This window comes from Lolium perenne, chromosome 4, assembly GCF_019359855.2.
Source record: "Lolium perenne isolate Kyuss_39 chromosome 4, Kyuss_2.0, whole genome shotgun sequence".
In the NCBI taxonomy this organism is placed as follows: Eukaryota; Viridiplantae; Streptophyta; class Magnoliopsida; order Poales; family Poaceae; genus Lolium; species Lolium perenne.
In genome coordinates, this window is record NC_067247.2 from 217,353,177 (window position 1) to 217,425,265 (window position 72,089).

At 47.4% G+C, this 72,089-nt stretch overlaps 1 protein-coding gene and 1 long non-coding RNA gene across 2 annotated transcripts; both read right to left on the reverse strand.

The window, feature by feature from the left end:
• Positions 1 to 19,789: 19,789 nt before the first annotated feature.
• Positions 19,790 to 23,333, reverse strand: LOC139830593 (uncharacterized). Its single transcript, XR_011743324.1, has 3 exons — positions 23,014 to 23,333; positions 21,355 to 21,435; positions 19,790 to 20,070 (listed from the first exon to the last, which is right to left on the reverse strand). It is a non-coding gene; the product is annotated as an uncharacterized lncRNA (long non-coding RNA).
• Positions 23,334 to 26,050: 2,717 nt separating this feature from the next.
• LOC139839277 (uncharacterized) lies at positions 26,051 to 28,529 on the reverse strand. Its single transcript, XM_071829324.1, has 2 exons — positions 26,608 to 28,529; positions 26,051 to 26,081 (listed from the first exon to the last, which is right to left on the reverse strand). The coding sequence occupies exons 1-2, from the start codon at positions 28,527 to 28,529 to the stop codon at positions 26,051 to 26,053; spliced, it is 1,953 nt and encodes a 650-aa protein (XP_071685425.1).
• Positions 28,530 to 72,089: the final 43,560 nt, after the last annotated feature.

Sequence of the window (72,089 nt, forward strand, 5' to 3'; positions counted from 1 at the left end):
GTTTCGTAAATTTGATCATACTTTATTTTGTTCTTACTGTTCTTTCTTCCTTGCTGATGCTTCCGATGAAACAGGCTCTTTTTTGGATAACGCTGCCGAAGATCCGCGTCTTGAAGCCCGAACCAATGTGCTTCTTAAGCTTGCCCTAGAGCATGGTTCCAATTTCTGGGTTACACCTTAGCGTACCCGCCAACCGTCACAAGGAGCTACTTTCTGGTACCGTTGCACATCAACTGCACGCCAGCAGCACCGAGCCTGATTCTTCGGGATCATCAGCGTCATCTGTTGAGTTAGACGATGAGGAGATCTCGCCACCACGCATCACCAAGCCCGCTGACAGCGGAAAACTCGATGTTCTATTCGGCGGGATGACTTTCAAGTCAAACACGGAAACCAATCTATCCCAAGATAGTGATTCCAAGAGCTTCAGCAACTTCGACTTCACCAACACCACCAACTTCACTGCTAGCAGGGAGGTTGTCGAGGGTACTCCTCGGCAATGCCCTCCGATTGGGGCTTAGGGTTCATGGAATCCTGTAGGCTGACACGAGACATCGGTTCACAGACAAGCGGGGAGAGCAATTTACCCAGGTTCGGGGCCCTCGATGAGGTAAAACCCTTACGTCCTGCCTGTCTGATCTTGATTATGAGAATATTGGGTTACAATGGGGTGCCGAAGGTTCCGGCTGAGATCTCGTCGAGAGGCTAAGTGCTGCGGCGACCTAGCTCTAGACTTCTGGTGGCTAAAGTTGCTAAGATTGATCGTGTGTCTCGGCAGCCCCTCTCCTGGCCTTTATATAGGAGGCCAGGTCTCAAGAGATCCAACCGGGTACGACTAGGTTTACAGTAGTCCTAGCTCTAAACTTTCCTTGTTCGACTCCTCCTTTGTATTGTCCGTCAAGGAATCTTCTGCCGCACCGTCCAAGTGGCCCGCCTTGCCATCGAGTACCTTCATGGGCCTCCAGTTAGATTGTATAGGATAGGGCAATGTCGGTTACCCGAAGGGTAATGCCCACGTCAGTAGTCCCCGAGTGTCTAGCCAAAGATAGTTCGGGTAGAGACTAAAGCATGCCTCCACCTAATGTTCTTCTCTTTGATTGTTCTTGTCCATCTTGTATAAGCATCATCTTCTTCTATCGGGTGCGCGTCCAGCGCTCCCGATGGGAGTAGCCCCTGAGTCTAGGTACGGATGCTCGCAATCTGTGCGTAGACTCAAGTTGTACCACTCGAACGCTTTTACTCTGCCGAAGTTTTTCTGCAAATCTTCATGGGTCATCTGATACATTTGTACCAAGGCTTGTATTCTTCAATAAGTTTTCAACGCGTAGGGGATAATGAGTAACGTGCCCAACTTTTGTTGGTTAACTGCCGATGGCAAAACAACGTCACCCTACGCAGAATCAAGTCCCCGGGCATGATCCTGGAGTGCAAAAAAGTTCATCGGGTGCGCGTCTAGCGCTCCCAATGGGAGTAGCCCCCGAGTCTGGGCACGGGCGCTTGCAACCGGGTGCAGACTCGAGCTGAGCATTCCATCCTTTTCTTCAATTGTTTCTTCACACGAATATCTTCAAGTCCTCAGGTTATTGGGTGCGCGACCAGCGCTCCCGATGGGAGTAGCCCCCGAGTCTAGGTGCGGATGCTCGCAATCCGTATGTAGACTCAAGTCCACCATCCGACATTTTTTATATTTCTTCGAATGCTTCGAGCGATCTTCACAACATCACTGATGACGTTACTGACACTTTGATTCTGACTGACAAGACGTGACCCGTTGGGCCCATCCTACCTCTGCCTGGCTCCTTTTTAAAGTAATATCCGCCTTTCTCGTACGGTTACCAAGGTGCCTCCTCGATTTCCACGATCCGCGATGAAGAGAGGGTCCTTTTAATGAACTGGGAGCAACGACACGTGCCCACGCAATCCTCAAGTTCTCCCCTACTTAAAATCGCTCAAAGCAAAATCCTTAGTATTCTCTCACATCATCGTAGCATCCTCGTGTTCTTCTTCCACCTTCTTCTTTCATAACCGCTGTGCCGCCACCACCGTTTTTAGATCTTCTCCAGATCTCGCGATAGTGAAGAAGAAGAACCGCGCTGCTGCCGCCAGTTCCGCGAGTGGTGGCGCCGCCGCCAAGGCCTTCTCGAATCTTCCGAAGAGAAGCGCTCCAGATGCTCCTCCCCCAACTCCGGCGCCGCCAGCACCGCCGAGCTCGGTAGCCGTGACCAAACCTGGAGATTGGCTAGCGTCGTCCATCACGAAGCGTGATGAAAAGAGGGCCCGAAGCCTTGGTCTAATCTCCTCCGACGAGGGGAATGTGATTCTCCCAGGTGCGATCTCTCGGCCCAATCCTCCTGCTGGTTTTACCGTGATGTTCTTGTCGTTCTTGTGTCGGGGTCTCTCGCTTCCTGCTCACGAGTTCCTTCATCGCCTTCTGCGGACTTACGAAATCCAACTGTGGCAACTTACTCCTAACTCAATCCTTCACGTTGCTGTGTTCATCACCCTTTGCGAGGCGTTCTTGGGCATCAAACCTCACTTTGAGTTGTGGAAGAAAATCTTCTTCGTAAAGAGATACAGCAGTAGCAATGGCGTCATATCCTATGCATCCGCTACCTTCTTGTATCCCTGCATCCGCAGTGTTTGTAACCGGACGATAAAATCATAGCGTTAAAAATACCTTTGCAGTAATCTTCTAAAAACACTCCCGCTGCCTCCATAATTGGCCGGCAAATTTACATTGGCATCCATGTAAGTTCGACTGTTGCACGTACCAGATGCCTGAACCGACGAACCCCACGTTCCTCCTCGTGTAGGTTGCAGTTGCAGGTACCCTATCACCATGGCAACGACCTGCACCTGACTGCGGAGAACTCGTCGTGCGCTAGAATGTACACATGAACCTGGCAGCAGTTGCCTTCAGCCAGATTTTTTGAGCTCTGACGCGGTAGGCGAGGCCACGAGATACCATGTCGAGCTAAATCAATTTTCTTCAGATGCAAAATCACCAAGCTATCTCCAAGTCCAACAAATAAAAGCTAACTAGCTACGGCACCTAATCGCTCTGGAGTTCGTAGACTCACAATTCACAATACGCAGCACGCACCCAGATCGAATTGATCTGGTGCCGAGGTTTTATACGCCGGCGGCCGGCAGCCGGCGTCAAGGCCTGGCGAGACGGAGGACGTGTGTTGAGGCAGCCACGGTCGTGTATAGGGCAAGATACCGTCGGGCCGTTGAATGGCATCTCAGTTACGATAACGACGAGCCCGGATGTATTTTCTTTGCGGAGGCGCCTCGTGGCTCGCCGTCGTTGTTGACAAACAACTCGCGAGAAGACGACTGATTAGGTTGTAATGTTTCCTATGTTTAGGGCTTAATTTGCAAAATAATGGACTGCGTGCGGGCGGTTGAGTGCAAAATTACCCAAGATTTAGCAGACGCGCATGATTTAGATAGGATGACTGAAAATAGATGGATACAGGGATGCAGAAATCTAGGGATTCATAAGATACGACGCCAGTAGCAATGGACCCTTTGTCATTGGGGGAGTGGGGTTTGTTGTCTATTCAGAAGTCAATTATTTCAGTTTCCCAATGAGAGAATCCGTGCAAGGATGGAGACTGAAATGGTTTTATGTTAAGGATTCCTCAACAACCAAGTCCCAGCTTCCTCGCTTTGCCGACGTCCTCGAAGCCAAACCTAAGCATTCTTGGAAGAACATCCTTTCTCCCGACGAAAGGACAGCAGCCGATGAGTTATTTGACAAATTTCTTCGGATCAAAGAAGCCGATGGCCAGACCATGATCGGCACAGAGGTAGCTGCGGTGTTCTTAAAACGTCGGGTCCAGCCAGTCATGGCCAGGATTCGTCCGATGTGGTTATATTCGGTTCCAAAGGATGAGACCAGGATAAATGTTGCTGAACTATCGGAAAAGGAGCTGCTTGACGAAGTTCGACGCCTCACTCTCCTTAGCCAGGAAGACTCAATCCCGTTGATATCTTCTTATCCACCTCTTGATGCCAATCATTCGTTGATGGAGGTAAATTTTCCTTCTGATACTCTTATTACCCTGTTCCACTTGATCGACACGGCTATTATTGTTCTTACTTGTTTTTACCTTCGGCAGATCCCCATAGTTTCCGAGAACTTGCATGATCTACCAAATGACACTTCCGATGGAAGAGGTTCCTCGGCCCCTGTTGATTTTCATACTGCCGATTACATGAGCTCAAAGAATGAACACGATGATCCGATAGATTCTGAAGCTATCTTCACCCATCTTCCTCCCCCAGCCAACGATACTTGCGAAACAGCGGGATCAGTGCGTGATGACGACGCTGATCATGATGCCTTTGTTAATGCAGTTGTGGAGGAGGCCAGAGCTTCGCCTGCGAAGAGATCAACCGGCATCTTTGCCGATGAAGACGATCTCTTTGACCTGCAAGTGCCTTTTTCCTAGAATTCGTATTTTGCTTTCATCATTCGCATTTCTTTCATAACTCTTGCCAACCATTCCCTTTCGTAGTGACGAAGGTTTCATCGAGCCTCCGTCTAAGAAGGCCAAATCTGGCGCCGTTCTGCCGAATGTCGCAGCTTCCGAAGCTTCGGCTCCTACTGCAGCCCCCGCGGCCGAAGTATCAACTGCTTCCTCCCTTTCTAGGGGGAAGGATATTCCTTCGACTGCTGCCGCCACGACCCCTCCTTCAGGAAAACCTGTAAGTCTTTCTCGATCGTAATGCAAACTTTCCTGAATGTGCCTTGATTAATGATTCTTCGTCAAACATCTATTTTCCCCTTTCCTTAAGGATCTGCGAGCCGTTATATCTTCTTTGGAGGCCTTCGCCTCCCAATTTACTTCCCTGGAACCAGACAAGGTTTGGCTGCAGAAGGAAGTTAAATCTTCTTCCTCGAAATTGGAAGGTGCAATCAAAATAGCCGCCGAAGCTCGCCAAGAAGTCGACTCCCCGAAGGAGGAACTCGGTAGGCTGAAGGAAAAGCTGAAGGAGGAGGAAGCGTCTAGGCTGGTCGCTGAAACTTGGGCGGCTGAAAAAGATGATCTTCTTCGCCAGTCTTCCTTGGCTTTGCTTGGTAATTCCTTTTATGCTTCCATGTCGATTATTACTTTGCGAATTCGATCCTTTGTTAGTAATCTTTCCCATTTAATCCTTTTGCAGGGGACGCTGACATCCCTGCCGATGCCTTGGATAAATTCCCAAAAAACTCTCCGGCAAACGGTGTGCCAATGACTCTTGCCTCACACCAACTTACGTGGGAGCTCCTTGAAAAGGGCAAAGGTGCCATGGCGCGGATGCACTCGATGATCTTCCCCAAGATTAGTCAAGACGGGACTCTGGGGCAGCTGATCGATGCTTTCGCAGTCAACACCAAGGAGGTTATCGAGGTATTCAAATGTACTTCACGTACCTATGGTGTCGTCCTAGCCTTCCAACTTATGATGGGTCATGGCTTCAAGGCCGATATCGAAGAAATGTCTAGGGAGCTGCCGAAAGAGCAAGATGGGCAGTTCATCGATTTAGGCATCTTCAAAACGTCAGCTCTTAAGTGTGCACGCCAGCTCCTTGAGCTGGTTTCATCAAAGAAAACATCGGCTGGCCCAAGTTTATCGACCCAGACCCAAGCCCCTTGATTCTTGTAACAAACTTCTTTTTGAATTGATGTGAAACAATGTTCTGTCGCAAAACTTGTGGTTGTAATAAATTCCGTGCTAGCAATGTTGCTAGTACACTCTTGTTATGACATTTTTACTTGCTCCCGATGGGAGTTACTTTCAATGCTGAAGCGATACGATTCGTCATACCCTTGACGCTGTTTTTGCAGGTTTTCCCAGTGCCTGCGTTTGTCGATGATTCTTCGGGTGCTCTTTCTGAAGGTGATCGAATCCAGCGTATGAAGGATCGGATCGCGCAGATGGAAAAATAATTTGCGCAATACCTATGCCTTGGCTGCCATTATCAAGAATAAGAGCGAGATTGCAGCCGACGTAGAGTGCTATGCTCTTACTGAACTGCATAAGGCCACCGAAAGTTTGAACTGTAAGTTCCCTGGTCCTTGTGCTCATTACTCTTTGTCAAAAATGCATTGTCTGATCTTCTGTTGATTCCTTTGCTAGTCATCGCTCTAAACCGTGCTGAAGAGAACAAGCGGATTCACGAGCGCGTGAACGCATTGACCCAGCTATCATCAGCCGATGAGATTTTCTGGAGGGAGCACTCGAAAGCTTCGGCTGTCGCACAGTTTCAAGATCGGGTCCAGCAAGTCCACCACTTCTTCGACAAGTGCTACAAAGGCCTAAGAGTAATTTGGAGGACGATGTTCTCCTTGAACGCGGTCCCTCCTACACTGTTAACTCTGATGTCTGAATTTAGGAACACCAAGAAAATTCGAGACTTGGTGCGAGCTCAGGTTTTTGCAGGGGCCAGATTTACACTTGCCATCGTCCTTGCGCGTTATCCTTCGGCAAATCTGCTGACTATTGCCAGTGCGGTTGGTAATTTGGAGACGTTGTACCCGAAGGTAATGTTGCCTGCCAATATAATTGTCGACGGGCTTGAAGAGAATTCGAAGGTACCTGAAGAAAAAGAAACTCCGCAAGAGTAATTCAGGGTCAAGTTCTTATTGTAAATAGGTAATTTGGTTACTTCATCCAAGCATTTGGATTGCGTAGTTGAAACTTATTTTTCGGTAGGTACATATATATGCACTTTTACCGTGTCAATGTCGTTGGCAAATTTTGAAGGAGCAAATCTTAATTGCCCGTTTAAGCGTATGTGTATTCGTTGGTCAGCAAATTGTTTGAGTGATCAGCTCGTGTTGCAAGTCTTGCTAAACCCGTTGTATGTGCAACTTTGCTTTCAACCGATGTATGTTCTGACAGCAGCTCCCGAATGTATCGGAAGCACTAACTCTGCCGATGAGCCCGTTGTTCTTTGATATTTCCATAAGTAAAATATCGAACGTGGGTTGTTTTACATGTATTTCCAGACTCTTGCTATTTACGGTGCTCGTAGAGGCATCTGTAGCAGAGGGAAAGGTCAGCATCCTTGTTTGTTTTGCATCCTTTAGCACTCGTAGTTTCAGAGGCTTTTTCGGAGCACAATCCTTTGCCGCGTACTACGTTGCACCATCGTTCTCCGAGGGGCGTAAGCAAGGTTTATGATGATGCGGTTTGGGTGCTCCGAATAACTGCAATGCTTTTCAAGGAATGAAAACTTAAGTTCTCATTAATAAAGTAAGCACGGGACTAAGGGGCGAAAAAAGGAGGGCCCTGTTGAAAAGAAAAGAAAAACTAAACACTATTCATCTGCTTAAGCAAGGAAAGGGTTCTTCTTATCTTCCGGCTTGTCCACCACGTTAGCGGTTTTCGAAGCGTCGTTGATTTCACTAGGGGTCTCGACGGCGATTGCCAGTGTCTTGCTTTCTCCTATGACTGATGTGCCATCAACTGCCGAAGCTTTTACTGCCGAAACTTCTAGGGCAAGGTCGGCTGGCTTCTTCTTCGTTTCCCTGACGTGTTTTTCTTCCTTATTATCGCGTGGCGATGACTTGGAAGGGAGATCGGTGATTTCCTGTTTTAACCCAAACTTTGCAGCAATCCTCTAAAAGTCACGATCACAATTGTCTAAGCGTGAGAAACTTCCATAGACTATGATGTTTTTCCCGTTGCTCCCAGGCATTTTCAGCTTGAGGTATGCGTAGTGCGGTACAGCCATGAACTTGGCATTAGCTGGTCTTCCGAGTATAGCGTGGTACTGTGATTCCCAGTTCACGACTTCAAACTCGATCTTTTCCTTCCTGAAGTTGTCGGGTTTGCCAAAGACGACGTTCAGGTAAACTTTGCCAAGAGAGTACGCCGGTGAAGTGGGGAGAATCCCATGAAAACAGGTGTCAGTATCCTCTAGCATTCTCATGGTGATCCCCATACTTTTGATTGTGTCGACGAATATCAGGTTTAGTCCGCTTCCACCATCCATGAAGACTTTGCTCATCTTGAACCCCCCCCGATTTGCGCCTCGACTACTAAGGCAGCTTTTCCTGGTTTTGGTATGGTCATCGGGTGATCTGCTCGGCTGAACGTAATCTTCTGAGACGACCACTCGACATACTCAGGGATGTTCGCCATGATACTTTCTGCCAGATTGATTTCTCGAGTGAGCTTCTTCATTTCTCTTCTTGAAACACCTGTCATGTGGATCATGCTCATCTGCCCACGTGGTGGTGGAAACGCCTCATTGGGTTGGTGAGGCTGAGCCTGCTAGACCTGGTGCTGCGGTGGGGGTGGTGGTGGTGGCGGCTGTGTCTGCTGCTGGATGAGTTTCTGCATTTCAATGAACTGCCTACAATCTCTGAGCAGGTGGCTTGACTTCGTTTTGTTGTCCTTAGAGTCGACGTACGAATGCAAGTAGCAAGGAGCGTTTATCTGTTCGGCGAAGGGTAGCTCAGGAGTCCTCTGTGGTCATGGTTTGTAGTTGCCGCGGTTTCCAGAGTTGTTCCGATTGTCGTCCTGCCGATCGTCTCATTTGTCGTCGTACCGATCGTCCTTCCGATTAGAGTATCCTGCGGCTACCAGGTTACTATCGTCGTAACTGCGGTTTTTTCTTTTATTATGGCGATCCCTTCGTCCACCCGAGTCGTGATTCGGCTGGTCGTCGTCTTCGTCGTCACTGCGCTGTCGCGGCCTTCGTACGTTGTCCTCGCCATCAGCCCAGCTGTTGCCGATTTCCATTAACTTGGTTATAGTTTTTGGCTTTTTGCGCCCGAGTTCCTCTATGTAGGTTTCACGTCGGATGCCATCGCTGAAAGCGTCGATTGCTCTGTGGACAGAGACATCTTCGGCAGCGTTTAAGAGCTTGGTGAATCTCCCGATGTATGCACGCATCGATTCCTTCTGCTTTTGCTGGCAATGCCGTAATTCCTCAATCCCGACGGGCCTTTTGTATGTTGCTTGGAAATTGGCAACGAAAGCGTCTACTAGGTCGTCCTATGATTTGATGGAACCCTTCGGTAGGCCTCTTAGCCAAGCTCGTGTTGAATCCTTCAGGTAAAGCTGCAAGCATTGCATTGCTGCTATCTGATTTCCCTTGTGCGGAATTACAGTCTGCAAGTAGTCGTCTATCCAGGACCTCGGCTCCTGCTGTCCATCGTATTTGGCGGCGTCAGTTGGGGTGGGCTTGAACTTTTTGGGTGGCATCGCTTCGCGGATTTTGTAGCTTAAGCAATCAGCCCCCCTTAACTCGGCGTCGTTCTCCTGGCTTTCATCCGCAGAATCACCGTCATATTCCTCCCTAGCGGCGCGTCGCCGTCTTGCTTTGTCGATTCTACTCTGGGTGATCTCATCTCGAGCATCTCTCGCACGATGCTTTGAGCCGCTGGCCTGTAACGTGGTTTTTTCCTTCCGTGGGACCAGGTTGTCTCCTAATATTGCGAGACTTTCTAGGGCACCCCGATGGGCTTGGGCCATAGAACCTTCAGGGCACTGATTGATGAGGTATGCTGCGATATTGGCAGTTGCTCCCGCAACGGTTTTTGGTCATGGCATGCCCGCGGTGTCCGTGGTCATGAAGGACTTGGTCAGATTCGACGTTATTTCTATGGCGTCATCTTCCGAAAGTCTGGATAACCTTGATCGGTGCTTGCTTGCTCCTTGAGTGCTTCGAGAGGCGCTTCCTCGCGAGCCCCTCCGTCGTTCACTAGATTGGTCTGCAGCGGATAGGCGTCTCTCGAGGGTGGCTTGCTCTTTTGATAGGCGCTCCCGGTTTTTCTCCAATATAGAGCGATAAGCGTTGAGGGTTCCAACCGAGGTTCCTACGGGGAGCGGTGTGTTGTTAAGCATGGCTGCCTTGGCTGTTGCCCACTCTTCCTCTGCGATGGTGTAATCGATGTTGTTGTTACTGGCGCTATTTCCGAAACTTGCTCGTCTGCTAGAGCGGGGGGTGTGATCTCCTTCTCCCCTGTTCCTTGTGTTTCCTGTGTTATTGGCGGCATAAACCTGGTGGTGTGCCGTTTTCCGGGTGGCACCTTGGACGATGTTGTCGACACTATCCTCTCTCGATGAATACTGGGCGGTGCAGATGAACAGTGTGTCGCTTGATCCTAGCCCGTGCCTGGTATCGCAGTTCAAGCAGTAGTACGAGGTCATCTCCGAAGATGCGGGATTATCGGATCCAACCGACATTGAAGACGTCGAACGAGGAGTCGATGGCGCGGGCGAGTTCGTTGAGTCCGCCAGACCAGCCGAAAGGTCGACTGATGACGACGTGCATGGACCTGTCGATCTGGAGGCGAGTGGTTCTAGCAGTCGAAGGACTCCTTCCGAGTTGACGTTGTAGTGGACGCTGCCGAAGGTCATCTCCATGTTTCCTTGTAGATCAGAAAAGGTCGAGCGAGAAGAGTCGCTGTGCGGGGTGAATTCATAGGAGCCGAATCGAATCGGGCTTCCCAGACTTGGCGATGATGGCGTCAACGAAGCTGCCGATGACATGACTGGATCTGCCGATGACCGATCTTGTGCCGACAGGGTTCCCACAGACGGCGCCAATTGTCGAGGGTACTCCTCGGCAATGCCCTCCGATTGGGGCTTAGGGTTGATGGAATCCTGTAGGCTGACACGAGACATCGGTTCACAGACAAGCGGGGAGAGCAATTTACCCAGGTTCGGGGCCCTCGATGAGGTAAAACCCTTACGTCCTGCATGTCTGATCTTGATTATGAGAATATTGGGTTACAATGGGGTGCCGAAGGTTCCGGCTGAGATCTCGTCGAGAGGCTAAGTGCTGCGGCGACCTAGCTCTAGACTTCTGGTGGCTAAAGTTGCTAAGATTGATCGTGTGTCTCGGCAGCCCCTCTCCTGGCCTTTATATAGGAGGCCAGGTCTCAAGAGATCCAATCGGGTACGACTAGGTTTACAGTAGTCCTAGCTCTAAAGGAATCTCCTGGCCTTTCCTTGTTGGACTCCTCCTTTGTCTTGTCCGTCAAGGAATCTTCTGCTGCGCCGTCCAAGTGGCCCGCCTTGCCATCGAGTACCTTCATGGGCCTCCAGTTAGATTGTATAGGATAGGGCAATGTCGGTTACCCGAAGGGTAATGCCCACATCAGAGGTCTTCGCCGATCTATACGACAGTGTCACCTATCTTATGCATAATGCGTGTGTGCTTAATTTAGCATCACACCGCAAGAACTCGACGATTCAAGATCCTGAGCTCGACGATAGCACCAACTCAACATACCATCAAATTTGGGTGCTCACACCGTCGGGTCGCGAGGTAGACGAAGACGAGCAATCTGAGGCTTTCGACGATCTAGGCAACCCCTATGTCGATCCCGCAGATCTCATGAGGGAACAGGAAATAAATATGTTGGAGCTCAGCCGAGAGAAAAGTGCAGCTGCCTCAGGACGCTTGGGATAGAGCTACAAGAGCTATAAACGGTACAGAGCCGATGACCGCACAAGCACCGGCAGCAGCGCTAACAGCATGTCAATATAAACTCAGTCGTGCAAGACGCGAGTTAGAAAGGCTTCAGTAGAAACTTGATGAGAGGAAAGCTGCGGTGGACGCTTCAAGCGAGCGCAGAACTAACCTAAGCGCGCACTCGAGCAATTCAGCGGGCCCATAGAGACCATCGTGGAAGAGCAAGATCTCGGATGGCATGCATACCTGAAGCTAAGCGCGAAAATCTGGTCCAAAATCTCGACATGTCTTTTATGTCGATAGATACGAGAGGACACATAATACCAAAAACGCCAGAAGCAGGATACATGGCAACACACGCATACCTGATGGCAACCAGGCAACCTCAATGCGATCCTCGAGCATCTTTGTACCAAAATGCTAAGGCAGGAATTGGTGTTATGGGAGCAGCAATAGCGAAGAGAGAAGTAGTACAACAACCCGCAAGTTCTCCACGCCGTAATAGTCCACGACAACATAGTCCCCGATGCACAGTGGCGGCAACTCGAGACATCCACACAGAAGGTGATGCGAGGAACACCACGGCCCATGCTCAGGTCGACAGAGCACGAGAAGAAAGAGGCCGGGAAAATAGAAGACGAGAAAACCGCCAAACAATAGAGGATAGTGAAGAGGAACTATGTGGACTCCCTTACTTTACCCATAGGGCTCGCGGGACTCGAGTACCTACTAGTTTTAAACTGCCCGATAGTTAAAAAAAAGTTCGACGGACTTCAAGATCCAAAAGATTGGATATTATCTGGAAAAGTGAAGTTAATGGGCGGCACGAGAGCAACAGCCATGCAAAGCATTCAAGTCCATCTTAACGGAGCCGTAAGATCTTGGATGAGGAAGTTTCCAGAAGGATCCATAGACAGCTGGGAAAATTCCGAGAACCTTTTTTTGCAGAACTTCAGGTCCACTGAATGGATCGTAGCGAACAAGAGGGGGGTGAATGGCGCTACGGCAAGTTTTAGTCGTTTTCAAGTTTTATGCAACGGAAGGTAAAGGTGTGACTTTTAGCAATGGGGGTGATCCTACAATGAATATCGGACGAGTGCAACAAGTAAAGGAATCAACAAGATAACGAGAGTAAGGAGCGAGACAACCGGGGGGCGCGAGGCGAGTCGAGGTTTGTTTCCCGCAGTTCCTTCCACTAAAGGAAGTACGTCTGCGTTGAGGAGGTGCTAGTCTCACACAAGAGACTAGGCGGCCACACCACGAAGAAAGGCCTCACCCTCTTCCTCGAGAGAGCTCCACGGAGGTTCTCTCCCTCTTCCACTAAGGCACCGATCGAGGCGGTGATTCCTTCACAAGGTTGGGGCGAGCTCCACACACAAGGATGCTCCCAACACCCTATGGATCTAGTACATCACCAAGCTAGACTCCATAGCTGCACACATCCAATGCTCCACCATAGGAACCCATCACCAATGCTCCACCATAAGAACTCTTCCAATGCTCCACCAAAGGAACTCTCCAATGCTCCACCAAAGGAACTCTCCAATGCTCCACCAAAGGAACTCTTCTCCAAGATCCACCAAAGGAACCCTACCACCAAGATCCACTAAGGAATAGCTAGTATTTGTGAAATCTCTCTTGGTAGAACTATAGATCGGGGTCTCCTCCACCTATCCTCAAAGTTTGGGCAAGATTGGTTGGAGGGGGAAGGAGATCCTCAAGGATTAAGCTCAGCAACAATGAAGGAGAGAGAGGGGGAAGAGATAAAATCGTGTTGGGGAAGAAGGGGCCCTTAAATAGGCTCCTCCAAATCTAACCGTTATGTCCAGATTTGGCCTAAGCGGTAATACCGCTTTGGGGTAAGCGGTACTACCGCTCTGAGTTCGAATTCGATCCAGATCTGGTCAAAGGATGCAGAGCGGTACTACTGCACGAGGTACCGCTCGAGGTACCGCAATAGGGTCCAGACCTTACTGGATCCAGAGCGGTACCAGGGCGGTACCGGAGCGGTACGACCGTAACTCGGTTACGGTACCTAAGCGGTACCTTGAGCGGTACTACCGCTCCAGGTACTGCAGGGGTACCGCAGCGTGTTTCTGGAGGGCGAATCAGCGCAGATTCAGAGCAGTACCGACAACGGTACCTATAGGGGTAGCGGTACTACCGCTACAGGTACCGGTAGTACCGGCCTGGCTAAATCTGATTTTCTTCCCTTTTTCTCTCCAACTTTGTTACCTCGCTAAACACACACAAAACCAGAAAACCTATCAACTACGCTTCAGTCTTCCGATCTTGACGCGTCCGGCGAGGTCACCGTGTACTTGCAAATCTAACAATGATACTCAAGGCACACTGTGAGATTACTCAAGTGTTGTCATCAAACACACAAAACTTGGGGTGTGAATTTTGCTCTTACAATCTCCCCCTTTTTGGTGTTTGATGACAACACAAGAGTAGACAATAACATATGATATTATGATGAGAACATTAGATTTGCAAAAACTCGACGGAGCTCCCCCTACACATGTGCATATCATGAATATGTATTTGAATACAAATACACATGTTATAGAGACATCACTCCCCCTAGGTTTTACAAACCAAGCACATATGCAACATAGATAGATGACATGTTCAAGAGGCATATGCACAATATGGAGGCAACATAAGATCATATACGGAGGTTTGGGTGAAGTTATCATACCATAGCCTTGAGAATGCCCAAACTCACAATAAGATGCCTCCATTGTGTTGTTGATGTAGCCATAAGACAAGATAAGCAACTAGGACCAAATGGCTACAAACAACGAAGGTCTCCACCCACCTAGGAACTTCTCCCCCTTTGGCATCGGAACACCAAAAAGGAGGGTAACGAAACTAGAGAGATGGAGAAAAAGAACATACAACCAAGCTTGCAAAAATCACGAGAAAACAAGCTTGATAGAGGTTCTTAAAACACGGAGAAGAAAGCAAAGAAGAAAGACAAAACAAGGTCAAGAAGAACCGAAAAACCCTCAAGGAGGGGGTGTTGGTGGCCGAAGCCACCGTGTAAGAGTATAGTAGTTGTGAGGTCGCGTAGATGTATCTAGGACTCACGGACTACAACTCAACATGAAGCTCATAAGTCACTTAATTGACAAATAGCAAATGTTTTGGATTTCTTTATGCATTATGGGCGGAGTGATAGCTCAATGGATTTAAACCGCACTCCCCCTATGTCCATGCGTGCCTTTCATCTAGATATGACGGTAAGATTGGTATGTGCGCACGACGGTCAAGCAAAGTTCGATGGATCAATGATATTTAGCTCATGCCTCAACTCAATAAAGCGCTTCTCATCCAAGGGTTTCGTGAAGATGTCCGCCAATTGCTCCTTGGTGCCAATATAGGATAGTACAATATCTCCGCGAGCAATGTGGTCCCGGATGAAGTGGTTCCGTATCTCAATGTGCTTCGTCTTGCCATGAAGAACCGTATTGTAGGCGATCTTGATTGCGCTCTCATTGTCACACAAAAGAGGCACCTTGCTATACTCGAGTCCATAATCCCGCAAGGTTTGCCTCATCCACAAGATTTGAGCACAACTACTTGCCGCGGCAATATACTCGGCTTCCGCGGTGGAGACAGAGACACAATTTTGCTTCTTCGAGGACCAACATACCAAAGATCTCCCAAGAAAGTGACATGCTCCGGAGGTAGACTTCCTATCAATCTTGTCGCCCGCCCAATCGGAGTCGGTGAAACCAACCAATGCAAAGTCTGTGTCCCTTGGGTACCATAGTCCGAAGTGTGGGGTATCAACTAAATATCGAAAGATCCTCTTGACCGCCACAAGGTGGCTTTCCTTCGGACTTGCTTGAAACCGTGCACACATACCAACGCTCAACATTATATCCGGGCGAGAGGCAGAAAGGTAGAGAAGCGAACCTATCATCGAACGGTAGAGCTTGGTATCCACCGCCTTGCCGCCCTCGTCAAGAGTGAGTTGACACTTGAGTTGCATCGGAGTTCCGATCCCCTTGGCATCCTTCATATCAAAGCGCTTGAGCATGTCTTGGAGGTACTTTGCTTGATTGATGAAGGTGCCTTGTCACATTTGCTTGATCTCGAACCCAAGAAAGTACTTGAGTTCACCCATCATTGACATCTCAAACCTATTTGTCATCAACATAGCAAACTCATCATTGAATTTTGTGTTAGTAGAGCCAAATATGATGTCATCTACATAGAGTTGGCATACGAAAAGCTCCCCATTGGACTTCTTAGTAAGAAGAGTGGGATCGATTTTCCCCACTTCGAAACCACAGTCTTCAAGCAACTCCTTGAGACGCTCATACCAAGCTCTAGGAGCTTGTTTGAGACCATATAGGGCCTTTTTGAGCTTGAAGACATGGTCCGGGAAATGGGGATCCTCGAACCCCGGGGGTTGCTCACATATACTTCCTCATGTAGAGGACCATTAAGAAAAGCACTCTTAACATCCATTTGTTGCAACTTAAAGCCATGATGTGAGGCAAAGGCCAAAAGGATACGGATGGACTCGAGCCTTGCAATGGGTGCAAAGGTTTCACCAAAGTCCACGCCTTCAACTTGAGAATAGCCTTGTGCCACCAATCTTGCTTTGTTGCGGATGACCGTGCCACTTTCATCTTGCTTGTTCTTGAAGATCCACTTGGTGCCGATAACATTGCGGCAATGATCGGGTCGCTTCATGAGAGTCCATACATCATTCCTCTTGAAGTTGTTGAGTTCCTCTTGCATTGCATTTAACCAATCGGGATATTTGAGGGCATCATCAACTTTGAGTGGTTCCACCCTAGAGACAAAGGCATGGTGCGCACAAAAGTTTGCAAGTTGCCTCCGAGTGGTGACATGTCTCTTTAGATCACCAATGATGTTTTGCAAGGAATGAGACTTGAGACGCAAGTGTCTTGTAGTAGGATCTTCACGGCGAGTGTCGGCTTGAGGAGATGGTTCTTGTGAGTCCTCATGGCCTTCATCACGGTTTAGGTCCTCGCCTTGACCTCCATTGTCGTTGAAAGAGGCAACTTTGTCATGAGATCCGGACGGCTCGGGGGTATAGGGAATATCATTGTCCATGAAGATTGTCCCCGAACCACTCGGAGAAGAACTTGAAGCTTGACCTTGGTCACTTGATGTTGGGTGTTGAGGTAGACGAGCTTGCGGTGTATGTTGTTCTTGAGCTTGTTGAGGTGAACTTGGACTTGATTGTTGTTGTAGATGTCGAGGTTGATCTTGAAGTTGTGATTGAACTTGAGGTTGTTGTAGAGGTTGACTTGCATTTGTTAGATCAACGGAAGAAGCTTGGCCTTGTGGTGTAGATGGCTCCACTTGGGTGGAACTTGGTCCTTCCCCGGTACTCATAGAAGGTAGCGTTTGAGGTAAGCGAATGCCAACACCCATCTTTCCTATGGTATCCGGGGGAATTGCATCTCCTTTCTCACAAGAAGCACTTCGCTCCTCCAATGATCTATCATCTTCATCGAACGTCACATCACAAGATTCTACAACACGTCCACTTGATTGTTGAAGACTCTATATGCGTGAGAATCCGTAGCATAGCCAACAAAAATTCCTTCTTGAGCTCTTGAATCAAACTTGGATAGGCGCGTGTCCTTGACAAGTATGTAGCATTTGCATCTGAAGACCTTGAAGTATGACACATTAGGCTTGTTGCCGGTGAGGATCTCATATGGTGTCTTCTCAAGACCTTTGCGAAAGTAGAGGCGATTAGTAGCATGGCAAGCGGTAGAGATAGCTTCCGCCCAAAAATTGTAGTTGGACTTGTATTCCATCATCATGGTTCGAGCGGCTTCGATCAAGGTTCGATTCTTCCTTTCGGCGACCCCATTTTGTTGGGGAGTATATGGCGTGGAGTATTGGTGTTCGATTCCTTCCTTGCCGAGAAAGTCATCCAATGTGTAGTTCTTGAACTCCGTTTCATTGTCGCTCCTTATTGCGAGAATCTTGTTGTCGTACTTGCGTTGAACTTGGTTGGCAAACTCCATTATGGTCCGTTGAGTCTCACTCTTGTACTTGAAGAAGAATACCCAACAATAGCGTGAATAGTCATCAACGATGATGAGGAAATACTTCTTTCCTCCAAGACTTTCATGAGATGGTGGACCAAAGAGATCAACATGTAGGAGCTCCAAGCATCTTGTGGTAGAGATGATAGTCTTGGCCTTGTGAGGAGCTCCATGCATTTTTCCTTGTACGCAAGCCCTACAAACACGATCCTTGCAAAAAGAGACATCTTCTTTTAGTCCGAGAATGTGGCCACCCTTGTGGAGACTTTGCAAAGTCCTCATGTTGACATGGGCTAGTTGGCGATGCCATAACCAACCCTTGTCACCTTTGGTGAATAGGCAAAGAGCGGAAGACGTTGTCTTTCCGGAGAAATCAACAACATACAAAACCGTTCTCTACATATCCAACAAAAGCTACATTGAGTGTCTTGCTCCACAAGAGGACCACCATATGTTCATCAAAGAATGTGCATAGTCCCATACGAGCAATTTGATGAACGGAGAGTAAGTTGTAACCAAGTGTCTCGACAAGGAGGACATTCACAAGTGAGATGTCGGGTGTTACCACCACCTTGCCAAGACCCAATACCTTAGAGCACGTGTTGTCGCCATATGAAACGGTAGAGAGAGAAGGCACGAGGTCGAAAACAATATCCTTGCTTCCGGTCATATGACTTGTGGCTCCACTATCAACCACCCATTTAGCGCCACCGGAAGCATAGTCCTACAAGGAATCAAGTCTTGGATTTAGGTACCCATTTTTCAATGGGTCCTAGCATGTTAGTAACAAGGGGTTTGGGAACCCAAATAGTCCAATCAACATTATCCTTTTGAGGACCAATAAAGCGAGCATGAATATGTCCATAGTAATCAACAAAAAGAACATGAGAAGGGTTGTTAGAGCCGGCGAAACCCGTCGAGGCGGAGTTGGGTACTCCATCCCTTCTTAAGCTAGCATTGCTCCCTTCGCGGTTGGTCTCCATGTTCTTCTTGTTCATCTTCTTCTTGGTCCTCCTCTTCCTCTTTCTCTTTGGCTTGGTAGCCACTCCTCCTTCATTGCCCGAGCCCTCTTTGGCTCCATCTTTTGCTTCAATGATTCCTTCCAAGTACTTGGCTTGAACTTGGAGTCTATCAACCTTGGCCTTCAAGCGATTGACTTCATCTTCATGCTCCGGGTGTGGATGGCAAATGTCAAACACTTGGACCTCCTTTGCCTTGTTCACCCGGAAGTGTTCCATCAAAGCTTCTTCTTGGAGAGCGTTCAACTTCATGAGCAAGCGCTTGTCATTTTGCATCTTGGCAATGTCGCTTTCATGAGTGCAACATGCACGGTCCTTGCTCAAAGGAAAGTACTCCTTTAAGGTTTCTTCTTGCATGGAGTTGATCTCCATGAGCTTGGCTTCCCTTCTCTTCAAGGCGGCTATTTGCTCCTCATGATCACAACACGTATCCTTCTCCTTGCTCATACGGAGACACTCCACCAACGACTCTTCTTGCTTGCTACTCAAACTCAATAGCTTGGCCTTGGTGATCTCAAGAGCGGCAATTTCTTCTTCATGGTTGCAACATGAGGTCTTCTCTTTGAACAAGCGGTAGTACTCATCCAAGGCTTCTTCTTGAAGAGCATTGTGCCTCCTCAAGGAAGTAACTTGATCCACAAGCTCATCATGGGAAGAATCGGGGTCTTCATCATCTTTTGCTTTGTTGGCTTCCTCGAGCGAGAGCATCTTCTTCTTGAGGTCACCAACCAACTCAAGAGCATGGTCTCGATCCTTGGTGAGACGTGAAACAATAGCTTCATTCTTGTATTCAAGAACAATGACACTAGCTTCAAGAGACATGCGAAGATTCCGTTCATCATCAAGCTCCTCCTTGAGATTGGCAAGCTCAAAGGCTGCTTCCCTTTCCAACTTCTCCCTCTTCTCGATAAGGTCTTGTGCCGCACCAAGTTGGGCTAAGAGAGCCCCAACATGAATCTTGGTGTCCCCCTTCATGTTAGTGAGAAAAGAATCCAAGGAGTCTGTAAGCCCCAGGAGTAGGAAAACCCAGAGCGCGCAGGTAAGAGGGGTTTATGTGCATGAGGTCACTACAAAGGACCGTGGGGCCGCCTCGCATTCCCAAGCATATGGGTAGGCCAAGCAACAGCTCGACACGCCCATGCACACAACACCCACCTCAAAGGCTCACGGTAGGCTTTCCAGGCCTGAGTGCTTCACCTTCCTGTGCACTTCACACATACACACACTGTGCACAGGATACAAGGGTAGAATACAGCTTGAATATCACAACATGACTATGTACGACACAAAAGATGGAAATAAGGTTCATATATATAGCAACGCTCTAATGAGCAAGATACAAATGACACTCAGAGGACACATGTCCCAACATTACATCATACATAAGATAGCCAAATAGTCTGGGTACAGACAAGATCCAAATTGGACTAAGAGTCCTGAAGATAATCAAGCGGTGTTCCCATAACCAACATGCCACAGGCTGCTGCCTTAGGAACGATCTTGCTACGCAACGAAGTCGTCGTCCGTGAACTCGACAAAGTAGCCACCTGCGTACTGCTCATCATCTGTCGTACCTGTTTGTCGAAAAACGGGTTCCGGAAAAAGAGGGAGAAAAACGAGGGTAAGTACCGTTGGCACGTACTTGCGAGACAAGACCAACTATGCTTGCTGGTGGCCGGTGTAAACTTCGCCCGGCTATATGTGGAGTTTAGCGGTAGCAAAGCACTATCCAATAGAGACACGCTACAACATCCGTCTAATAGAGAAGGTGAGAGAGCGCATAATCTAGCAGTTCTATACTCTGCAAACAACAACCCAGCCAGTGCGATCCCCCTTAGCCAAGAGGTACTAACAAGGCACTCACACAGTTGACAATTTTATATCATTCCATTATAATAGGGCTAACTTACCACACAAGTAATTAGCAAGTTATTAGGGACATTATTAGGTGTAAGTTGTTCTATGATCGAGTTAAACAGCTCCAAGTCGTCCATAACCGCGGACACGGCTTTCCGAAAAGATTTAACCCTGCAGGGGTGCACCAATGTTACCATACACGCATGCTCGAACCCGCATAGCAAGTGCGGAGTCTCACAACAAGACCGTTCCCAAATCAACAAGAATGCCTAGGGGGGCCACCCGACTAAGCTACCCGAAACGAAGTTCGGCCGTACTCCGATGCGGACTCAGGGTTTGCGACGGCGGCTAGGCGTGCGAACCACACGCTTTCGCTAAACGTCCCGCGGGGTACAGTACAGAAATAAACACCCGAAGGCAACAGGAAGTAAACAACCGAAGGCAACAGTAAGTAAACACCCGAAGGCAACAGTAAGTAAAGCATGGCATACATGGCATAGGCAAATAAAACCAAGGTTGTTGCCCCCTTTTCAACAGACTTGAGAAATGGTAATGGGTGATGGGGGGTCCCGATAAAACCTCCCACGAGTGGTTAGCGCGCTCAGTCTTAGAAACAGATAACAAGAACTCGGGTCCTAGGGGACATTAGCAAGTCAAAGTTCCGATGCTTTCGCAAAGGGGCTCACAGATGCCTCTGCATATTATAACCCTTAGCACATTTAGTTGTAGCAAAAGTTATCCACTTCATTTTCGAAGAGGTAGTACATGTGTCAACATCCCAACAAGATATCCCGAACATTTCGAGATATCAACAAAAACCCTAAACTCGCCTACGACTCGCAAAGCTGGCAAACAACAAACAATAGGTAGGGCGAGGAGGTGTATCTCGGACATATAGGTAACAGGTGGATAGGACACGTGACACAACAGAATCGCAACATAAGGATAGCAATAGATCAAAAGAGCATGTAAAACTAAAATAGGTGAAGGGGTGGGCTCGCCTGTCAGATCAGAGGTAGAAGCACCGACACGATCCTCCAGGGGGTGCTCGTACTCCTGCTCGTACTGCTCTGCGTCGGCGTCTACTCGAGAAGAACCAAATAGCACATACAAGGAAAGTATAGCACAAATCAATACAAGTAAATGCAATGCGCAATATGATGCATGATGGCATTGCAAGAGGTTGGTGCAAGACAAAATTAAGTGGGGTGCTCATAATTCACATGAAATGATAAACACCCTCACATAGATCTTAATTGAATTTGCAAGTTTTAATTTGGACAATTCAGAGATGATACCAATGATGCATGAGAATGCAAGATTTGAATTCCTCTCATTTTTCTGATGAGAATAGGCATAAAGTTTATAGAATTTGGAATTGTAGAAAAGAAGATATGAATTATGCCATATTACTCATTTTAATTCAGATTTCAATTTGGTCCAAATTTTATTTGTCCAAAACCCGAAACAAAGTTCATAGTTAGATAGAGCATGAAAAGCTGATCAATGTGGATATAAGGTTTGTATGATTTGGAATTAGAAAAAGCAAAAATTAAAACGTTTGAAAAATAGGCAGGGCAAAAAAAATTGATGAACAGCAGTTTTGCAAAAAGGGATTTTAATCCTGTGTCAGCAAGGATTTGAACCCAGGACGCCCTGGTAGAAGCAAAGGAGCGGTACCAATGTGCTGCTGTGAAGGTTATGTACAGATACAGGGTTCGGACAAGATATGGTGGTAAGAAAAGGATAACTGAAATTTTGACACTGAAAACTGAAAAGCGTGACAGTGCAGATTCTGGAGAAGTATCTCTGCACGATTTTTAAAGTGGGAGCCGCGACGAATCTCTGCGCTGTTTTGAGGTGTTGTCAACAAGTTGAGAAAGAGGAATGTGCCAGGTTTCAAATGGTACAAGGTTGGTTGAAAACGGAGCAGTGTAGTGGTGGCGAGGCTCGACGGAAATTGAGGCCGTGACACGGCGAAAACTGAAACTGAAAACGAAACTGTTTCTGGCCCGACTTTGATCGACGATGGCGACTTCGTTTCTGCACCGATTTGAGTGATTCAAAAACAGAGATGGATCTGGTGATGTCGTGCGTCTAATGTAACAGTCGGTTCATCCTGAGGTGGTCTGTGCCGGCGGCGATCTACGTCGGAAAAAGGTACCGTGACAGACATAAAAGGACACGTTTTTGATCTCGATGTTTGGAAGAAGATGGCGACGCATCTGGAGAACCTACTGCAAGGATCTCGACTAGTTGAGCATGGTGGGGCTGCCAAGAATGGATTGGTGGAGGTTTGGGTCCAAATGGTGCACGGAGGAGGCAAAGGTGCTCGTCGGAATAACGTGACAACGTCGCAGCGATACTGAAAGTTAGCGGATCTGTAAACTGGAGCCAAGTTTGGTCGACGATGGCGACGAATCTACAGCGTATCTCAGGAAAGTGTAAACACGAAAAACGTAGCCCTTTGTCCTGTCTTTGCAACGGCTCAAGAAACTCGCGCGGAGGTGAAATGGTTCGCCGGCGGGAAGCTTTGGAAGTCAGCACCGTGAAACAGGTAACAAACATGTGTTTTTATACGTTTCGATTTCGATCTCGCCAGATCCTTCTCACGTCGTCGTTGCAAACCATGCAGAGAGAAGGGTGAGGGTTGCGCTCACCCTGGGGTTGCTGATGGCGAGGAGGAAGAGGCAAGGGGATCGCCGGCGACGTAGAAGAAGAAGATGGCCGGGGTGTAGACGGGCAGAACTCGACGAAGACGTGCAGACCTTGGCGCCCAAAACTCCGTGAGATGGACGAGGACGTAGAGGAGACCGAGGTGGTTCTTTTCCACGGCTCAGGAGGTGTCGAGGTAGGCCATGGCGACGGCGGCGCCGGCTAGACGGCGGAGCTGTTTTCTCGCAGGAGGGTTTTTTCCAGAGAGAGGAGAAGGTGGTTGGCGGCGGCTCGATGGGCAAAAAGAGGTTAGGGTTTAGAGGAGGAGCTGCGCAGCTTAAAAGGGAGAAGGGGAGGCCGAAGGATGGAGTGGAGAGGGCGACGTGGAGCTCGGGAGGTCGACGTTGCCCGATATGGTGCTGAGCTCCAACGTGTAAAGGAGGTTGACGAGGCTTCCGCGTACCTCTTCGGGAGTGCTGGACTTGGGCCAGCGTTGGGCCACGGTGGAAGAGAAGGGAGGTTAGATGGGTTGCTGGGTTGGGTCACGGTGATGGTTAGATAGGAAAAGGGTTTAGAAATAGGTTTTCTTCTTCTCTCTTATTTTCTGATTTCTGTTTTTATTTTCTTTTCAAAACAAAACAAAATTATGAAAAAGAGAGAAAAGGTGTGGTTTGAAATGAAGAGAGAAGAATAGAGAAGCACATCACCATACATGTGATGATGAGAAAAGAAAAGAAAAAGAAGAGGAAGAAATATGCATAGAGCTAGAATAAGCTCCATGATTTCATGTTCCAAAATAATTGGGTGGTGTTATAAACCAAACCAAACACTTGGGATGGAGTATCTCCAACACAAATATGTTTGGCTAAGTAAGGTTGAAGAGAAAAAGAAAGATGCCACCAAATTTTAGAAAATTTGGCATGACCTTTGTGTAAATAGGTTAAAGAGGGAGAAAGAAAGATGGAGTGTGCTTTTCTTGGAACATCACAAGAGTAAGGGGATGAACTAAGAAGAAGAAGGAGGGAGAACAACAAGCAAGGCAACATAAGATCAAAGCCAAAACCAAATGCAATTTATAAAAACCAAGGTGGTGATATGCATGAATGCAACATGATGAGATGATAACAATGCAAGAAAGGTACAAAAGGGTCTATGTACTACTCTTGGGATGTTACAAACGCCCCCCCTTGAAGGAATCGCGCCCCGAGATTCTCAGGAGGAAGAGAAAAAGGACGGGTACTCGGAACGGAGTTGATCTTCCCGCTCCCAAGTTGCTTCTTTATCGGAATGGTGCGACCACTGCACCTTGAGGAACTTGACAGACTTGTTGCGAGTACGACGTTCAGCTTCATCAAGAATCCGAACGGGATGCTCTTTGTATGAGAGGTCTTCTTGGAGGTCAATGGACTCGTGATCAACTGCACGGCCCGGATCTTTGAAGCACTTCTTGAGCTGTGACACGTGGAAGACATCGTGCACTTTGGAGAGCTTCTCAGGGAGTTCAAGGAGGTAAGCGACTTCACCACGCTTTGCTAGAACTTTGAAAGGACCAATGTATCTTGGCGCCAGCTTGCCTTTGATATCGAAGCGATGAGTGCCCCTCATAGGAGTAACATGAAGGTAGGCTTGATCACCAGGCTGATATAACATATCACGGTGCTTGCTATCATAATAGCTTTTCTGCCGAGATTGTGCTATCTTCAGATTGTCACGAATGATTCGCACCTTTTCTTCAGTCTCGTTGATGACATCGGGGCCAAAGATTTGCCTTTCACCAGTTTCAGACCAGTTCAGAGGTGTTCTGCATTTGCGACCATAGAGAGCTTCGAAGGGTGCCATGCCCAAGCTGGCTTGATAGCTGTTGTTGTAAGAGAACTCAGCGAATGGAAGGCATTCTTCCCATTTCATGCCGAAGGAGATAACACAGGCACAGAGCATGTCCTCGAGAATCTGATTGACTCTTTCGACTTGCCCACTCGTTTGAGGATGGTAAGTCAGGTCGAAGAGCAGATTAGTTCCCATAGCTTTCTGAAAGCTTGCCCAAAACTTGGAAGTGAAGATGCTTCCGCGATCAGAGCTTATTTCCAAGGGAACACCATGAAGAGAAACAATCTTTGGAGTGTAGAGCTCGGCCAACTGACTAGCAGATATTGTTTCTTTGACAGGAAGGAAGTGAGCAACCTTAGAAAGACGGTCGATCACCACGAAGATAGCATCATTGCCTTTTCGAGACTTTGGAAAACCACAAAGAAATCTTCAGGGGTTGGAGGACACCGGCAGGTCTCTGATGTTCTGCTTTGACACGGCGACAAACATCACATTCTGAGACATAGCGAGCAACATCCCTTTTCATCCTAGTCCACCAATAGGTAGACTTGATATCGAGATACATCTTTGTGTTGCCAGGATGGATAGAAAGAGGAGTGTCGTGAGCTTCTTTGAGAATGAGGTTTCTCAGGTCTGGATCATTTGGAACAACAAAACGACCTTGGAAGAAGAGAGTTCCTTGATCATCGAGAGAGAAAGACTTGTACTTGGGCTTGTGCATATTCTCTTTGATATTCTTGCTGCAAATATCTCGCAACTGTCCTTTTCGGATCTTATCTTCAAGAGTTTGCGTGATCACCAAGTTTGCAAGGTAGCCTTGGGGAACAAGCTCAAGATTCAATTTCCTGAATTCTTCATAAAGAGCAGGTTGACTTTCTTGAATCATGAGGTTGTTGCAATAGGACTTGCGACTAAGGGCGTCAGCCATGACATTAGCTTTGCCTGGAGTGTAGCTGATAGAGAGATCAAAGTCCTTGATGGTTTCCATCCATCTCGTTTGACGGAGGTTCAAGTTGGGTTGTGTGAAGATGTATTTGAGACTCTTGTGGTCGGTGAAGATCTCACATTTGTTGCCCAACAAGTATTGGTGCCATGTTATTAAAGCATGTAACACGGCTGCAAGCTCAAGATCATGTGTGGGATAGTTGAGTTCATGCTTTTTCAACTGACGAGAAGCATACGCCACAACTTGACGTTCTTGCATGAGGACAGCACCTAGTCCATGAAGAGAGGCATCACAGAATATCTGGAAAGGTTTAGAAGTATCTGGAAGGACAAGTACAGGTGTGGAAGTGAGCTTCTGCTTGAGGAGATCAAAGCTTTCTTGGCATTGAGGAGACCAAAGGAACTTCTTGTCTTTCTTCAGGAGATCGGTAAGAGGCTTGGCGATCTTGGAGAAATTCTCAACAAAGCGGCGACAATAACTTGCCAAACCGAGGAAACTTCTCACTTGCTTGACATTCTTCGGAGGAAGCCATTCAACGATCGCCTTGACGGTTTCAGGATTGATAGCAATGCCTTTTCCCGAAATGACATGACCAAGATAGACGACTTGAGGAAGCCAAAATTCACATTTGGAGAACTTGGCATAGAGACGGTGTTCACGAAGCTTCATGAGGATGAGGCGAAGATGCTCTTCATGCTCCTCATTGGACTTGGAGTAGACAAGGATATCATCGAGATAGACTACCACAAACTTGTCGAGGTACTCCATGAAAATGTAGTTCATCAACCGAGAGAAAGTGGCAGGAGCATTAGTGAGGCCAAAGGACATGACGGTGTATTCGTAGAGACCATAACGAGTTTTGAAGGCTGTCTTGGGTACATCCTCTTTGTGGATTTTGATTTGGTGATAACCACTTCTCAAATCCATCTTAGAGAACACAGTTGCACCCGCAAGCTGATCAAAGAGCTCATTGATGCGAGGAAGAGGATATGTATTCTTGATCGTTTTCTCATTGAGAGGGCGGTAGTCAACCACCAATCGATCAGTTTTATCCTTTTTCTTCACGAAGATGGTAGGACATCCCCATGGAGAAGTGCTTGGCTGAATGAAACCAAGTTTTTGCAACTCGTCAAGCTGCTTCTTGAGTTCAGCCAACTCATTGGGACCCATTTTGTATGGCCTCTTTGAGATAGGAGCTGTTCCAGGCTCTAGTTCAATGACGAACTCAACAACCCTGTCAGGTGGCATACCTGGAAGTTCTTCAGGAAAGACATCAGGAAAGTCACAAACCACGGGTATAGACTCAAGCTCCGGAAGCGAACTAGGATTCAAAGCAAAGAGCTGAACGGAAGGTGTTTGAGAAGGTGTATAGGTCAAGGTTCCTGATGAAGTAGGAAAAGAAACTGAATGGGTGGCGCAATCAATGACAACTTTGTTGGCCTTCAACCAATCCATGCCACGGATGACATTAATGCCAGAAGATCTAAGCTCGATGAGGGATGCAAGGAACACATGGCTTCCAATCTGAATTTGATTGCCATGACTTATCTTGGAAGATAACATTTGTCCTCCGGGAGAATGAACCAAGAGATTAGACGGTAAGCTTTCCATAGGGAGGTTGTTACTTTGAGCAAAACTATCAGACACAAAAGATAGAGAAGCTCCTGTATCGAACAGAACTCTTGCAGGAATAGAGTTAACAAGCAAAGTACCAAGCACGACGTCGGTAGCTTGTTCAGCTTGCTCAACGTTGATGTTGTTGACGCGAGCAGCCCTCGGACCTTGCCTAGTGTTGTTGTTGAAGGCACGGCCCTGAGCTGGTGCACGAACCATCGCATTTGTTGCAGTAGAGCGAGGTGGTGGTGGAGGTAGCTTCTGAGGGCAGAAGGTAGAGATGTGCCCAACCTGACCACACTTGTAGCATGTGGGGTCGGCACGTGGACCCATCGTCCTTGGTCCACCATATGCAGGCCTTGGCGGAGCTTGGTAGGTCCTCTGCTGAAGCTGTGGGGTGGGAGGGCGGGGACCATACCCAGCGTGTGCTGCGCGGGGAGCATACCCAGCTTGTCCTGCTTGTCCTGGCGGTGCGGGATAAGGAACCCACAACCTGCGCTTCTGAGGCGGCGCTGAAGAAGGAGCACCAACCTCTCGAGTATGCTTGCGTGACTCGTCGAACGCAAGCCTACCCGACTCTTCCTTGATAGCAGTGTTGACCAGCTTGTCAAAGGTGTCCATCGAGACATGAGTGAGCGCGTACTTGAGTGCCGGCTTGAGGCCATTACGGAACCTCTTCTGCTTCTTGGCATCAGTAGACACTTCTTCACCACCATAGCGAGCTAGCCTTGAGAACTCGATGATGTATGCCATCACGTCTTTGTTGCCCTGAACAAGACTGAGGAATTTCTCCTTCATCCTATCCATTAGCCCTTCAGGAATGTGGTGGCTTCTGAAAGCTTCCCTGAATTCTTCCCATGTGACATCAGGAGCATTGGCGGGACGCATCTCGAGAAAGTTCTCCCACCATGCTGCGGACCCTCCTTTCAGTAGGTGAGTCGCAAACCGCACTTTGTCTTCTGGAGCGACTCCCGCTGTGTTGAGCATGCGGTTGACATCGCGCACCCAATCATCTGCATCCAGCGGTTCAGGAGTAGAGTCGAACGATCGCGGGTTCAACTGCAAGAAGTCCCGGATCATCACTCGACCATTGTCATGACGAGCTTGATCGAAGTTGTGCTGGGTTTGCTGCATCTGGCTCAACAGTTGAGTCATTTGCAACAGGGCTGGTCCCAACGGAGGAGGTGGCGGAGGTCTAACCATCCTGTTGAGGGAAACATAAGGCGGTTGAAACAACAGATAAGAACAAAGCTTAGAACAAGGATTTAAGATCACATAACACATCACTCCATAGAATTCATCAAGGTACACCATACAAGGTTCAAGTACACATGAGATCCATACAACCGGATACAAGGATAGAAAAGCTAGAACATCCACTTGACACGCAAGACAGTGGAGTAAACGGTAGTTCCATGAGGAAAACGAAAAGGAAACAGGCTCCGGAACAAAGAACTGGTCGAGATAGCATCGGATCAAAGGAGAATAACATGTTAGTATGAAAATACCAACATGTGAAAGGAATAGATTATATGTGGAGATTGACAAAGGATGATAATGAAGCAACCATAGTACAGAATTTTTTTTTCAAAATACTTTTCCCTATGGCACTATGGTTTCCCACAAACACGTCCAAGCCTAGATGAAACAGGATAAGAATAGAGTAAAACCGTTGCACGTCCTTACCAGAGGGAGGGTGGGTGGGGTAAGAAATAAAAGCAGAATTCCTACTCTCGCGCACAATTTTTCCTATGTTGCTACTAAAATATTTGTTTCTAGACTCAACTTCGTCCGCTGCAAGGGGCTCCTAAAGGCAGTCCTGCTCTGATACCAAGTCTGTAAGCCCCAGGAGTAGGAAAACCCAGAGCGCGCAGGTAAGAGGGGTTTATGTGCATGAGGTCACTACAAAGGACCGTGAGGTCGCCTCACATTCCCAAGCATATGGGTAGGCCAAGCAACAGCTCGACTCTACTCTTTGTTGAATATCATGTGAGTTGCTATGCATGTTCGTCTTGTCTGAAGTAAGGGAGATCTACCACCTTATGATTAAAGCATGCATATTGTTAGAGAAGAACATTGGGCCGCTAACTAAAGCCATGATCCATGGTGGAAGTTTCAGTTTTGGACATATATCCTCAATCTCAAATGAGAAAATTAATTGTTGCTACATGCTTATGCATAAAAGAGGAGTCCATTATCTGTTGTCTATGTTGTCCCGGTATGGATGTCTAAGTTGAGAATAATCAATAGCGAGAAATCCAATGCGAGCTTTCTCCTTAGACCTTTGTACAGGCGGCATAGAGGTACCCCTTTGTGACACTTGGTTAAAACATGTGCATTGCGATGATCCCGGTAGTCCAAGCTAATTAGGACAAGGTGCAGGCACTATTAGTATACTATGCATGAGGCTTGCAACTTGTAAGATATAATTTACATGATACATATGCTTTATTACTACCGTTAACAAAATTGTTTCTTGTTTTCAAAATCAAAGCTCTAGCACAAATATAGCAATCGATGCTTTCCTCTTTGAAGGACCATTCTTTTACTTTTAATGTTGAGTCAGTTCACCTATTTCTCTCCACCTCAAGAAGCAAACACTTGTGTGAACTGTGCATTGATTCCTACATACTTGCATATTGCACTTATTATATTACTCTATGTTGACAATATCCATGAGGTATACATGTTACAAGTTGAAAGCAACCGCTGAAACTTCATCTTCCTTTGTGTTGCTTCAATGCTTTTACTATGAATTATTGCTTTATGAGTTAACTCTTATGCAAGACTTATTGATGCTTGTCTTGAAGTACTATTCATGAAAAGTCTTTGCTATATGATTCAGTTGTTTACTCATGTCATATACATTGTTTTGATCGCTGCATTCACTACATATGCTTACAAATAGTATGATCAAGGTTATGATGGCATGTCACTCCAGAAATTATCTTTGTTTATCGTTTACCTGCTCGGGACGAGCAGGAACTAAGCTTGGGGATGCTGATACGTCTCCGACGTATCGATAATTTCTTATGTTCCATGCCACATTATTGATGTTATCTACATGTTTTATGCACACTTTATGTCATATTCGTGCATTTTCGGGAACTAACCTATTAACAAGATGCCGAAGTGCCGCTTGTCGTTTTCTGCTGTTTTTGGTTTCAGAAATCCTAGTAAAGAAATATTCTCGGAATTGGACGAAATCAACGCCCAGGGTCCTATTTTGCCACGAAGCTTCCAGAAGACCGAAGAGGAGACGAAGTGGGGCCACAAGGTGGCCAGACTATAGGGCGGCGCGGCCCAAGCCCTGGCCGCGCCGACCTATAGTGTGGGCCCCTCGTGTGGCCCCCTGACCTGCCCTTCCGCCTACAAATAGCCTCCGTCGCGAAACCCCCAGTACCAAGAGCCACGATACGGAAAACCTTCCAGAGACGCCGCCGCCGCCAATCCCATCTCGGGGGATTCAGGAGATCGCCTCCGGCACCCTGCCGGAGAGGGGAATCATCTCCCGGAGGACTCTACGCCGCCATGGTCGCCTCCGGAGTGATGTGTGAGTAGTCTACCCCTGGACTATGGGTCCATAGCAGTAGCTAGATGGTTGTCTTCTCCCCATTGTGCTTAATTGTCGGGTCTTGTGAGCTGCTGAACATGATCAAGATCATCTATCTGTAATTCTATATGTTGCGTTTGTTGGGATCCGATGAATAGAGAATACTATGTTATGTTGATTATCAATTCATGTCTATGTGTTGTTTATGATCTTGCATGCTCTCCGTTACTAGTAGATGCTCTGGCCAAGTAGATGCTTGTAACTCCAAGAGGGAGTATTTATGCTTGATAGTGGGTTGATGTCTCCGTGAATCTGGGGGAGTGACAGAAACCTCTAAGATTATGGATGTGCTGTTGCCACTAGGGATAAAACATTGGTGCTATGTTCGAGGATGTAGTTACTGATTACATTACGCGCAATACTTAATGCAATTGTCTGTTGTTAGCAACTTAATACTGGAAGGGGTTCGGATGATAACTTGAAGGTGGACTTTTTAGGCATAGATGCATGCTGGATAGCGGTCTATGTACTTTGTCGTAATGCCCAATTAAATCTCACAATAATCATCATAATATGTATGTGCATGGTCATGCCCTCTTTATTTGTCAATTGCCCAACTGTAATTTGTTCACCCAACATGCTGTTTGTCTTATGGGAGAGACACCTCTAGTGAACTGTGGACCCCGGTCCAATTCTCTATACTGAAATACAATCTACTGCAATACTGTTCTACTGTTTTCTGCAAACAATCATCATCCACACTATACATCTAATCCTTTGTTACAGCAAGCCGGTGAGATTGACAACCTCGCTGTTTCGTTGGGGCAAAGTACTTGGTTTGTGTTGTGCAGGTTCCACGTTGGCGCCGGAATCCCTGGTGTTGCGCCGCACTACATCTCGCCGCCATCAACCTTCAACGTGCTTCTTGACTCCTACTGGTTCGATAAACCTTGGTTTCTAACTGAGGGAAACTTACTGCTGTAAGCATCACACCTTCCACTTGGGGTTCCCAACGGTCGCGTGCTGTACGAGTGTCAAGCTAAATTTCTGGCGCCGTTGCCGGGGAGATCAAGACACGCTGCAAGGGGAGTCTCCACATCCCAATCTCTTTACTTTGTTTTTGTCTTGCTTAGTTTATTTACTACTTTGTTTGCTGCACTAAATCAAAATACAAAGAAATTAGTTGCTAGTTTTAATTTATTTACTATCTTGTTTGCTATATCAAAAACCCAAAAAAAATTAGTTACTTGCATTTACTTTATCTAGTTTGCTTTATTTACTGTTGCTAAAATGGGTACTCCTGAAAATACTAAGTTGTGTGACTTCACAACCACAAATAATAATGATTTCTTATGCACACCTATTGCTCCACCTGCTACTACAGCAGAATTCTTTGAAATTAAACCTGCTTTACTGAATCTTGTTATGCGAGAGCAATTTTCTGCTGTTAGTTCTGATGATGCTGCTACCCATCTCAATAATTTTGTTGAATTATGTGAAATGCAAAAATATAAAGATGTAGATGGTGACATTATTAAATTAAAATTGTTCCCTTTCTCATTAAGAGGAAGAGCTAAAGATTGGTTGCTATCTCTGCCTAAGAATAGTATTGATTCATGGACTAAATGCAAGGATGCTTTTATTGGTAGATATTATCCCCCTGCTAAAATTATATATTTGAGGAGTAGCATAATGAATTTTAAACAATTAGATACTGAGCATGTTGCACAAGCATGGGAAAGAATGAAGTCTTTGGTTAAAAATTGCCCAACTCATGGACTGACTACTTGGATGATCATCCAAACCTTTTATGCAGGACTGAATTTTTCTTCGCGGAACCTATTGGATTCAGCTGCTGGAGGTACCTTTATGTCCATCACTCTTGGTGAAGCAACAAAGCTTCTTGATAATATGATGATCAATTACTCTGAATGGCACACGGAAAGAGCTCCACAAGGTAAGAAGGTAAATTCTGTCGAAGAAACCTCTTCCTTGAGTGATAAGATTGATGCTATTATGTCTATGCTTGTGAATGATAGGACTAATATTGATCCTAATAATGTTCCGTTAGCTTCATTGGTTGCACAAGAAGAACATGTTGATGTAAACTTCATTAAAAATAATAATTTCAACAACAATGCTTACCGGAACAATTCTAGTAACAACTATAGGCCATATCCTTATAATAATGGCAACGGCTATGGTAATTCTTATGGGAATTCTTACAACAATAATAGGAACACACCCCCTGGACTTGAAGCCATGCTTAAGGAATTTATTAGTACACAAACTGCTTTTAACAAATCTGTTGAAGAAAAACTTGGGAAAATTGATATACTTGCTTCTAAAGTCGATAGTCTTGCTGCTGATGTTGATCTTTTGAAATCGAAAGTTATGCCTCATGAAAATCTTAATAATAAAATTACTACTACAGCAAATGGCATCCAAGTTAGAATTAATGAGAATATAAGATTGATGGCCGAATTGCGTGCTAGGTGGGAAAGAGAAGAAAATGAAAAAGAAGATAATATAGCTAAAGTTTGGACTATTACCACCACTAGTAATGTTAATGCTACACATGTTTCTGCACCTCCTACTATTAATGGTAAAATAATTGGTGTTGGCAATGTTTCCACTTCAAATGCAAAGCGCGAGAAACTGCCTGAAATCGCTAAAAATCATTGAAACTGCCTGTGATAAAACTGCTGAATTTTTTTCCAACATTGGGGAAGATGATCCCATTGCTTTAGATTATAATGGTTTGAATTTTGATGATTGCCACATCTCTGAAGTTATAAAGTTCTTGCAAAAACTTGCTAAAAGTCCTAATGCTAGTGCTATAAATTTGGCTTTCACAAAACATATTACAAATGCTCTCATAAAAGCTAGAGAAGAGAAACTAGAGCGCGAAGCCTCTATTCCTAGAAAGCTAGAGGATGGTTGGGAGCCCATCATTAAGATGAAGGTCAAAGATTTTTATTGTAATGCTTTATGTGATCTTGGTGCAAGTATTTCTGTTATGCCTAAGAAAATTTATAATATGCTTGACTTGCCACCGCTGAAAAATTGTTATTTGGATGTTAATCTTGCTGATCATTCTACAAAAAAACCTTTGGGGAAAGTTGATAATGTTCGCATTACCGTTAACAATAACCTTGTCCCCGTTGATTTTGTTGTCTTGGATATTGAATGCAATGCATCTTGTCCCATCATATTGGGAAGACCTTTTCTTCGAACCGTTGGTGCTATCATTGATATGAAGGAAGGTAATATAAAATATCAATTTCCTCTCAAGAAAGGTATGGAACACTTCCCTAGAAAGAGAATGAAGTTACCTTTTGATTCTATTATTAGAACAAATTATGATGTTGACACTTCGTCTCTTGATAATACTTGATACACACTTTCTGCGCCTAGCTGAAAGGCGTTAAAGAAAAGCGCTTATGGGAGACAACCCATGTTTTTACTACAGTACTTTGTTTTTATTTTGTGTCTTGGAAGTTGTTTACTACTGTAGCAACCTCTCCTTATCTTAGTTTAGTGTTTTGTTGTGCCAAGTAAAGTCGTTGATAGTAAAGTTCATACTAGATTTGGATTACTGCGCAGAAACAGATTTCTTTGCTGTAACGAATCTGGGCAAAATTCTCTGTAGGTAACTCAGAAAATTATGCCAATTTACGTGAGTGATCCTCAGATATGTACGCAACTTTCATTAAATTTGAGCATTTTCATTTGAGCAAGTCTGGTGCCTCGATAAAATTCGTCAATACGAACTGTTCCGTTTTGACAGATTCTGCCTTTTATTTCGCATTGCCTGTTTTGTTATGTTCGATGGATATTTCGATTCCATTGACTTTCAGTAGCTTTGTGCAATGTCCAGAAGTGTTAAGAATGATCATGTCACCTCTGAACATGCATATTTTGATTGTGCACTAACCCTCTAATGAGTTGTTCTAAGTTTGGTGTGGAGGAAGTTTTCAAGGATCAAGAGAGGGAGATGATACAACATGATCAAGGAGAGTGAAAGCTCTAAGCTTGGGGATGCTCCGGAGGTTCACCCCTGCATATATCAAGAAGACTCAAGCGTCTAAGCTTGGGGATGCCCAAGGCATCCCCTTCTTCATCGACAACATTATCAGGTTCCTCCCCTGAAACTATATTTTTATTCCATCACAGCTTATGTGCTTTCTTTGGAGCGTCGGTTTTTTTTTTGTTTTGTTTGAATAAAATGGATCCTAGCATTCACTTTATGGGAGAGAGACACGCTCCGCTGTAGCATATGGACAAGTATGTCCTTAGGCTTTACTCATAGTATTCATGGCGAAGTTTCTTCTTCGTTAAATTGTTATATGGTTGGAATTGGAAAATGATACATGTAGTAATTTGCTAAAATGTCTTGGATAATGTGATACTTGGCAATTGTTGTGCTCATGTTTAAGCTCTTGCATCATAAGCTTTGCACCCATTAATGAAGAAATACATAGAGCATGCTAAAATTTGGTTTGCATATTTGGTCTCTCTAAAGTCTAGATAATTTCTAGTATTGAGTTTGAACAACAAGGAAGACGGTGTAGAGTCTTATAATGTTTACAATATGTCTTTTATGTGAGTTTTTCTGCACCGCTTCATCCTTGTGTTTGTTTCAAATAGCCTTGCTAGCCTAAACCTTGTATCGAGAGGGAATACTTCTCATGCATCCAAAATACTTGAGCCAACCACTATGCCATTTGTGTCCACCATACCTACCTACTACATGGTATTTCTCCGCCATTCCAAAGTAAATTGCTTGAGTGCTACCTTTAAATTTCCATTCTTCACCTTTGCAATATATAGCTCATGGGACAAATAGCTTAAAAACTATTGTGGTATTGAATATGTACTTATGCACTTTATCTCTTATTAAGTTGCTCGTTGTGCGATAACCATGTTCACTGGGGACGCCATCAACTACTCTTTGTTGAATATCATGTGAGTTGCTATGCATGTTCGTCTTGTCTGAAGTAAGGGAGATCTACCACCTTATGATTAAAGCATTCATATTGTTAGAGAAGAACATTGGGCCGCTAACTAAAGCCATGATCCATGGTGGAAGTTTTAGTTTTGGACATATATCCTCAATCTCAAATGAGAAAATTAATTGTTGCTACATGCTTATGCATAAAAGAGGAGTCCATTATCTGTTGTCTATGTTGTCCCGGTATGGATGTCTAAGTTGAGAATAATCAATAGCGAGAAATCCAATGCGAGCTTTCTCCTTAGACCTTTGTACAGGCGGCATAGAGGTACCCCTTTGTGACACTTGGTTAAAACATGTGCATTGCGATGATCCCGGTAGTCCAAGCTAATTAGGACAAGGTGCGGGCACTATTAGTATACTATGCATGAGGCTTGCAACTTGTAAGATATAATTTACATGATACATATGCTTTATTACTACCGTTGACAAAATTATTTCTTGTTTTCAAAATCAAAGCTCTAGCACAAATATAGCAATCGATGCTTTCCTCTTTGAAGGACCATTCTTTTACTTTTAATGTTGAGTCAGTTCACCTATTTCTCTCCACCTCAAGAAGCAAACACTTGTGTGAACTGTGCATTGATTCCTACATACTTGCATATTGCACTTATTATATTACTCTATGTTGACAATATCCATGAGGTATACATGTTACAAGTTGAAAGCAACCGCTGAAACTTCATCTTCCTTTGTGTTGCTTCAATGCTTTTACTATGAATTATTGCTTTATGAGTTAACTCTTATGCAAGACTTATTGATGCTTGTCTTGAAGTACTATTCATGAAAAGTCTTTGCTATATGATTCAGTTGTTTACTCATGTCATATACATTGTTTTGATCGCTGCATTCACTACATATGCTTACAAATAGTATGATCAAGGTTATGATGGCATGTCACTCCAGAAATTATCTTTGTTTATCGTTTACCTGCTCGGGACGAGCAGGAACTAAGCTTGGGGATGCTGATACGTCTCCGACGTATCGATAATTTCTTATGTTCCATGCCACATTATTGATGTTATCTACATGTTTTATGCACACTTTATGTCATATTCGTGCATTTTCGGGAACTAACCTATTAACAAGATGCCGAAGTGCCAGTTGCTGTTTTCTGCTGTTTTTGGTTTCAGAAATCCTAGTAAAGAAATATTCTCGAAATTGGACGAAATCAACGCCCAGGGTCCTATTTTGCCACGAAGCTTCCAGAAGACCAAAGAGGAGACGAAGTGGGGCCACGAGGTGGCCAGACTATAGGGCGGCGCGGCCCAAGCCCTGGCCGCGCCGACCTATAGTGTGGGCCCCTCGTGTGGCCCCCTGACCTGCCCTTCCGCCTACAAATAGCCTCCGTCGCGAAACCCCCAGTACCGAGAGCCACGATACGGAAAACCTTCCAGAGACGCCGCCGCCAATCCCATCTCGGGGGATTCAGGAGATCGCCTCCGGCACCCTGCCGGAGAGGGGAATCATCTCCCGGAGGACTCTACGCCGCCATGGTCGCCTCCGGAGTGATGTGTGAGTAGTCTACCCCTGGACTATGGGTCCATAGCAGTAGCTAGATGGTTGTCTTCTCCCCATTGTGCTTAATTGTCGGGTCTTGTGAGCTGCTGAACATGATCAAGATCATCTATCTGTAATTCTATATGTTGCGTTTGTTGGGATCCGATGAATAGAGAATACTATGTTATGTTGATTATCAATTCATGTCTATGTGTTGTTTATGATCTTGCATGCTCTCCGTTACTAGTAGATGCTCTGGCCAAGTAGATGCTTGTAACTCCAAGAGGGAGTATTTATGCTCGATAGTGGGTTCATGTCTCCGTGAATCTGGGGGAGTGACAGAAACCTCTAAGATTATGGATGTGTTGTTGCCACTAGGGATAAAACATTGGTGCTATGTTCGAGGATGTAGTTACTGATTACATTACGCGCAATACTTAATGCAATTGTCTGTTGTTAGCAACTTAATACTGGAAGGGGTTCGGATGATAACCTGAAGGTGGACTTTTTAGGCATAGATGCATGCTGGATAGCGGTCTATGTACTTTGTCATAATGCCCAATTAAATCTCACAATAATCATCATAATATGTATGTGCATGGTCATGCCCTCTTTATTTGTCAATTGCCCAACTGTAATTTGTTCACCCAACATGCTGTTTGTCTTATGGGAGAGACACCTCTAGTGAACTGTGGACCCCGGTCCAATTATCTATACTGAAATACAATCTACTACAATATTGTTCTACTGTTTTCTGCAAACAATCATCATCCACACTATACATCTAATCCTTTGTTACAGCAAGCCGGTGAGATTGACAACCTCGCTGTTTCGTTGGGGCAAAGTACTTGGTTTGTGTTGTGCAGGTTCCACGTTGGCGCCGGAATCCCTGGTGTTGCGCCGCACTACATCTCGCCGCCATCAACCTTCAACGTGCTTCTTGACTCCTACTGGTTCGATAAACCTTAGTTTCTAACTGAGGGAAACTTACTGCTGTACGCATCACACCTTCCACTTGGGGTTCCCAACGGTCGCGTGTTGTACGCGTGTCACTCCTCTTTTATGCATAAGCATTCAACAACAATTAATTTTCTCATATGAGATTGAGGATGTTTGTCCAAAACTGAAACTTCCACCATGGATCATGGCTTTAGTTAGCGGCCCAATGTTCTTCTCTAACAATATGCATGCTCTAACCATTCTAGCGGTAAATCTCCCTTACTTCAGACAAGACGGACATGCATAGCAACTCACATGATATTCAACAAAGAGTAGTTGATGGCGTCCCCAGAAAACATGGTTATCGCACATCAAGCAACTTAATAAGAAATAAAATGCATAAGTACATATTCAATACCACAATATTTTTTAAGCTATTTGTCCCATGAGCTATATATTGCAAAGGTAAAGGATAGAGATTTAAAGGTAGCACTCAAGCAATTTACTTTGGAATGGCGGAGAAATACCATGTAGTAGGTAGGTATGGTGGACACAAATGGCATAGTGGTTGGCTCAAGTATTTTGGATGCATGAGAAGTATTCCCTCTCGATACAAGGTTTAGGCTAGCAAGGTTATTTGAAACAAACACAAGGATGAAGCGGTGCAGCAAAACTCACATAAAAGACATATTGAAAACATTATAAGACTCTACACCGTCTTCCTTGTTGTTCAAACCCAATACTAGAAATTATCTAGACCTTAGAGAGACCAATTATGCAAACCAAATTTTAGCATGCTCTATGTATTTCTTCATTAATAGGTGCAAAGTATATGATGCAAGAGCTTAATCATGAGCACAACAATTGCCAAGTATCACATTATTCAAGACATCATACCAATTACTACATGTAGCATTTCCCGTTTCCAACCATATAACAATTAACGAAGCAGTTTCAACCTTCGCCATGAAAATTAAGAGCTAAGAACACATGTGTTCATATGAACCAGCGGAGCGTGTCTCTCTCCCACACAAACATTTATTCAAACAAAAACAAAAACAAAAACATACAGACGCTCCAAGTAAAGTACATAAGATGTGATGGAATAAAAATATAGTTTCAGGGGAGGAACCTGATAATGTTGTCGATGAAGAAGGGGATGCCTTGGGCATCCCCAAGCTTAGATGCTTGAGTCTTCTTGAAATATGCAGGGATGAACCACCGGGGCATCCCCAAGCTTAGAGCTTTCACTCTTCTTGATCGTAGTATATCATCCTCCTCTCTTGACCCTTGAAAACTTCCTCCACACCAAACTCAAAGCAAACTCATTAGAGGGTTAGTGCACAATCAAAAATTCACATGTTCAGAGGTGACACAATCATTCTTAACACTTCTGGACATTGCTCAAAGCTACTGAAAGTCAATGGAACAAACAAATCCATCCCACATAGCAAAAGAAGCAATGCGAAATAAAAGGCAGAATCTGTCAAAACAGAACAGTCCATAAAGACGAATTTTATTGAGGCACCAGACTTGCTCAAATGAAAATGCTCAAATTGAATGAAAGTTGTGTACATATCTGGGGATCACTCACGTAAATTGGCATAATTTTCTGAGTTATCTACAGAGAATTTTGCCCAGATTCGTGACAGCAAAGAAATCTGTTTCTGTGCAGTAATCCAAATCTAGTATGAACCTTACTATCAACGACTTTACTTGGCACAACAAAACACTAAACTAAGATAAGGAGAGGTTGCTACAGTAGTAAACAACTTCCAAGACACAAATATAAAACAAAATACTGTAGCAAAATAAACACATGGGTTATCTCCCAAGAAGTTCTTTCTTTATTGCCATTAAGATGGGCTCAGCAGTTTTAATGATGCACTCGCAAGAAATAGTATTTGAAACAAAAGAGAGCATCAAGAAGCAAATCCAAAACACATTTAAGTCTAACATGCTTCCTATGCATAGGAATCTTGTAAATAAACAAGTTCATGAAGAGCAAAGTAACAAGCATAGGAAGATAAAACAAGTGTAGCTTCAAAATTTTAAGCACATAGAGAGGTGTTTTAGTAACATGAAAATTTCTACCACCATATTTTCCTCTCTCATAATAACTTTCAGTAGCAACATGAGCAAACTCAACAATATAACTATCACATAAAGCATTCTTATCATGAGTCTCATGCATAAAATTATTACTCTCCGCATAAGCATAATCAATTTTATTAGTTGTAATGGGAGCAAATTCAACAAAGTAGCTATCATCAAATATAGGAGGCATATTGTATTCATAATCAAATTTATCCTCCATAATAGGCGGCAACAAAAGACTACTATCATTATAATCATCATAAATAGGAGGCAAAGTATCATGAAAGAAAATTTTCTCCTCAATGCTTGGGGGACTAAAAATATCATGCTCATCAAAATCAGCTTCCCCAAGCTTAGAATTTTCCAAAGCATTAGCAACAATAGTGTTCAAAGCATTCATATTAATAACATTCCCATTAGCATGCATATAAAGTTCCATGGGTTTTTTAATTCTCTCTTCAAACACATCATGCCCTAATTCAAGATAAAGTTCATAAAGCTCTCTCATATTTTTGTTGTTTTCCATTATGCCTAACTAGTGTAAACAAGAAACAAAAAGATGCAATTGCAGGATCTAAAGGAAATAGCTTCGAGCACAAACACAATGGCGCTAGAAAAGTAATTTACCTGGAACCGAAGTATGAGTGCCTTTTACCTTTCCTCCCCGGCAACGGCGCCAGAAAATAGCTTGACTGCCTACAACTGGCGCGTGGTTGACGAGGGAGGAAATCCCTGTATTGTAGCTTTTCGTTCCCCGGCAACGGCGCCAGAAAATAGCTTGACTGCCTACAACTGGCGCGTGGTTGACGAGGGAGGAAATCCCTGTATTGTAGCTTTTCGTTCCCCGGCAATGGCGCCAGAAAATAGCTTGATGTCTACGCCCCCTCCTTTTCCTGTAGACAGTGTTGGGCCTCCAAGAGCAGAGGTTTGTAGAACAGCAGCAAGTTTCCCTTAAGTGGATCACCCAAGGTTTATCGATCTCAGGGAGGAAGAGGTCAAAGATATCCCTCTCATGCAACCCTGCAACCACAAAGCAAGAAGTCTCTTGTGTCCCCAACACACCTAATAGGTGCACTAGTTCGGCGAAGAGATAGTGAAATACAAGTGGTATGAATAAGCAGCAACGGCACCAGAAAAGTGCTTTGCCCAGGACAGTAAACAAGCAGTAGTAACGCAGCAGTAGTAACGCAGTAAAACAGTAAACAAGCAGCGATAGCAGTATTTAGGAACAAGGCCTAGGGATCATACTTTCACTAGTGGACACTCTCAACTTTGATCACATAACAGAATAGATAAATGCATACTCTACACTCTTGTTGGATGATGAACACCATTACGTAGGATTACACGAACCCTCAATGCCGGAGTTAACAAGCTCCACAATTCAATGTTCATATTTAAATAACCTTAGAGTGCAAGATAGATCAACACAACCAAACCAAGTACTAACATAGCATGCATACCGTAACCTTCACACTATGAAAGGAGGAATAGATCGCATCAATACCATCATAGTAATAGTTAACTTCATAATCTACAAGAGATCACAATCATAGCATAAACCAAGTACTTCATGATGCACACACTGCCAACATTACATCATGGAGGAGGAATAGACTACTTTAATAACATCACTAGAGTAGCACATAGATGAATTGTGATACAAAACTCATATGAATCTCAATCATGTAAAGCAGCTCATGACATCATTGTATTGAAGTACATAGGAGAAAGATTAACCACATAGCTACCGGTACAGCCCCGAGCCTCGATGGAGAACTACTCCCTCCTCATGGGAGACAGCAGCGGTGATGAAGATGGCGGTGGAGATGGCAGCGGTGTCGATGGAGAAGCCTTCCGGGGGCACTTCCCCGTCCCGGCGGCGTGCCGGAACAGAGAGTCCTGTCCCCCAGATCTTGGCTTCACGATGGCGGCGGATCTGGATGGTTTCTCGTACCGTGGCTTTTCCGTATCGAGGTTTTAGGTCCAGGGGCTTTATATAGGCGAAGAGGCGGCGTCAGGAGGTCGAAGGGGCGACCACACTATAGGGGGGCGCGGGCCCCCCCTTGGCCGCGCCGGCCTAGGGTTTGGTGGGCCTGTGCCCCCTCTCTGGCGGCTCTCGTGTGTTCTGGATGCTTCCGGGCAAAATAGGAACCTGGGCGTTGATTTCGTCCGATTCCGAGAATATTTCGTTACTAGGATTTCTGAAACCAAAAACAGCAGAAAACAGGAACTGGCACTTCGGCATCTTGTTAATAGGTTAGTTCCAGAAAATGCACGAATTTGACATAAAGTGTGCATAAAACATGTAGATAACATCAATAATATGGCATGGAACATAAGAAATTATCGATACGTCGGAGACGTATCAATTGCCGAGGAAGAGCTTCTCAAGTTTGTCCCATGCTTCCTTGGCGGTCTTGAGCGAGCGGATATGAGCGCGGTCCTTGGGGGTGATGGCCATATGAATCATGTTGATGGCGGTGGCGTTGAGTTGGTCATCCACCACATCTCTTCTTGTCAATTTCTTGGGATCTCGTGGTGAATAGCCCTCCTCAATGATACGCCAAAGCTCGGTAGAAGCGCTGCGCACATGAGAACGCATTAAGAATTGCCAATTCTCAAAGTTGTTTGACTAGAGTAACGGTGGTGAACCATGCGACAAGATATGAGGCATCGGTATCGGAACGTTGATGGTGTAATCATTTGGTGGTGGCACCGCATGATAACCCCCTTGACGTTCTGCAACCGGTGTGTCATCATCCTTCCCTTTTGTTGAAGTGCCGGTATCCCCAACCCCTTCCTTTTGTGAATCTTTTGTCACTTCCGCAACAAAATCAACAAGAGGAAGGGTGTTAGCTTTTGGTGGTGGATCCTCGGCACTTGCATTTGGTGGAGGGTTTGGCTTTTGTACAACCAACTCCATCATCATCGCCTTCATTTGGGCAACGATGGATGACTCCAATTTCTTGAGGTCATCCAACGTAGCCGTCGTGGAATCGATGGGCGATGATGGAGCGGGTGGCACAAGGGAAGGTGGCCCATTCTTATCCGCCTCTTGTTCGGCCATTTCTTAGGCGGTAAAGCCCGAGCAAGAAAACCTTGCTCTGATACCACTTGAATGGATCGTAGCGAACAAGAGGTGGGGGTGAATGGCGCTACGGCAAGTTTTAGTCTTTTTCAAGTTTTATGCAACGGAAGGTAAAGGTGTGACTTTTAGCAATGGAGGTGATCCTACAATGAATATCGGACGAGTGCAATAAGTAAAGGAATCAACAAGATAACGAGAGTAAGGAGTGAGACAACCGGGGGGCGCGAGGCGAGTCGAGGTTTGTTTCCCGCAGTTCCTTCCACTAAAGGAAGTACGTCTGCGTTGAGGAGGTGCTAGTCTCACACAAGAGACTAGGCGGCCACACCACGAAGGAAGGCCTCACCCTCTTCCTCGAGAGAGATCCACGGAGGTGCTCTCCCTCTTCCACTAAGGCACCGGTCGAGGCGGTGATTCCTTCACAAGGTTGGGGCGAGCTCCACACACAAGGATGCTCCCAACACCCTATGGATCTAGTACATCACCAAGCTAGACTCCATAGCTGCACACATCCAATGCTCCACCATAGGAACCCATCACCAATGCTCCACCATAGGAACTCTTCCAATGCTCCACCAAAGGAACTCTCCAATGCTCCACCAAAGGAACTCTCCAATGCTCCACCAAAGGAACTCTCCAATGCTCCACCAAAGGAACTCTTCTCCAAGATCCACCAAAGGAACCCTACCACCAAGATCCACTAAGGAATAGCTAGTATTTGTGAAATCTCTCTTGGTAGAACTATAGATCGGGGTCTCCTCCACCTATCCTCAAAGTTTGGGCAAGATTGGTTGGAGGGGGAAGGAGATCCTCAAGGATTAAGCTCAGCAACAATGGAGGAGAGAGAGGGGGAAGAGATAAAATCGTGTTGGGGAAGAAGGGGCCCTTAAATAGGCTCCTCCAAATCCAACCGTTATGTCCAGATTTGGCCTAAGCGGTACTACCGCTTTGGGGTAAGCGGTACTATCGCTCTGAGTTCAAATTCGATCCAGATCTGGTCAAAGGATGCAGAGCGGTACTACCGCACGAGGTACCGCTCGAGGTACCGCAATAAGGTCCAGACCTTACTGGATCTAGAGCGGTACCAGGGCGGTACCGGAGCGGTACGACCGTAACTCGGTTACGGTACCTAAGCGGTACCTTGAGCGGTACTACCGCTCGTGAGCGGTACTACCGCTCCAGGTACTGCAGGAGTACCGCAGCGTGTTTCTGGAGGGCGAATCAGCACAGACTCGGAGCGGTACCGACAGCGGTACCTATAGGGGTAGCGGTACTACCGCTACAGGTACCTTTAGTACCGGCCTGGCTAAATCTGGTTTTCTTCCCTTTTTCTCTCCAACTTTGTTACCTCGCTAAACACACACAAAACCAGAAAACCTATCAACTACGCTTCAGTCTTCCGATCTTGACGCGTCCGGCGAGGTCACCGTGTACTTGCAAATCTAACAATGATACTCAAGGCACACGGTGAGATTACTCAAGTGTTGTCATCAAACACACAAAACTTGGGGTGTGAATTTTGCTCTTACATCCACTTGTAAAAAACCAGCATCGATCGAGCAACTGAGAACTTGCATGCAAAAATCAGGCGCATCGATCGAGCAACTGAGAACTTGCATGCAAAAATCAGGCGCATCGATGCGAGCATACATCCAGTGATGGAGTCTTATCAAAAACTGGGAAGATGATGAAAGGGCAATCGACGCATTCATCGCAGGCATCGTCAGAAGGGGCCTCGTGGAGGAACTAGGAAGATCTAACACGAGAATGATGGCAGAGCTCATGGAAACATCAAATAGATGGCCTGATGGTGAAGATGTTGTCCAGAATAAACAGCCTCGCTCACCCAAAGATGATCGCAACAGAAACAACAATCAACACAAACGACGTTTCCGTAGCTTCGCAGAATATGGCGGTCCCAGCCAAGTTTCGGCTGGCTTCCGCAGTAATAATGGTAGCAACCATCGCGACGATTATCGCAATAGCAATGAGCAACAAAGTGACAATAGATATGCACCAAGTTATAGAAGGCAGAATAATCGACCTAGGTATCCACGGCCATACAACATGTCACCCGAGGAAATCTTGAACGGACCACACCAGATGCATTTCTACATCGATTCTGATGGGAGGAGACAATCGAGTTACCTCCAGAAGGACTGTCGAACGTTTCAAGCTCTGCGAAGTTTACAGAACACGCAAGCAGAAGCGGTCAGCAGGGGATACGCGCAAGGACCAAGGAGCGAGGTCCACATACCATTACCACCACAACTACAATTACCAATGCAAATCAACATCAGTTGCAATTTGCGGGTCCTCCAAACAATGACGGGGAGTTCACACATACACGGGGAGCAGTAACGATGATCAAAAAGTGCAGATCGTCGAACAGGTCGCAAAAGGTTATTTCTCGGCGGGTGAACATGGCAGTATTGGCACCTCCGCTAACTATCAAGTATCTCAATTGGTCCGGTCAACCAATAGGATTCAGCATAGAGGATCACCCACCCCAGGTGCCATGGCCGAGACATTCAGCAATGGTGTTACCAGCAGTTATTGAAGAATATGATGTCTCTCAAATATTCATCGATGGAGGGAGCAGTATAAACCTCATTTACGCGGATACATTGAGGAAAATGAACATCTTGTTAGCCAATCTGATGCCAACATATACACGTTGTCATGGAATAACACCTGAGAAACCAACTTATCCCTTGGGAAAGATAGCACTCGACGCGCAGTTCGGAACAGTAGAAAACTTCAGGAAAAAAAAGCTCGAGTTCGAGGTCATAGACTAGCCGTCGCAATATCATGCCCTCTTGGGACGACCCGCGTATGCCAGATTCATGGCAGTACCACACTATACATATCTATTGTGGAGGATTCGTGGACCTAAGGGCCTGATAACGGTTAAGGTAAGTTTCGCTCTATCAGATAAGTGCGACAGGGATTTTCACAAGCTTTCCGAGTCATTTGGAATGGAAGCTGAATACGAGGCGAGTTCACCACTAACCACGATGTGCTACCATACGGGGGTAGATCCTTGCAGGATTAAGTTTTCGACACCTCTAAGGATTCCAAAGAAGTACAAGTTCACCCGATGGATCCCAAGAAGACGACATCCATCGTGGCCAACTTGGATAGCGCATAGGAAACACGCTCGTCGAGTTCCACCGTGAGCACTGGGAAATCTTCGCATGGTGTCCAGCTGACATGCCAGGAGTACCCAGGGAACTTGCCGAGCACGCACTTAATCTATATCCAAGAGCCAGACCAATTCGACAACCTTTGTGTCGTTTCTCCAAGCCAAACCGCAAGGCCATGTTGTCAGAAATTCATCGAATTGAAGAAGCTGGGTTCATCAAGGAAATAAAAACTGAGGCCACCTGGGTTGCTAATATAATGTTGGCCCCGAAGAAAAACACTGAAGTCCTACGCATGTGCATCGATTTCACGTGTCTCAATAAACACTGCCCAAAGGATCACTTCCCCCTCCCGAGGATCGATCAAATTATCGAATCCATGGCAGGTTGTGAACGTCTTTCCTTCCTGGATGCATATTCTAGTTACAACCAGATCCGGCTGAAAGAATAGGATGAAGTCAAAATAGCTTTCATAACCCCCTATGGCGTGTTTTGAAACAGAACAATGCCCTTCGGGTTAAAAAATGCAGGAGCAACATATTAGAGGATCATGCAGAAGTGCCTCGCCACACAGATTGGCAAGAACGTCACGACAAAACAAGGGTTATCCTTAATCAACGATCTGCGTGAAACATTCTACAACCTTGACGAGTTTCGATCAAGATGAACCCGAAGAAATGTTCCTTTGGTGTTCCTGCGAGAGAACTCCTCAGATACTTGGTGTCAGCCAGAGGGATTGAAGCAAATCTAGAAAAAATACAGGCTTAAGGAGATACAACAGCTAAAGGGGCAAGTCGCAGCTTTAAGCAGATTCGTCGACCGGTTGGGACAAAAGTGTTGCCCTTTTACGCGCTTATAAAGCAAGGAGAAAAAATCTAGTGGAACGAGGAAGCAGATAAAGCTTTTGAGCACCAAAAGCATACTATTTCGACACCACCACTGCTGGTGGCGGCACGAGAAAAGGAACCCCTATTGTTGTACATCGCGACCACACCATAGGTGGTCAGCACAGTCCTCGTCGTGGAACGGGAAGAAGAAGGAAAAATCCATGGAGTTCAACGCCCAGTGTATTTCCTTAGCGAAGTTTTGTCTCCATCTAAGCAACGTTACCCGCACTTCCAGAAGCTAGCATATGGAGTTTTCATGTAAGCAAGGAAGTTAAGGCACTACTTTTCAGTGCACCCGATCGTAGTGGTTAACGAGGCACTCCTCTCGAATATCTTGAACAATCCAGAAGTTGCGGAACGTGTCTCCCTCTGGGGAATAGAACTTCCCCTCGAGACATTACATATGAAAAAAGAAAAGCAATCAAGTCGCAGATTTTGCTAGAGTTTGTCGCAGAATGGATGGAAATCCAAAATACAGGACCACCGGTGTCAAGTACTTGGCACATGAATTTTGACGGGTCCAAGAGAATATAAGGAGCTAGAGTAGGCGTGATACTTGTCTCCCCGCAAGGTGACAAGATGAAGTATATATTGCGGATGACCTTCCCCAACGCGTCGAGTAATGAAGCAGAATATGAAGCTCTTCCCCATGGGATGAAGATGGCAAAAGCATGTGGCCAACGCGCTTGAAAATCTTTGGTGAATCTCAGTTGGTAGCACAACAAGTGCTGAACAAGTGCGACGTTGTCAACGACAGCATGATAGCATACAGAGACGCGTACAACGAACTCGAAAAAACCTTTGACATGTGTGAGCTAAATCACGTGAGCAGACTCAGCAATGGTGAAGCCGATGTTCTGGAAAACATCAGATCACAGGGTTTTCCCATACCACCAGGAGTGTTTTGGGAAGAAATCAGCAAGAGGTCAACCAAGCCGAAGAAGTGTATAGTGCAGAAGCATTCGAAGAAAAAAGACAAGCTCAAGAAAGTCTCGGGGGATGCAGCAGCCCCAGAACCGACAACTTCGGATGAAGAGGACGAGCCAAAAGAGGTGATGATGATACAAATCCCATGAATACAAGCATACCTATCATATATTACAAGGAAAGAAATACCCGAAGACCCAGTGGAAGTGCGAAGAGTTATCAGGCGATCCAAAGCATTTACAGTGGTCAAAGGAGAGCTATATAAACGCAGTATATTGGGTATCCTGCAGAGATGTGTTACACACGAAGAAGGATGGCTTATACTCAAGGATATACATGAAGGGGTATGAGGCCACCACGAGAGTAGCGAGCAATTGCAGCCAAGGCTTTTCGAGCTGGATTTTATTGGCTTTCAGACATAGATGATGCGAAGAATATCGTGCGTACCTATGAAGCATGCCAAAGATTTACATCTAAGCCACATGCTCCAGCAGCCGAGTTAATGCCAATTTCTCCCAGTGGGGACTAAATATGGTGGGAAAATTGCACAAGTCTTGGCCAGGAGGAAACATTTATTTTCTTGTGGTAGTCGACAGATTCACCACGGGGATTGATGATAGGGAAAAGATGGATGATCTTCCAATGAGATGATGATGGGAGTTACTGATCTTGCGGATGCACGATCAGCCTGACCAAAAGGTCTTAATTCCTATCTGAAATCGAGAACAAGTAAGAACTAATAATGCAATCAGAATTATTATGGATATAGATGAAAGCTTTATTGAAAAGGTGGGATTCCGAATAGTCGGTCTTGTTTTGGGCGTTGGCCTCAAAAGAAGTACATGAAGAGTTGTAGGAATGGCTAACTTTTAGTCTAACCAAAATCCGAGTCTAAACATGACGGCTATGGTGGTATTTAAAGGAGGAAAAGGTGGGGTTTCGACCAGCCATGCATATGGTGGCCGAACCAAACCCTAGAAATCTTTTCCCCGTCAATACGGACTCTAAATGGGGGCTGACTTAATTCTTGCGAAAATTACATGAGCATGGCCCAAACTTAAAAGTGACGCAACACCATTTAAGTATATGGACGAAATTATGAATTGGAAAACTCTATATTACGTCCATGTCTTCATCTCTTCTTATGGTGGCTTCAAAGTTCTGAAATCTCCACTTGCAGCGTCCTCTTCAATCTTCATATGTTTGCGCCATCTCCTCCATGTGTGATCATGCTCCAATGCTTGTCCTTCTCATCCATGCTAGGTCCATCATTCATAAGAGTAACAAACACATCTCATTTAGGCAGCATCATATTCTTATGTATGTGACGAATAGTTCCAAGAAACGAAAGTACCTGATAATTAAGTTGTTTGTCACGAGCTCGAGTGATTGGTCCTGGTCTTTGTGTGGCTGTAGGTACATCGTTTGTATCAACAGATGGGTGTCCTCATCATGCTCCCCTTCTTGAATTGAAGTCATCCTCGACGCAAGATCATCTTCTTCACCAAAGTAAGGCTTGAAATCTGCAATCTTAAATGTAGGACTAGCCGGACCCAATTCTGCAGGAAGCTCAAGTTTATATGCATTATCATTTATTTTCTCTAACACCTTAAAAGGACCAGCAACGTGTGGAACTAAATTAGACGTGCGCAATTCAGGAAAACAATCTTTCCGCAAATGCAACCAAACAAAATCACCAACATCAAACACAACATGCTTTCTTCCTCTATCCCCAACAATTTTATACTTAGCATTCATGTGTTCTATGTTGTCTTTAGTAGTCTCATGCAATTTTAATATCAATTCAGCACGTTGTGTAGCATCCACATTATTTTGCACCGAAGATGGTAAAGGCAACAAATCAATAGGTGCGCGTGGAACAAAACCATACACAATCTCAAAAGGGCACATCTTAGTGGTAGAATGCAGTGAACGATTGTAAGCAAATTCAATATGAGGTAAACATTCTTCCCACAATTTTAAGTTCTTCAAAACAGTCCGTAGCATAGTAGACAATGTTCTATTTACTACTTCAGTTTGTTCATCGGTTTGGGTATGACATGTAGTACTAAACACCAATTTAGTCCCCCAACTTAGCCCATAAACATCTCCAAAAATGGCTAAGAAACTTAGTATCACGATCAGAATCAATAGTATTTGGCACACCATGTAAATGAACAATTTCACGAAAGAAAAAATCAACAACATGTGTAGCATCATCAGTCTTGTGACATGGAATAAAGTGTGCCATCGTAGAAAATCGATCCACAACAACAAAAATACTAGGGATTTCTATTTCCGTGCCCTCGGGTCCTTAGTTGTGCTCAGTTTTCCCCAGACGCTTAGTTTTTCCTCAGTTTTCCCCAAGCCCTTACCTGAAACCATCACACGTGTTGTAACGGCCGGTTGCCCGACGGTTGACCATTATCTTCTGACTAGTGGGGCCACGTAGAGCCTGCAAAGACACGTCAGACCATTCATCTTTGTTTGACCGTAAGCATCGTTGTATCCCTGACCAAAACGCGAACGACTAGGGCTAAGATATATCGAATGACAAGTGGGGCCATGACGCTAATACAAGGGGCAATACACGGGTACGATTAGATTTTTAAACGGAGCTCTACAGCGATGGCACGGAGGAGGTGGCCTGCGGGGTGCGGAGATGAGATCGACGTCCACAAAGAACTGCATGAGGCGAGACCAGATGCATTAGATAGGTATGAACTAGAAGCGTTTAACCATGCAAAGAAGAGAAGAAATGGTCGAGGACATCGATCACTACCTCAACACTTTGACTGACCGTGTCGGACACGAACGCGAGCAATGTAGAGAAAACTAGTGTCTCTCCTTTCTAGCGTGTATAGATGGGTGCTAGGAGAGTGTGGTGGCGAAGGGAAAGACCTCGCGATGGTCTGTGGCGTCTAGCATAGCGGGGCGGCGGGGCCGTTCCCACAGCGGCGTGCATGCATGTTCGGCATTGGCATCAACATGTACGTTGGGCATTGGCCTCGGCGGTATCTTGGTGTGTCAGTGATCGAATGAGAGGACGGGATTGAGGGTGCATCCCGACGGTGACCTAGCAGTGGCGGTGAGCATAGCCGTTCTGACCATGCCGATATCGGCATCGGCATTGTTTGGAGACTGTGGTGCTCGAATCAAGGTGGGATTTGTTTCTTGTACGCCAAAATGAATTTGAAACAAGTTTCATGTTGAAGGTTAGGTAAAATATGAAAGTTTGTAACTAAAAATTATACTAGCGCCATGGTGAGGTTCTTTTTGATACAGCTATACGGTTCGGCAAACTTTTTTGACACTTTTTAGATATTCCTTGTTGTTACACGTATGGCATCATGTATGGAAAATTTGGGGTCATTTCGAGATGTTCGAAAAAATCACTTTGCTTAAGCGCATGTCGTTTCATCTTACTGAAACCAGCTTTTCTAACAAGGTGATTTTTTTCTACCATCTCTAAAATACCTCAAATTTCATACAGATGATCTTCTATACATAGATAGATAGATTGTTTTGTTTTTACATTTTTTGAACTTTTTATTTCCCTTTATAATACCCAATTGATTTTCAGGTCAAAACCTCGAAAAACAGTGTCGTCGTGGTGAACAGACAGATGCCATGGGATGGCTTATCTTGGGGCCGAATGGATGCTAGAGGATTCGGGGGAGGGTTTTTGGTATAGATGGAGAGGTTTCCGGATGGATTCCTCAAGAACTTGGCCTTGGCCGAAGGTAGAAGATGATGAACTCAAGAACAAGAACAACACTAGATCTCTCTATTTGTTCATCACAAGTGCTTACAAGTTGTGTTCGTAACGTGCCCGCGAAGGGTTGTGCCCCCTCTCCTTATATAGGGGAGAGGGTGGCTTACAGGGGAAGAAACCCTAGAAACCCTAATGGGATCTTTGACTAGACAAACTACTTTACAAAGCTACTTTAGCTACCGGTGATGCCGGTATGCCTTTAATCAGAAGCCGTGACATCCTCCGGCACCTTTTACGTCATCCTTTGCCTTTGGCGTCATGGCTTCGATTAAAGCTGAAGTGCTTCGCTCAACTTTGTCTTCTAGCTCTGGAGAGCATCTTTGACTGGTCTTTGCCGACGTGCTACAGTGTACCCTGTTCCAGTATTCCGGTACGCCCTTAGCTAGTTCCGATATCCCCCTTCTTGGGATACCGGTATGATTCTCTGAATCAACCTTCGCTATCCAGAACAACCTTTAAACCGGTACTTTGATGGCCTAAACCATCCGGTTTTGATGAGGTCTGAGACCCGTGTGTGGCCCGATCTCGCGGATTGACTTCGAAACCAAGGGGGAAGATGGGAAAAACGCGAGGAACACGAAGAACACGGCGATGAACACGAGGAACTCCGAGACTCACGCACACACACACCCCGATACACCCGATGCTTACCTCCGTGGCTCGATGGACCACGCCAATAGAATCACCCGGAAGAGGCACGCGGCAGAATTCCCGGTGAGAGATTGGGATTGGAGAAGAAGAGCTTGGTGAGGGAGAGAGAGTATCTTGTACTAGAATCTCACTCAACAAGTTCCAAATCAACAACCGAGGTGCCTTGATTACAGAGGGATGATACCCAAGGGAGACTAAGCTCAAATTTAGGTTTGAGTTCAAAACAAGTCTAAAGAGCTAATGAGGGGTTCCAGCTACTTATATAGTCATACACGGCCAGCAAGGGCGAACAGGTACGCGAATGGATAAGTTAAGGCAGTTTGGTGGGGGCATTCTCGTCAGGTCCGGTTTGGGGCCGGTCGGACCGGGCCTGGGACCGGGCTGTCCGGTTTGGGGCCGGTCTGACCGGGTCTGTGACCGGGCCGTCCGGTCATGGGTCCGGTCGACCGGGCGCAAACCGGGAAACTGCGAAGTTTCCGGTCCTGGGTCCGGTCGTCGTCCAGTACGAGGGAGCTGGCCCGGTTTGCGCCCGGTCGACCGGGCCTATGACCGGGGCGTCCGGTTGTAGGTCCGGTCTGACCGGGTCCTGGACCGGCCAGCGTCCGTCTCTTCCTTGGAGCGCTTCGTGCGACGTCGGCTTCGCTTCATGATCATCTCCATGTCCAGTTGCTTCTCTCCTTCCCTTGACCTTGGCGTCTCCTCCTCTCCGTGGTCTTGACGCGCCTTGTACCTAATGACACATAGCACGTCGGCATGAGGTAGCAATCCATCCAAAGGGGTACCAAGATCAAGGGTGGTGAGGAGCGAGTTCACCTCATCATGAAGAGCTTTGACTCGGGCTCGTGTCATCGGTCCACTTGGGGGACTTGTTGGTCTTGGTGTAGCAACGTCGGTGACCGGGGCTACATCATCTCCCCCCCCTTGGGAAAGAGTCGTCCTCGACTCTTGCACCTCCTCATCTCCATGATAGGGTGACAAGTCCGAGACGTTGAACGTGTTGCTCACCAAGTACTTGGATGTTGGTATGTCGATGACGTAAGCGTTGTCGTTGATGCGCTTGAGGACCTTGAAGGGGCCATCTCCTCTTGGCTTGAGCTTGGAGTTGCGCTCATGAGGGAACCTTTCCTTTCGGAGGTGGATCCAAACGAGGTCTCCTTCTTCGAATATCCTTGCCTTCTTCTTGGCGTTGAGGCGGTTGGCTTGACGAAGAACATGTTCTTGTATGGTTGCCCTTGTCTCTTCATGTATTTTCTTGATGGCGGTGGCGCGCTTGTCGAAGTCCATGTTGATGCGCTCGTGGAGAGGAAGCGGAAGTATGTCGAGTGCCGTGTAAGGTTCGAAGCCATAGACGACCATGAAGGGGCTCCTTGATGTAGTCTTGTGCTTGGCGCGGTTGTAGGCGAACTCGGCGTGAGGAAGGCACTCCTCCCATGACCTCAAGTTTTTCTTCACGAGGACTCGTAGGAGGGTGGAGAGGCTTCGATTGACCACTTCCGTTTGGCCGTCCGTTTGCGGGTGCGATGATGATGAGAACAAGAGCTTGACTCCAAACTTCGCCATGATCGACTTCCAAAGATAGCTCATGAACTTGACGTCTCGATCCGACACAATGCTTTGCGGTACTCCATGTAAGCGAACGATTTCCCTGAAAAACAATGAAGCAATGTGTGAAGCATCGTCGCTCTTATGGCAAGGTATGAAATGAGCCATCTTAGAGAATCTATCCACTACAACAAATATGGAATCATGACCATGCTTAGTGCGAGGCAAGCCTAGAACGAAATCCATGCTAATATCTGTCCATGGTGCAAAAGGAATAGGCAATGGCATGTAGAGACCATAAGGGTTGGAGGTAGACTTAGCTTGTAAGCATGTTGTGCACCGACGGCAAAGGCGCTCCACATCTCGCTTCATCTTTGGCCAATAGTAGTGGGTTGAGAGCATGGCATATGTCTTGTCACGGCCAAAGTGGCCCATAAGACCTCCTCCATGAGACTCGTGCAAAAGCAATTTTCGAAGCGAAGACGCGGGAATGCAAATCTTGTTGGCTTTGAACAAATAGCCATCATGCAAATAGAAATCATCCACTCCTCGCTCAACGGAGCACTTCTCAAAAATGGGAGCAAAGAAAGAATCGGAAGGATAGAGTTCTTTGATCTCTTCAAGTCCCAAAACATGAAAATCCAAACGAGTTAACAAAAGGGTGTTTTTGCGGGAAAGAGCATCCGCCACAACATTGTCCTTGCCCTTCTTGTATTTGATCACATATGGGAAGGACTCAATGAACTCGACCCATTTTGCATGTCGTTTGTTCAAGTTGTGTTGGCTTTTCAAATATTTCAAGGACTCATGGTCGGAATGAATGATAAACTCTTTTGGCCAAAGGTAATGTTGCCAAACTTCAAGAACACGAACCAAAGCGTAGAGCTCCTTGTCATATATAGGATAGTTGAGGCGTGCGCCATCTAACTTCTCACTATAGTATGCCACGGGTTTGCCCTCTTGCATAAGAACACCGCCAATACCAAGCCCACTTGCATCACACTCAATCTCAAAAGTTTTGGCAAAATTTGGAAGAACAAGAAGTGGAGCTTCGGTAAGACGTTTCTTCAACTCATCAAAAGCATTTTGTTGGGCCTTGCCCCAAACAAACGGAACATTCTTCTTGGTAAGCTCATTCAAAGGGCAAGCGATGGTGCTAAAATCTTTCACAAAGCGGCGATAAAACCCGGCAAGTCCATGGAAGCTTCGGACTTGGCCAACATTTGTAGGGGTAGGCCAATTATGGATGGCCTCCACCTTGGAAGAATCAACTTCAATCCCATTAGCGGAAACCACAAAACCAAGAAAAACCAATTTGTTTTGAGCAAATGTGCATTTGGGGAGGTTAGCATAAAGCTTTTCATGGCGCAAGATGCACAAGACTTCTCTCACATGTTGCACATGGTCCTCGAGGTTTTTGCTATAAATAAGAATATCATCGAAGTAGACAACCACGCTCTTGCCAATGAGAGGACGCAAGATGTGATTCATGAGGCGCATGAAAGTAGATGGTGCATTGGAAAGACCAAAAGGCATAACGAGCCATTCATAGAGACCAAGTTTGGTCTTGAATGCCGTTTTCCATTCGTCACCAATAGCCATGCGGATTTGATGGTAACCACTACGCAAATCGACTTTAGAGAAAATCGTGGCACCACTAAGTTCATCAAGCATGTCATCTAAACGCGGAATGGGATGGCGGTAACGGACGGTAATGGCATTGATGGGGCGACAATCCATACACATCCGTTGCGTCTCATCCGGTTTAGGCACGAGGATCACGGGAACCGCACAAGGGCTAAGGCTTTCACGGACATACCCTTTGGCGAGGAGATCTTGAATTTGACGGTTGATCTCCTTGGTCTCTTCGGGGTTGGTGCGGTAGGCGGCACGGTTTGGGAGCGGAGCGCCGGGTATTAGGTCGATGCGGTGTTCTATGCCGCGGAGTGGTGGTAGTCCATGAGGGAGCTCGTCGGGGAAGACGTCTTGAAATTCCTGCAAAAGAGACAACAAAGACGGAGGAATGTTGGTTAAGTCGTTAGTTGCCGACGAGGGTCCCTTGCATATGAGCACGTAGTGCAATATGGTGGATGGGTTCTCTTGTAGCTCTCTCCACTCACTCTTGGTGGCTAGAAGGACACTCTTGGACTCACTCATATATGGCTTGTGGTGCTCACTATCTTTGTGGTGGGTCGCTCCCTCTCCTCTCATCTCACTATGGTGGGTGCGGAGTTGTGCCCTCGCTAAAGCCTTCGCATTATCCGCGATGATTTGGCTAGGAGTCATCGGGCGCAATTCGAACTTCTTGTCGTTGACCTTGAAGGTGTATGTGTTGGAGAGTCCATCATGTATAGCCTTCTTGTCATATTGCCAAGGGCGGCCAAGCAACATGTGGCACACCGTCATGGGTACCACGTCACACTCGATGGTGTCCTCATAAGGGCCGATCTTGAAGTTGACGGTGACGGTATGTTGTATCTTGACGTTGCCCTTGTCACTCAACCATTGGATATGGTAAGGGTGAGGATGCTTGCGGAGAGTGAGGTGGAGCTTCTCACACAACTCGGTGTTCGCAAGGTTGTGGCAACTTCCACCATCGATGATGACCTTGATAGACTTGCCACCAATTCCGGCACGGGTTTGGAAGATGTTGCACCGTTGTTCTTCCATATCATGAGGTTGTGTGGTTAGCACCCTTGTGACCACAAGTGAGGGACTTGGGTCATGCTCACATAAGAGAGGATCTTCTCCACTTTCTTGTTCATAGGCTTCTTCACTTGCCACGGCGGCTTGCACAAGGGCTTCATATTCATCTTCATCAAGAGTCTCGATGTCACCATTCTCCATAGTGATCATGACCTTGGTGTTCTTGCACTCAAACGATTTGTGACCTTGGGTGCCACACTTGAAGCAAGTGACACTAGAGGGTCCCGTGGATGCCTTAGAGGAGGCGGTGGAGGAGACCGTTTGCTTCATGCGACTTTGGATAGTCGTCTTCTTGGACGGTGTAGAGGATGCGTCGGCCTTGGCACTTGTAGCATAAGGAGTTGACGTAGTAGGAGGAGTCGATGTAGCGAGCTTGGAGGAGAAATAGGACTTGGCCTTGGAGTACTTGATGTCCTCAATCACTTGGCGCTCGGCCTTCGATGCTTGGTGGACTAGCTCAACCATGTTGGAGTAAGGTTGGAACTCGACAATCCTCTTGATGGGATAAGTAAGGCCATTGAAGAAGCGAGCAATGGTTTGCTCCTCGGATTCTTGGATGTTGGCTCGCATCATAGTGAGCTCCATCTCCTTGTAGAACTCCTCAACGGTTTTGGTGCCTTGCTTCAAGTTTTGGAGCTTGTTGAAGAGGTCTTTCATGTAGTGCTTTGGGACAAAGCGAGCATGCATCTCCTTTTTCATATCTTCCCAAGTGTCAATTGGAGGTTCACCCTTTTCTTCGCGAAGAGTGAGGACTTGCTCCCACCAAGTGTTGGCATAGTCTTCAAACTCGAGTGATGCCATAGCCACTTTCTTGGCACCGGAGTAGTTGTGGATGCGGAAGATCTTGTCCACCTTGAGTGCCCATGAGAGGTAAGCTTCGGCGTCGTCTTCACCTTTGAACTTGGGCATGTTGAACTTGAGCTTGCCATACATGTTCTCTTCATCCTCCAAGTTTCTTCTACGAGGCGGGGCGCCGTCAACTCTTGCGGCTAGAGGTGGAATAGGAGGTCTTCTATGGCCAACCATAGCATTGGGTTGGTGGTGGAGTTGAACACTTGCTTCACTTGGTTCACGGTGAGGATGTGGTTGAAGATCTTGTCGCGGTTGAGGACGATGCTCAATGTTGGGTCTCTCATCTTGATCATGGTGTAGTTCTCCTCGTCCACGTTGATCATGGTGAGGGTGGCGACGAAGATCTCGCCGAGGTGGATCTCGAGGGTCTTGGTCTTGTGGATGACCATCACGCCCATGGTGAGCATGGCGATCCACTTGGTGACGATCTTGTTGAAGGTCTTGAGCTTGTGGAGGACGCTCATGTGGACGAGCATGGCGATGTATTTCTCCACGCCTAGAGTTGGAGCGGGAGTCTTCATGACGAGCATGTGAGCGATGAGGTCGATGATGGTCTTCACGCCTTGAAGAAGAGCTTGGGGACGAAATGCCACCATGAGAGTAATGGTCTTCATGCCTTGAGGAGGAGCTTGATGAAGAGGAAGTAGAGCGGTGTCGACGATGACGACCCAAGTTGGTGATGGCGCGCTCGAGGCTATCCATGCGCCGCTCCATGTTGGCATCATTGGCCGCCATTTGGCCATTCAAGTTGTCCGTAGCTTCACGAAGAAGGGCCAAGTCGTGGTTCACGGTGGAGAAGTTGTGAGCCACTTCATTGTATTGCTCATCGATGCGCGTCTCGAAGAGGGAGAGTTGCTCCTTGAACTCTTGTCGTTGCGTCCATAGGTTGTGTTGAGTAGCCAACCTCTCGGTGTTGCGAAGGATCTCTTCATCCCTATTGGTATCTCCGGTCCTATCCATGATGCAAAGACAAGAACTATGTTGTGTATGTTAGTGGAAGGAGACTACCTCGTACCCTTACCAAGGTAAGATAGTATTGAGGCAATCCACCAAACCGAAAGCAAGATCAAGTGTATCGGGGACACACGCAAAACCACACGCAAAAGCTAGCAAATATGGTGTTAGGCGAGTGTTGTGGAAAGCCAAAAGACAAATCCAAGATCAAGTATGTTGTTAAAAGTGGGTGAGGTCCAAAAATCCAAATGTCAATGTGAAGATCACTATAAACACGGAAAAAGATGTGGAACACACACACGAGATAAGCGGGGTTAGTGCAACCAAAAGTGAGCGGAAAAGTGTATGTATAAGTGCTCGGTGTCACACTAACACAAGGAGAGCCAAAGCTTTGGTTGCAAAGGAAGAGACAACAAGATTCACACGTGGCCTCTCTTCTCCTATCTCTCTTTGCTTAAAAGCTTTTTCTCTTTTGTATATGGCGGCACTTGCACTCGTTTGTATCTTTGGTGGCACGTGGACACTTTTGTGTATATGGGCGTATGGATGTATGGATGTATGGATGTATGGTGCTACTCGCACTCTTTTTGTGTTTTTGGGGCTTTTTGACGCACTATGCTAGCGTTAGCCTCGCTTTTGCTATCTTGCCACACGAGTGTTTGCTTGGGTGCCTTACTCAACGCGACACACACACCTCACAATGCGGGGCCACGTGCAATGTCTCGCAACACTAGACAAGCAATGCTCGATGGGATAGATCGCAAAAGGAAGAGGGGTTACAAGGTGACCTGCAAGTTATACCTGCGATGATGGTGGTGGTGGTGGTGGTGGTGGTGGAGATCGCCGGAAGACGAGGTCGAAGGAGGGGGCGTTGCTGCGCCCGGTCTGGGGTCCGGTTGGACCGGCTCCTGGACCGGCCTGTCCGGTTGCCGCCCGGTCGACCGGGTTCTGTGCTGGGCCGTCCGGTCTGTGGCCCGGTTGACCGGGTTCTGTGCTGGGCCGTCCGGTCTGTGGCCCGGTTGACCGGGCTCGAAACCGGATTTCGCGGGATGAAGGTTTCTCTCTCCTGTTCTTCACGAAAACCAAGCCAAATCGACCAAATCGAAGGGAAACGATGGAATTGGAGGCTAAAAGTTGGGGAAATAGTAGATCAAGCACAACAACACCAGATCCACGGACCAAAACCACTCAAAACGCAACCAAATCACAGATCGGTCAAGAGGCAATTTAGGGCTATTTTTGGGGATTTTTTGAAAAATTTTCTAGGAACGAAATCGGGTGGGTGGGAGGTCAAATCCGCGGTAACCAAGAGCTGCTGATACCATATGATGAGGTCTGAGACCCGTGTGTGGCCCGATCTCGCGGATTGACTTCGAAACCAAGGGGGAAGATGGGAAAAACGCGAGGAACACGAAGAACACGGCGATGAACACGAGGAACTCCGAGACTCACGCACACACACACCCCGATACACCCGATGCTTACCTCCGTGGCTCGATGGACCACGCCAATAGAATCACCCGGAAGAGGCACGCGGCAGAATTCCCGGTGAGAGATTGGGATTGGAGAAGAAGAGCTTGGTGAGGGAGAGAGAGTATCTTGTACTAGAATCTCACTCAACAAGTTCCAAATCAACAACCGAGGTGCCTTGATTACAGAGGGATGATACCCAAGGGAGACTAAGCTCAAATTTAGGTTTGAGTTCAAAACAAGTCTAAAGAGCTAATGAGGGGTTCCAGCTACTTATATAGTCATACACGGCCAGCAAGGGCGAACAGGTACGCGAATGGATAAGTTAAGGCAGTTTGGTGGGGGCATTCTCGTCAGGTCCGGTTTGGGGCCGGTCGGACCGGGCCTGGGACCGGGCTGTCCGGTTTGGGGCCGGTCTGACCGGGCCTGTGACCGGGCCGTCCGGTCATGGGTCCGGTCGACCGGGCGCAAACCGGGAAACTGCGAAGTTTCCGGTCCTGGGTCCGGTCGTCGTCCAGTACGAGGGAGCTGGCCCGGTTTGCGCCCGGTCGACCGGGCCTATGACCGGGGCGTCCGGTTGTAGGTCCGGTCTGACCGGGTCCTGGACCGGCCAGCGTCCGTCTCTTCCTTGGAGCGCTTCGTGCGACGTCGGCTTCGGCTTCATGATCATCTCCATGTCCAGTTGCTTCTCTCCTTCCCTTGACCTTGGCGTCTCCTCCTCTCCGTGGTCTTGACGCGCCTTGTACCTAATGACACATAGCACGTCGGCATGAGGTAGCAATCCATCCAAAGGGGTACCAAGATCAAGGGTGGTGAGGAGCGAGTTCACCTCATCATGAAGAGCTTTGACTCGGGCTCGTGTCATCGGTCCACTTGGGGGACTTGTTGGTCTTGGTGTAGCAACGTCGGTGACCGGGGCTACATCAGGTTTGGCATGCCTTTGGCATACCGGGGGTCATCCCCCCAACAAACAGCATAAGTAATAGGACTTAGGCAGTATAAAGTTCTCATCAATCAAAGTACCGTTTAGAAACAAGTTCACCTGTTGTTTAAGTAGCTTCGCACGAGCCCTTGTAATTGGTTCAATCCGAACTTCATTGGACTTGAGCTCCACAGCAGGTTCATCTTCATTTATTAATGACGGAGGTAGTGGTGTAGTAGGGATGTCCTCATCAGGCGCGGTCACTGCGGAGCGCAGACCTTGGCGGATCCGGAGCCACCAGCACCGGCGAGAGGCACTGGCGCTCGGGGACGGCGCCGTAGTAGACGAGGATGCTCCCGAACTCGATGACGTGGCCGTTCTTGGGGAACTTACCTCCGTTGGAGAAGCAGCCCGTGTTGTCGTTGATGAAGCGCATGTCGCGGTTGCGGTTGACGAGTGCGGTGATGACGCGCTCGCCGCCGACGGTGAGGAGGCCCGCCCGAATATGAACTCCAGCAAGCGCCGCTGCGAGCCCCACGGTGGGCGCCAACTATCATCGTGGTGAACAGACAGATGCCATGGGATGGCTTATCTTGGGGCCGAATGGACGCTAGAGGATTCGGGGGAGGGTTTTTGGTATAGATGGAGAGGTTTCCGGATGGATTCCTCAAGAACTTGGCCTTGGCCGAAGGTAGAAGATGATGAATTCAAGAACAAGAACAACACTAGATCTCTCTATTTCTTCATCACAAGTGCTTACAAGCTGTGTTCGTAACGTGCCCGCGAAGGGCTGTGCCCCCTCTCCTTATATAGGGGAGAGGGTGGCTTACAGGGGAAGAAACCCTAGAAACCCTAATGGGATCTTTGACTAGACAAACTACTTTACAAAGCTACTTTCGCTACCGGTGATGCCGGTATGCCTTTAATCAGAAGCCGTGACATCCTCTGGCGCCTTTTACGTCATCCTTTTCCTTTGGCGTCATGGCTTCGATTGAAGTGCTTCGCTCATCTTTGTCTTCTAGCTCTGGAGAGCATCTTTGACTGGTCTTTGCCGACGTGCTACAGTGTAGCCTGTTCCAGTATTCCGGTACGCCCTTAGCTAGTTCTGGTATCCCCCTTCTTGGGATACCGGTATGATTCTCTGAATCAACCTTCGCTATCCGGAACAACCTTTAAACCGGTACTTTGATGGCCTAAACCATCCGGTTTGGCATGCCTTTGGCATACCAGGGGCCATCCCCCCAACATTAGTCCCCGGAGCTGGTATAGTCCGGTGGATCCTATCCAACGGACCATGCCAGGTTTTCCTTTCTCAAGGTACCGGTTTAACCCTTCCGGAATCCGGATCAAACTCTTCGGTGTCCTTGCTGAACTTATGTCTTTGTACCGGTTTTCTCCGGCATCTCTTGTCATTAAATCTCTTCTCGACGAAGTCGAGAATATCTCGAGTACCGTGCATGTCAGTGACATGCGCACTGTGCCTGGCGCGAGACAGTGTCAGTGGTCACTTCGGTTCGTCTTCTGTGCTAGCATTTATGGCGCCGCACCGGATCCGCGCTGCCGTTCCGGATCCGTGTGGGCTCCCTGTGTCTTTGTATTTTCAGCGCGTGTATCTGCGCGCCATGTGGCGGCCCACGATCCGAACCGCCGTGGCCCAGCAGTTTCTGGCCCACTTCTCCTCTTTCCTATATAATGGGGGTGCGGTTCTTCTTCTTCCTCTTCTCGCATTTGCCCCCTTCTTCTCGCGCTCAGAGCCTCTTGCCTCCTGCGCTCCCGTTGCCGCCGTTCTTCGCCGAAGTGCTTCTCCGACGGACTTCAGCCGCTCCTCTCGCTTCTCCGGGATTTTCCGCCGCGCAGAGAGTCCTTGAAGCTCTTTCTCCGTCGCCGCATCGGGTTCCCACAGGCGCCCTCTGCTCATCTTCGCCGCCGTCCTTCCTCGACGACTGCGAGCCCACTACGTCTCCGGCGACCTTCTTCCTCAACTTCTTCGCCGCCTCAGGTTAGCCCCAATGCGCGTTTGCCTCTTTCTTTTCGCTCTTCAGCTCTTGGGCCGGTAGAGTATTTACTTCCTCTTTTTTTCCTTTTCCTCTTACTCGTAGATCTTCGCGCGGGGCTTGATCTTGGGAAACTTGTTTCTAGGTAGATCTCGAAACCTTCCGGAAAATGTCTTCCGAGGACCTCCTTTCGGACTCTTCTTCCGGTAGCCGCCGCACTGTAATTCCCACATCTTCTTCCGGAGGAACTTCGGTTGAAGCGAACTCCGATGGGCTCGAGGCAGATCTCGCCCAGAGCGAGACTGGTACCGGTAGCTCAGCTCCTGCTAACGGTAACCAAGGAGAAGCCGGCAGCTCCAGCCAGGGCGCCGGAGTAGATCTGGACTCCTACACGCGAGGAGCCTGGATGGGCTCCGATGTGACCCAGGCGGAAATCGACTGGCTCTACCGCTCCCGGAGGATTCCGGAAGAGGTTTGGTGCCGAATCCCCGGCGAGGAGCGTCAGCCAGAGCCTGAGCCGGGTGAAGTTGTGGTCTTTGCCGCTCATTTTGAGCGCGGCTTGGGCCTTCCAGCGTCGGATTTCTTCCGGCGCTTCCTAGACTTCTACGAGCTCCAGCCCCACCACCTTTCGGGCAACGCTATCTTTTACCTTTCTTCCTTCACCGCCTTCATGGAGGGATACTACGGTATCACTCCTTCTGTTGATAACTTCTCTTTCTTTTACTATCTTCGGAAGAATTCTATCCAGGATAAAAAAAACTTCCTCAGCCCAAACCCTTCGTCCGGTGTGGGGGCTTCATCTTGTCTCCCCGCTCCGGGAGCAACTTCTACAAGCTCTCCGGCCTGGACTCTGTCCGGACCTGGCAGCGGACCTTCTTCTATGTCCGGAACGGCGGTCCGGAAGACTTCATCAATCTTCCGGCATATGTTCCCGGGCCGCCCTCCATGAAGAACTGGCTCCACAATCCCAAGGATGACAAAGAGTCCATCCGGATCGCCGGCTTCATCGACACCAACAGGGAGGAGACCAACCTCTGCGCGGAGGATTTGGTCCGCGCCTTCCTCGCGCGCTGGGTGCTGCCCCTTCAGCGGCGCGCCCACAAGATCAGCGAGATGTCGGGGCCAATGGACCCGACAAGATCACAACCCACCGGCTTAGCCCTACCGACTTGGTCCTTAAGGCCAAGCAAATTTGCCAGAACCCGCTGAGTTCTAGCGGGAGATACGGGTTGGCCCCCTACAGCTGCCGCAACTCTCCTCCGCGGCGAGTAAGGCCTTGGCGTCTTCGGAAAGCTTCTCCTGATATAACCGCGTGTATTTCGCTCTAACCTGTTGTTTTTGTTTCAAAACTTCCGCCAGATCGGCCAGGAGCATCCGGCTTCCTACGCGCCGGACCGGATCTTCCAGGACGACTCCGACGCTGATCCCTACGTAAGGGGAGAGCAGCAAATGGGTCGCACCCACACTCCACGTCCCGGTAACTTTTCTGGCAAGGACTCCGGTTCGGATGATGAGATTACTATACTTGAGGTATCTTGCTCTTTTCGTTTTCTCATGTATCATCTTTCTGTAGCCGCTCCTTCAGCCAACGCCAACCCACAGGTCGTGGAGCGCGCCACCCCGCTTCAGGCCGAATGCGGGGCTGAGTTTCTGGAGAAGCTCGCCTCCGAAGGCCGCAAGAAGAAGGCGCCCACGCCCGAGGCCGGCTCCAGCGAGATCCCTCCGGCCAAGCGCTCCCGGATTGAGATTGCCGGGAAGACGGTGACCACCAAGCGTTACCGAAAACGGGAGATGCCGGTGGCTACCGGGTGAGTTTCCGCTTTTAATTTTTTTGTCTCTTTTTGCTTCCAGATTCTCTTTTGTCTCCGGATTTTCTTTTTCCGGTTGCCTCTCTGAACTTTATTTTTCTATGTTTCCAGGCCTCCCTTGAAGATCTCCAAGAGCGCTTCTGGCATGAAGCCGGAGTCCTCCGGGGACGTCGCCAGAGGCTCTCCTCCTCCTCAGCAAAGTCTGGTACCATCTGGTGCCGGCAACCTTTCTGCCTCCCCCCTGGGGGGCAACACAAGTTCGGGGCGCACGGCCCCAAACCCTTCTGATCACCGCGCGGAGGGGGACTTTGTCTCCCCTCCAGAGACCCAAGACACCGGCGCTAGCAACACCGGCGCCGACACCGAAGACGCCGGGCAGGCGGAACCTCTGGTTCCTCCTGCCCAGAAGAAGAAGAAGAAGAAGAAGAAGAAGAAGAAGAAGAAGAAGACCTCTTCCTCCCCCTCCAAGGTCGTGCCAGATTCTTCTGAGCCGGCCAGCTTCGTTCCGACAAAGGATGCTCCGGAAGCTCCTGAGCCGCCCAAGACAGCACCAACACCTCCTCCGGCTGCCTCTGCCAGCAAGCCGGCGGCCGCGAAGCCAACGCCGCCAGAGAGCGGCAAGCTCACCGCCTAGCAGCTTGCTGCAGTGGTGACCGCTGCCACGGATCCCTCCTCTGGCTCACGGACAATGGTCCTGCACACCGGCCGCGCCGCCGTGGTAGCCTCTGAGATGGCCTCCGCCCAGGTAGGCCGGATCACGGAGTTCCAGCGCCAAGGAGCCGACCTGGGCCATCTGCTCGATTACGCTGAAAAGTGGAATCGGGCGGATCTGACGTCGGCGACGCGGGGCCTCGGCAAAGACAAGCTTCCGGTGGTCGACCCCTCCGGCCCTCGCAGCACCGGACAGCATTTTGGCCAGCTGCGGTGCGCGGCCAAGGAGATCGATAACGCCTGGCACGACGCCAGCACCAACGTGACGGTAAGCCGCACAACTTCAACTTTTCTTAAATCCTTGCCGGTTTTCTTTCGAAGCTTTGAAGATTATGTATATCCTCCCAGTCCCCGAGTTTCGGGTTGAGAACGTAGTTCTTGGCGCAAAACTTTGTTGTAAACATAAAAAACCAGCATAGCCAGTCCCCTAGTTTTGGGTTGAGAGCGCAGCACTTAGCGCGAAACTTTGTTGTAAACATAAAAAACCGGCATAGCCAGTCCCCGAGTTTCGGGCTGAGAGCGCAGCACTTAGCGCGAAACTTTGTTAGAAACACAAAAAACCGGCATAGCCAGTCCCCGAGTTTCGGGTTGAGAGCGCAGCACTTAGCGCGAAACTCTGTTAGAAACTCAAAAAACCGGCATAGCCAGTCCCCGAGTTTCGGGTTGAGAGCCCAGCACTTAGCGCGAAACTTTTCTCTCTGCCGGCATGTTTTTTACCGAAATCTTTTCTTAACTTGAACAGAGCACGCTGGATACCCGGAAGCAGCTCTTTGAGGAGCTGTTGTGGGAGCACCGGGAGCTGTCCGAGGCCCACAGCAAGTGCCAAGGTTAGTTCTTGCTCTTCCGGCTTCCTTTTACCGGTTGCTTTTTCTCTTTAGCACTTGCTAACTTTTTCGCATTTCAGCGCTTCCGGAAGTCTCCTTCGAGGCTCTCTCCGCCGAGCTTACCGCGCTCAAGGGTACCGTTCCTTGCTTTTACTTGTTTTGCATGTTTCATCACATCGGATTTCTCTTTTTTAACAAAACTCTTCCGGATTTCAGCCGAAAAGGAGCAGCTCACCACCGCGCACCGCGAGATGAAGGAGCGGGCCATGGAGGCTGAGCTCCAGCACACGCGCGAGCTCCAGAAGGCCAAAGCCACAGCAGAAGCCAAATTGGATGAAACTCTTAAGGAGTATACAGACTCCACTGTTGTGCTGCGGAAGGAGCTGGAGGAGGAGACGGCCGTGCGGAAGGCTGCGCAGGACAAGATCGCCCAGCTCACCGCTGATCAAGCCGACTATGATCAGATGGTGATGCAGATCGACTCCCTCGCCTGCAGTAAGTGATTCCTCTTGCTTATAAGCTTTTAGTCTATGCCGGTATGTTCTTACACCGGTTGCTCTTTCTTCTCTTTTTCTTTGTAGGGATCTTCCCGGACTCCCAGAGGCATGCGGTTGCCAAGGTCACAGAGCACAGGGCCAAGCAAACTTTGCCAAGCCCGGATGCGCCCTGGGACGGCTACGACTATCTGGTCGCGCTCTCCGCCCGGATCCAGCACATGCGCTCCGTCGACCGGCACATGAACGATCTTCCGGATGCTGCACTCCAAATTTTTAAAGTGTTGTGGCCTGGGGAGCCAGTGCCTGACAACGTCACGCTTGTTGCTGAGCGCCTGAAGGACGCAGGCCGGAGGATCCGCGAGTGGAGGTGCTCAGCTGCTCGTGCCGGAGTGGATGCAGCGCTGCGCATCGCATGCTCCTGGTATGATGACCTGGACATGGACGCCTTCCACGCCCTCCGTGGCGACTCGCCTGCTGACAAGGATCCGGTTCGCGTCGCCAAGCGCCAGGACCGCGCCTACCGCATTGCCGAGTTCTCTCACGTGCGCACCTTCATCCCTCCTCCTCCCGACGTCAAGGATGCAATTTCCAATGACGAAGGAGCCGTCGAGGATGAGGATGTCGAAGAGGACGCGGCTGATCCGGAAGAAGGCGACGCTCCTCCGGAAGCTCCTGCGGGTGGCGAGCAGCCTCCCATTGCCTGAACCTCTTATCTTGTGCCCCTTTATATCTGTTGCTTCAAAACTCCAGCTTGTTAAATTCTACCCCGGAATGCCAGGGTTTGAGATGTAAGTTAAAACAATCATGCCTTTTGGTTGTGCCACAACAATTGTGCCGGTATCTCTTTGCCGGTAACTAATTAACTTAAGTTTTATGTGCTAACTTAGCATTTTACATATCGTTTGCTTTGATCTTGCACTGTGAAGATTCCGGAATTGTTTCGGCATCCAATCCGATGCACACTTGGTTCTTTTGCTTTGCCTCTGCCTACCTCTCTGGGTTTTTTGGCGTACGAGTCACAAAGTTCTTTTGCCAAGCAAGCACTTTCTTGAACTTAGAAAAAATTCGAAATTTTTCACAAAAAATCGGTATAACCGGGGTTAGTTAAAGTTTTCCGGATTGATTGTTCCCATTCGTCCTCTTTGTGTTTCACGTGCTTAGTTCCTACCGGTTTATCTTGCTTGCCATGAAGTCGGTATGCGGACAACAGCATAGTCGAAGACTCCGGTAGGTTTAGCACGTTACTAAACCGGAAAGAAAAAATGTTCACTAAGCAACCGGTAAACTGAAAAAATAAACACATTACATGCAATTTTCGGTAGAGGCAGTCCCCGAGATTCATTCGAGGTGTCGACATCTTTATTCATAGCATTTAAGGTAAAAAAAGGAACTTCTTACAACACAACTTCAGGAATAGAAAGGGCGCAATAGTGCCACGTTCCATGGGCGCTTAGTTTCTTCTCCGGACCTGTCCGCCTTGCCTTTCTTCGATTCCTGTGCATCGATTAAGTAGTAGGAATCATTGTGCAGAGCCTTGCTCACAATGAAAGGTCCTTCCCACGGAGGCGAGAGCTTGTGGCGTCCCTCAGTGCGCTGCACTAGGCATAACACCAGATCTCCTTCCCGGAAAACCCTCGGGTTAACCTTCCGGCTATGATAGTGTCTGAGGTTCTGCTGGTATATGGTTGTTCTTGCCAAAGCCAGCTCTCTTGCTTCTTCTAGCAAGTCCACATCGTTTTCTCGGGCCTCTTTTACCTCTTCTTCGGTATAGAGTTGAACCCTTGGTGAATCATGTATGATATCGGTTGGGATTACAGCTTCTGCCCCATAAACCATGAAAAACGGAGTGTATCCGGTAGACCGGTTCGGTGTCGTTCGGATGCTCCACAGCACGGATAGTAGCTCATCTAGCCAACATCCTGGTGACTTTTCAAGCGGTTCGATCAGCCTTGGCTTGATACCGGAAAGCACCAGAGCATTTGTCCTTTCAACCTGGCCATTGCCTTGCGGGTGTGCTACGGAGCACAAATCCAACCGGATATTGTTGTCCTCACAAAATCTTTTGAACTCACCTTGAGCAAAGTTTGTGCCATTGTCAGTGATGATGCTATGCGGGTATCCATACTGCAAGATCACATCTTTTAAGAATTTTACAGCCGTATGCCCATCACACTTTGCGATAGGCTTCACTTCCAACCATTTGGTAAACTTATCCACCATCACCAGTACATGTGTCATGTTGCCCCTTGCGGTTTTAAATGGACCAAACATATCAAGGCACCAAACAGCAAATGGCCACGTCAATGGTATAGTTTTGAGACCGGACGCTGGGGTATGATTTTGCTTGGCGTACCGCTGGCAGCCGCTGCACTTTCGTACCAAGTCCTCAGCGTTTTCCAGAGTTGTGGGCCAATAGAACCCGTGCCGGAACACTTTTGCCACCAGAGCTCTTGATGAAGCATGGTGCCCACATTCTCCTTGGTGAATCTCTACCAACATTTCTTTTCCCTCTTTCGGCTCCACACATCTCTGGAGGACACCGGTAACACTTCTTTTGTATACCTCACCGTTGATGATAGTGTAGGCCTTGGATCTTCTCTGGATCCTTCTTGACTCGTTTTCGTCACCCGGCAAGGTGTCGTTGATCAGGAATTCCTTAATAGGTTCAACCCAAGTTGGTGCTTCCCGGACTAGGAACACCGGTACGTCTATCTCCATACTATCCACCAGCATAGCTTCTTCCGGCTTTGACGCTGCAGTCCCCGGGTTTACCAGAACAGTCCCGGGTTTCCTTCGTCAATGTCCATTGGCACAACGTGTGACTCCGGTACAAAAATTAACTCTGATTCCGGACTCGGTTTGATCGATGGAGTCCTTAGGTGAGCCAAGGCCACTCCGGGAGGAATTTCCTGCCGGGAGGAACCTAGCTTGGAGAGAGTATCCGCGGCTTCGTTTTCCGCGCGCGGCACATGGTGAAACTCACAACCTTCGAAGAAGCCGGTAATCTTTTGCACATGAAACCGGTATGAGGCCATGTTGGCATCTTTTGCGTCCCAATCTCCGGAACACTGCTGCACCACAAGATCTGAATCTCCATAGCAAATGATCCGGTACGCACCGATTTCTTCTGCGACCTTGAGCCCGTGGATCAGAGCCTCGTACTCAGCAACGTTGTTCGATGCCCTGAAGTGCACTTGTAAAACGTACCGGAGATGATCTCCCTTAGGTGAAGTAAGCACCACACCGGCGCCCAGACCCTCCTTGAGTTTGGATCCATCAAAGTGCATCTTCCAGTACTCTATCTTGTGTTCCGGCGGTTTGTATTGCATTTCCGCCCAATCAACGAAAAAATCAGCTAAAGCCTGTGATTTTATGGCGTCCCTTCTTTCGTATTCCGGTACATATGGTGATACCTGAATTGCCCACTTGGCAATCCTGCCGCTAGCATCCTTGTTGCCCATGATATCGAAAATTGGTGCCTCGCTCACTACCTTCATGGGATGTTCTTCAAAGTAGTGCTTAAGCTTTGTGGCAGCCATGAACACGCCGTAAGTCATTTTCTGGAAGTGAGGGTAGTTTTGTTTTGAGAGGGAGAGCACCTCGCTCAGGTAGTATACCGGTCTCTGCACGGTTTTTCCTTCCTCTTCTCTTTCAACCACAACTACCACACTCACAACCCGGTTTGTTGCTGCTATGTACAACAGCATGGGCTCTCTTTCTAGAGGCGAAGCCAATATCGGCGCAGTGGCTAGCATTGTTTTCAGCTCTTTAAACGCTGCGTCTGCCTGAGGGGTCCAGACAAAGGTATCAGATTTTTTCATCAAAGCATAGAGCGGTAGGGCCTTTTCCCCCAACCTACTTATGAACCGGCTTAGCGATGCCAAGCTTCCGGTAAACTTTTGCACATCTTTGAGCTCTTGCGGTATTGCCATTCTTTCTATGGCCCAGATCTTTACCGGATTAACCTCAATGCCCCGGCTAGACACGAGAAAGCCAAGCAATTTGCCGGCTGGAACACCGACGGTGCATTTTGCCGGATTGAGCTTCATCCGGAACCTTCTTAGGTTATCAAACGTTTGCCTCAAATCATCGATCAAGGTCTCCTTGACCTTCGTTTTTATCACAATGTCATCCACATAGACTTGCACATTCTTACCGATTTGATCAAACAAACACTTTTGCATGCAGCGCTGGTACGTTGCACCAGCGTTGCGCAAACCGAAAGACATAGTAACATAGCAATAAGCCCCGTGCGGGGTGATAAACGCAGTTTTTATTTGATCTTCCTTTTTCAAGGGAATTTGGTGGAAACCGGAATAGGCATCCAGGAACGACAGCAGTTCACATCCAGCAGTGGAGTCAATCACTTGATCGATCCGGGGTAAGGGGAAAGGATCTTTCGGACAAGCCTTGTTCAGGTTGGTGTAGTCGATGCACATGCGCCACACCTTTGGAGCCTTTGCCTCAAGGTTCTTCTCTTTTTTCTTCTCGACAAGCACCGGATTGGCCAGCCACTTAGTATGCAGTACTTCCACGATGAATCCGGCAATTAACAAATTTGTCACCTCTTCTCGAATAATCTTTCTATTGTCTTCAGCAAACCGGTGCAACGGCTGCCTTACCGGCTTCGCATCCTTCCGGACATTCAGAGAGTGCTCAGCCAACTCCCTTGGAACACCTACCAAGTCATCAGTAGACCAGGCGAAGATATTCCGATTCTCACGGAGGAAGTTGATGACCGCACTTTCCTATGCCTCACTGAGACCGGCACCGATGCGAACGGTGCGCTCAGGGTGATCCGGATCCAGCACGATGTCCTTTGTTTCCTTGGTTGGCTTGA

What these genes read in the sequence shown, in the direction of transcription:
- LOC139839277 (XM_071829324.1), bottom strand. Translation starts at nt 28,529, where the DNA reads ATGCAGCAAACCCAGCACAACTTCGATCAAGCTCGTCATGACAATGGT. An exon ending in CTCTACGAATACACCGTCAT is followed by an intron (nt 26,082 to 26,607) that starts GTCCTTTGGCCT and finishes AAACCTTTCCAG; the next exon opens with ATATTCTGTGATGCCTCTCT.